Source organism: Gobio gobio (assembly GCF_949357685.1).
Source record: "Gobio gobio genome assembly, chromosome: 2".
Classification (NCBI taxonomy): Eukaryota; Metazoa; Chordata; class Actinopteri; order Cypriniformes; family Gobionidae; genus Gobio; species Gobio gobio.
In genome coordinates this window covers 4,708,244-4,780,332 of record NC_137098.1, presented here as the reverse complement: position 1 = coordinate 4,780,332, position 72,089 = coordinate 4,708,244, and the positions used below count along the sequence as shown (strand labels likewise).

The 72,089-nt window shown below is 37.7% G+C and overlaps 4 protein-coding genes across 9 annotated transcripts in view; all 4 read left to right on the top strand.

The window, feature by feature from the left end:
• myo9aa (myosin IXAa) overlaps positions 1-9,562 on the top strand; it is a 261,447-nt gene extending 251,885 nt beyond the window's left edge. For all 3 annotated transcript variants that reach the window (XM_079806507.1, XM_079806505.1, XM_079806506.1), the window contains 3 exons: positions 2,503-2,708; positions 6,155-6,297; positions 7,499-9,562. In XM_079806507.1, coding sequence (XP_079662633.1) covers positions 2,503-2,708; positions 6,155-6,297; positions 7,499-7,929 — 780 coding nt within the window. In that variant the 3' untranslated portion in view covers positions 7,930-9,562. The remainder of the gene's footprint in view (positions 1-2,502; positions 2,709-6,154; positions 6,298-7,498) is intronic.
• A 1,382-nt stretch (positions 9,563-10,944) lies between these two features.
• LOC307122733 (putative nuclease HARBI1) lies at positions 10,945-13,712 on the top strand. Its single transcript, XM_079810912.1, has 9 exons — positions 10,945-10,999; positions 11,090-11,151; positions 11,234-11,320; positions 11,408-11,689; positions 11,769-11,804; positions 11,903-12,457; positions 12,551-12,642; positions 12,739-12,850; positions 12,941-13,712. Exons 6-9 carry the CDS (start codon positions 11,986-11,988, stop codon positions 13,309-13,311), a joined length of 1,047 nt encoding a protein of 348 aa, XP_079667038.1. The 5' UTR covers positions 10,945-10,999; positions 11,090-11,151; positions 11,234-11,320; positions 11,408-11,689; positions 11,769-11,804; positions 11,903-11,985; the 3' UTR covers positions 13,312-13,712.
• A 2,934-nt stretch (positions 13,713-16,646) lies between these two features.
• On the top strand, positions 16,647-39,133 carry scamp2l (secretory carrier membrane protein 2, like). Of its 2 annotated transcripts, XR_013818046.1 has the most exons (10): positions 16,887-17,024; positions 19,967-20,044; positions 21,303-21,377; positions 26,542-26,656; positions 26,739-26,867; positions 32,344-32,503; positions 36,042-36,143; positions 36,222-36,270; positions 36,522-36,639; positions 38,286-39,133. XR_013818046.1 is itself a non-coding variant. In XM_079837088.1 (9 exons), the coding sequence occupies exons 1-9, from the start codon at positions 16,968-16,970 to the stop codon at positions 38,412-38,414; spliced, it is 963 nt and encodes a 320-aa protein (XP_079693214.1). In that variant the 5' UTR covers positions 16,647-16,967; the 3' UTR covers positions 38,415-39,133. The 2 variants fall into 2 exon arrangements, 1 of the variants encoding a protein (XP_079693214.1); XM_079837088.1 differs by lacking the exon at positions 36,222-36,270 and having other exon boundaries at positions 16,647-17,024.
• A 3,571-nt stretch (positions 39,134-42,704) lies between these two features.
• Positions 42,705-67,834, top strand: enosf1 (enolase superfamily member 1). Of its 3 annotated transcripts, XM_079806768.1 has the most exons (15): positions 42,705-42,950; positions 43,070-43,172; positions 49,149-49,264; positions 51,357-51,443; positions 51,530-51,556; positions 52,522-52,594; positions 52,674-52,712; positions 56,160-56,242; positions 56,321-56,443; positions 57,356-57,490; positions 57,563-57,604; positions 61,255-61,384; positions 61,469-61,568; positions 62,147-62,228; positions 65,546-67,834. In XM_079806768.1, exons 1-15 carry the CDS (start codon positions 42,867-42,869, stop codon positions 65,645-65,647), a joined length of 1,326 nt encoding a protein of 441 aa, XP_079662894.1. In that variant the 5' UTR covers positions 42,705-42,866; the 3' UTR covers positions 65,648-67,834. The 3 variants fall into 3 exon arrangements, with proteins under 3 accessions (XP_079662894.1, XP_079662895.1, XP_079662896.1); XM_079806769.1 differs by lacking the exons at positions 51,357-51,443; positions 51,530-51,556 and having other exon boundaries at positions 42,815-42,950; XM_079806770.1 differs by lacking the exons at positions 42,705-42,950; positions 43,070-43,172; positions 49,149-49,264; ... (2 more) ...; positions 52,522-52,594; positions 52,674-52,712 and adding an exon at positions 54,692-55,477 and having other exon boundaries at positions 55,526-56,242.
• The last annotated feature ends 4,255 nt before the right edge of the window (positions 67,835-72,089 follow it).

Sequence of the window (72,089 nt, the reverse complement as noted above, 5' to 3'; positions counted from 1 at the left end):
GGTAGGTACTGCGTTACCGTAAGTGTCATCATGTATACGCCTCGTCCCAGCACTGTGTGGTCCGTCTGTCTACATGATCACCACATGCAGACGCATTTGTGTTGCACTCACTCCATTTGACACTCTTTTTTACTTGCTTTCTCCGGTAATGAGCAGTCGAATTCATTCAGAAAGGTAAAAGCTTTGGGCTGAAGTGAGTGTGTGTTGTCCATCCAGGCTCCAAAATGAACATCGTAAACCAAACGGGACTTTGGAAATAAATCCGACCATTGATTGCAACAAAATACAACAAAATTGCAACAAAATACAATTTCGATCATAGTGTGACCAACAGCCTAATTCAGTGGTTCTCAAATGGGGGTACGTGAGATTGTAAAATATAGCCTACATATATCTAAAAAGTAGCATCCATGCAAAAATTTAAAATTATTATTTAATAACTATTTCAGGAAAATCATCAAATTAATTTTATATTCAGTAGGCTATTCAATTTCAGGACAAAAGTTGCAACGCAGTGATTACCACACATCAATTATAACTTAAATATAAAAAACCCAGACAATTATACTTGCAACCAATACATATACTTTCTGCTTAAAATAATACTAAAATACAAAATAACAAGACCAATTAAGGATAGTAAGAATTATTTTCAAGCATAAACGTAACAAAACTTAAGTAAACAGTGATTACCACACATCTGAACTATAACTTAAATATAAAATGAAATACACTTGCAACCAATACATGTGCAGAATACATATACTTCCTGCTTAGAATAATACTAAAATACAAAATAACAAGACCAATTATTATAGTAAGAATTATTTTCAAGCATAAACGTAACAAAACTTTTGAAGTAAAAAAAGTTATTTATATAGTATAAACTTAAATACAATTATAAAATGTTAATATTTGTTGAATAGTTTTATTCATCATATTTATGTTTTATTTTTGTAATGTGTTTTTGTTAAGTCATTGTTTTGAACTGCTTATTTACAATGGTTAGCTCACCATTAACTGTTTTCTTTTTTTTTTTTTCATTAAATCCAGACCAAAAATCCTAATAATCAAACTAAATCATAATAATTATTAATGTTAATAATAATATAGGGACTCCACAACAACAACCAAAAACATTCAAAAATGTATTGTCCCTGTTTTTTAATTAAAATATAAGTACAAATGAGATTTTAGTGATATTTTGACCACTCAAATATAGGAAATGTCCCCGGTTTCCATTTCAGAAATATGGTCACTGTTTTCTCTACATTAGTTTGAATCACATTTTTAGTGATGAGAAATATTTGCAATACATTTAGTCATGGATTATTATCATTTAAAATGTTCAAAATAGTTAATTTTTTTCAAATGTTTGAATTTTGTATCTGTTTATCTGTTCCAAAGTTGAATAAATCAGACACTGATGGCACAGTGCTCTGTTTTAAGTCTTTTTTTTTTTTCAACATGCTTTGCGCTAGCCTGGCGTGGCCATACTCAATTCTAGTCAGAATTTGAGTCTGATCTGCTCCGTTGGGCTGTGATTATGGGGCGTATTTCAACCCATCCAGGAAAGACCTCAATTGGATAGACCTACAACCAATCAGAGCAACGGAGCGACGCGTAACGTTAGTTGTCAAATGTCAACAGAACTCAACTGCACTGTGTTGCCAAGTCCGTGTTTTTCTCCATGTCCGCGGGTTGAAGCGACCCCAATTATGTGATTATATAAACCCAGGAATGCAAATTTTAGCAGGCAACCTTGCCAAAATAACACATTTTGCCAACCAAACGCCATTTTTTTCCGGAGAACCCCCCGGAAAGTTATTGTTTTGGGCTATAGTTTTGAGTAGCAATTGTGCGCGACATTGCAAAAACACTTGGCAACCCTGTCTGCACGCACGCTGGATTAAGTAACGTTACAAGAAGAAGATGAGTGTAAACGATCTTTGCCAGTAATAAAATAATGTAAGGATACACAGAGTACTTACCAACACGATCATCGTTTCTGAGAGAAATAGAAAAGGTGAATGCATATACGAACAAGTTCTCCGTTTAGGATTAGAACAAACTCAACCCAAGAGCCTTCGATGACGTGGATGATTACGTTACTGTTGATCATCTGTCCATCATCGTCTAAAGCCCGCCCTGATGATTTCATTGGTCCGAACAGTTTCTGTTCAGGCATAATTACTCCTCTATGGAGCGAGTCCAGACCGAATTGCCCGAGCAAAAAAAATTGTGGGCGGGGCTAAATTCGGCTGGCATCCAGGCTAGCTTTGCGCTGGTTAGGGGGCTAAAAAAATATTTCACAGGGGGTACATCATTGAAAAAAGGTTGAGAACCACTGGCCTAATGAATAACTTGTCGTTCATTTTGGACCCTGTGTCTGTAGAATGAAACTGCCAAACGCTTTCTGTGCTAATAGCAAAACGTCTTCACCATCTTCATATAATCTCCAGCTCCGCCACTCATCGCTGTGTGTTGTGTTTCGTTTGACAGGGTAAGGGCCAAATACACAGGGCGAAGTATCACACACCCTCTCCTCCGGTGAGTCCTCGCTCCCCATCCGTCCCGGAGCTGATGCAGGAGAGCGGAGACGAGGACGCCGCCGCCAAAGAGCCGGATGTCTCTGAGCAGCAGCAGGTCGCCATGCAGCAGGAGGAGAAAGTGCTGACCGAACAAATCGAGAGTCTGCAGAAAGAGAAGTAAGAGCTTCAGCGTGGACATTGAGGCTGTTTTTGGAATAGCATATCATCATAATATTACGGCGTATGAATACTAGGGGTGGAGCGGTTCTCTGTAAAACCCACGGTTCGGTACACACTTGCTCCGCCGCTCATCTCTAATCTGACGACGCATCTATAATAATGTTTGTTGAAAATAACAACGTGTATAACAGACAGACAGAGTTAAGGCCCTTTCACACCGGACGCGTAACGAAAAAGCGAATATTTCGTGTGCGAATAGTTCGCGTTTAAACCATACACACCAGCCGCAACGCGAGTTTGCGACGTTTCAGAGCTCCAACATTCCCAAACATTCACGGCAACAGCTGAGAAACACGGACACGTAATCATTCAGTGGAGACGAGCTTTTAATTTTCTTTAAAAGACAGAGAAGAATGTTTTGTGTGCAGCCAGTCTTAAAGAACAGAGAGTCTGAAGAGGATCATGCTCATCTCCTACAGGAGCTAAAACTTTATCATGGCCGGTTCTGCTCTTGCTTTCAAATGTCCGTGGGACAATTTGAGGAGCTCCTCCAGACAGAGACGGTAGCAGCACATCTGACGACACACACACACACACACACACACACACACACACACACACACACACACACACACACACACACACACACACACACACACTCACACTCACACTCACACTCACACTCTCTCTCTATCTCTCTCTCTATCTCTCTATCCCTCTCTCTCTCTCTCTATCTCTATCTCTCTCTATCTCTCTCTATCTCTCTCTATCTCTCTCTCTCTATCTCTCTCTATCTCTCTCTATCTCTATCTCTCTCTCTCTCTCCCTCTCTCTCTCTCTCTCTCTCTCTCTCTATCTCTATCTCTCTCTCTCTCTCTCTCTCCCTCTCTCTCTCTCTCTCCCTCTCTCTCTCTCTCTCTCTCTCTCTCTCTATCTCTCTCTCTCTCTCTCTCTCTCTCTCTCTATCTCTCTCTCTATCTCTCTCTCTCTCTCTCTCTCTCTTCAGGAACGGCTCGATCCGGAGCTGCTGTGTTTCCAGTTGAGTCACAATGTAAACATTTAAGTGCCACATTCAGTCGTACTGACGGAAACACATTCACTTTCTATAGTCGCGGACGTATTGATTATAATATCGTAGTCTGTAGCCTATAGTGGGCAAACACATCTGCATCTGTACAGCTGTAAACACAACTACAGCTGTAATCTCATGAGAAATGCGGTTAATGTTGATTGAATGGCTAGTGACATCAACTGGACATTTCGTCACCTTTGTTTCCTTGTATGTGATTGGTTTAAGCCTTTTCTGTCGCTGCGAGTGTTAAAAAAAATCGACATCGAAACGAAAAAAATAAACATCGTTTTTTCGCCACAGCACATTCGCGTTCGGTGTGAAAGCTCTCATTACACAAGCAGCTGATCAAAAAATAAAACCATCGCGCGAATTATTCGCGCGTCAAAATCGCGTCCAGTGCGAAAGGACCTTTAGGCTAATGTATGTTTCTGTTGATGGATACACACATTCTGGCTTCCCAATACGTTACACCAGCGATGATCAAACGCGTGGACAAAACAGTCACTCTTGTACACGAGTGTGTATGTCGCTCATGATATAATCATTTACACTGTTATTATTGCATCCTGTTAATGTACAACAATATAAGATATAGTGGTGCATATAGCATGTATCTGTCAAAATAAAGTATAAATAGCATCAAATTACTATTTACACTGCCACTTTTACATGGTGTAAATAGAATATATCACTATTTTCACTTAGTAAACAGCATCTACAGCTATTTGCAGTCATCTATCGCTAAAAAAAATTTATTTTCACTTGGTGTAAATAGCCGCTGCCTTTAAAAAAAAACTAAACTTAACTCATTTAAGCCTTGCCAATTTAAACATTCAAGAGCAAGACGTGAAAGAGAAGTTATGCGTGCTGAGAGAAGGTGTATGCACTGCAAAAAATGCTTTTCTTACTTAGTATTTTTGTCTTGTTTTCAGTTCAAATATCTAAAAATCTTACATTAAGAAGCATTTACTAGACAAGCTAAAGTTTTTGTCTTGTTTAGGGGGAAAATAACTCAAAATTAAGTGAGTTTTTGCTTCAAATAAGCAAAATAATCTGCCAATGGGGTAAGAAAAATAATCTTGTTTTCAGTTTGAATTAAGATTATTTTGCTAACCCCATTGGCAGATTATTTTGCAAATTTTCAGCAAAAACTCACTTAATTTTGAGTTATTTCCCCCCAAAACAAGACAATAATTTTTATTTGGCTAGTAAATGCTTCTTGTTTTGAGAATTTGTAGATGTATGGACCAGAAACAAGACAAAAATACTAAGTAAGAAAAGCATTTTTTATGAGTGTGTGTGTGTTTGTGATTTATGAAGACAATAACAATAACAAAATGTTGTACAATAACACGGGGTATTACACTTGTATTACGATGTAAACATGAAATATGAGGACATTTCATATGTCCTCACTTTTAAAATAGCTTTTAAAACATACTAAACAATGTTTTATTAAAAATGTAAAAATGCAGAATGTTTCCTGTGATGGGTAGGTTGTGTGTGTGTGTGTGTGTGTGTGTGTGTGGGTAGGTTTAGTGTGTGTGTGTGTGTGTGTGTGTGGGTAGGTTTAGTGTGTGTGTGTGTGTGTGTGTGGGTAGGTTTAGTGTGTGTGTGTGTGTGTGTGTGTGTGTGTGTGTGGGTAGGTTTAGTGTGTGTGTGTGTGCGCGTCACAGATAGCTCTCAAATATTGAGTTCTCTTTCGAGTCTTGTGCTTGAACGGACAAATTCTACAAATAATGTGTCTTGGCGAGTATCTTCGCAAACATAGATATTAGGTTATGTCTGAAGTAAAGCGTAAACAGTTGAGAAAGACGTGTGTTCATGTGTAGTTTGTACTCTTTCAGTGCATTATTTCTTAAAGGGACAGAAGCCATTTCCTGCTGTCTCTGTTTTTAATGTTAATCGAACCACAAATGACACAGAAATCACTCTCTGCTCTTGACTAAATAGCTTTTTTAACTTCAATAATGATGAATATTTATTTAATTTATACAGTGAAGATTATAATATGCAATGTTATTTTATATTTGATTACTTTTTTCCATTTCTGTTGCTGAAAAACCTGAAAAGCACTGTTTATTTGATATGCATCTTTGCTCTATTGTAAAGTGTTTGTGCTGTTGCTTGTAGTTTGATTATGTTCTTATTTTGTTTATTTTTATTTGACAAATATCCTAATTACCCTGAACTTATACTGCACCGTACTGAAACCGTGACCCTAAAACCGTGATGCAAACTGAACCGTGAGTAATGTGAACCGTTCCACCCCTAATGAAGATATACTGTGAGTTAGTGTGTGGTAGCCGTAGACCGTGCACTAGTATTGCTTCATGAACACAGCCATAGCCTGAGATTTGTCTCCTCACAGGGAGGAGTTGACCTTTGAGATCCTTGCTCTGGAGCCGCGGGCGTCCGATGACGAGACTCTGGAGTCCGAGGCGTCCATCGGCACAGCAGACAGCTCTGAAAACCTCAATGTGGACTCTGAGGGAGCCACTTCTGACTTCTCTGGTGAGTAACTAGTGCGTCGCTAACTTAGAAGCATATTAGGTGCGTCCCAATTGACCATATGCACGGTCACTTTCTGGTTTTCAATAAGCCAGCTTGGGCATTTCTGGTGAACTGTTAGCTGTCAGACTGTACATCAAAACCATCAACGGTTGAGTTTTTAATGTTAAAGGGTTAGTTCACCCAAAAATGAAAATTCTGTCATTAATTACTGACCCTCATGTCGTTGGACACCCGTCAGACCTCCGTTCATCTTCAGACACAAATGAAGATATTTTAGTGTAAATCTGATGGCTCTGAAAGGCCTCCATTGGCTCAATGCACTTTACACTCTCAAGACCCTTAAAAGGCACTAAAGACGTCGATACAAAGTCCATCTCACTACAGTGGCTCTACAATAACTTTATGAAGCGACGACAATAGTTTTTGTGCACAAAAAACCCCTAAATAACGACTTATATAGTGATGACGATTTCAAAACACGGCCTCATGAAGCTTCGAAGCATTATGAATCAGTGAGTCGAATCAGCAGTTTGAAATCTAAATTTCAGCGGTTTGACACGCAATCCGAATCATGATTCGACTCATACTCATCCAACTTGTTCTTGTCTTCCGTGTGTGTCTCCACGACGCATGCGCGAGAATATGACGCAGATCCGGCGTTCGGACACATGACCCAGAAGCGCTTTGTTTACAAGCAGAGGAAGACGCGCGTATCTAAGCTGTTGAATTCTACATTGATCGTGCTTTAGGTCTCGGCGTAGTTCTCAAAATGGGGCTTAAGTGTGTATTTCATGGATTCCCGAACGCTGGCGCTACGTCATATTCTTGCGCATGCGTCTTGCTAAAAAGGTGTTATTTTGATTTTTTTTGCGCACAAAAACTATTGTCGTCGCATCGTAAAATTATTGTAGAGTCACTGTGGTAAGATGAACTTTGTAACGACGTTTTAAGTGCCTTTTATGGGTCTTGTGAGTGTAAATGTACTGAATGCCAATGGAGGCCTATCTGAAGCCTTTCTCAGCATCAGATTTACACTAAAATATCTTCATTTGTGTTCCGAATATGAACGGAGGTCTTACGGGTGTCGAACGACATGAGGGTGAGGAATTAATGACAGAATTTTCATTTTTGGGTGAACTAACCCTTTAATGTCTTTGATTGGTGTTATTTAATGATGTGTATATTTTGTGACTCTCAACAGAGCGAGGCCCAGCGCTGACCATCTCGAGGCCCAAGAGGTCTGAAGGGAAGGTCAGGCGAGTTCTGCGGAGACAGCCTGAATCCCTGGACTCAATGGACTCCAGCTCTACCGTCTCCTCGGTGTCGTCTTCCTACATGCAATCAACCGCACGAACCCATAAATTACGCTTGCGTTCCAAATCGCCTTCGACCCACTTATATCCATCCAGCCCCCCCGATAGCCTGGACCAGCCGGAGCAGGATGAAGAGGAGCGACCGCAGTTCACCAGCCGGGGAACTTTCAACCCAGAGAAAGGCAAACAGCGTCTGCAGGGCACCAAGAGCTCCCCTCAGAGACTACGCGACCCTCCGGCGGGCGGCGGGCGGAAGAAAGATCCGGATTTGCCGCCCCAGCAGGTGGTGGTTTACGGAAGCAACGAGTTCATGGTGTGAAGGCCGCAAGGTTCATCCACGGAGAAGAGCTCGGCCCTCCCTGCGACGCTCACTCGAGTTCACGTTTGCTGCATTATAGTCCTTAAGTGCCATGTTGAGAGAGATGGGCTTCCAGGAGCAGGGCAAAGGGAACGCTGAACCGTTCCCAAACGGGATGATCTCCTTTGATTGGGCGATCCCGTTGGAAATGCGGTCCAAAGGCGGGAGACGAAGCCATTGATGAACTCCACGAATTCAAGCTGCTTTAACGTTTACAATGTAGAACCATGCGAGCAGCTTTCTCTGCCATGTATTTGCCCCGCCCCAAGCCTATTTAATACGTTTTATTTACATGGAATATATAAATCTATATTATAGTGTACAAAGCCAGAGCAGGTTCATATATTATATCTTGAATGCGTTGGAGAGAGAAGTGCGGACGTTGTGTGTGAGTGTGTGTCGCGCTGCTTTTTTGTGTCGTGCTTGGAGGGAAATGATGCCATTTAAAGGGACCAAGCAAACTGGTGTTAAAACGCCAGGGGATCCCGACTCCGAACGAAGACTCGGACGTCTTCCAAAATCACCATACAGTGTATTAAGTCATTACGTCAAATCAAAGAAACCAGTGTTAAAACACAACACGTCGCCACAGAGTTACTAGATTTGCTATTAAATATAATCCATAAAATTTAGGATCATTCATGCCCTGCGAACATGAATTACCTCTTGCCAGAAAATGACTTAATATATTACCAAATGGTCTCTTCTGCCTGTGTATATATATATAGTGCGATACGCCGGATTCTTTTTCTAAATATTTAATTATTAAAAAACATGGCTATAATAATCCACAGAAGTGCATTTGGATTCGACACGCCGCTCGCATTCAGCTGATATTAGTAAGTCCGTCGTTAGTTATCGATTGCGAAATGAACAAAATGGTGCCACCAGCAAAAGTTATTTCTATGGTTTCTGCAACTTTAAGATGAATCATTGTCACCCTTGTGTTAAACTGTGATTCTGACATGGTGTGTGAAGGGTTTTTTTCTGCATGTGATGGAGTGAGTGTACATCGATCTCAGAATCAAGACTGTTAATTTATATTCTGTTATTTAGATCTTGTGCATTGCTGACTCTGGTCACGCCGCCTGCAGGATTGAGCAAACCGCCGTCTGGCCTCAGATTTGTCTTCTGTCATGTGTTGAACAAATATTTCTAATGGAAGAGAGAGAGAAAAAAAGCAATGGTTGTAAAATAAATGACACATTTTGAACAAATGAGAACTGGTTTGTTGCATGAAAGAGACCTGCTGACTTGTTTCCGCCCACATTCAGGTTTTGTATTTTGATTGATTTGAGGGAGAACTTGAACGACCTGTTTGTCCTGCTCCAGTCTCTTCTCGTTCAACTCCTCTACTATCTATCACCCCCCCCCCCCCCCCCCTTTTTGAGGATAGATGTGAAAATGCACTTTCCAAACTGAATGAATGCTTTGGAAGGCTGAATTAAAGTTGGTCTCTTTTTAAACAGACACTCAGCAAAGATTGTTGCTGAAATGAAAGTGGAAAATAAGTTTACTGTAAAGCAAATGTACTGTACTATTTTACAAAATAATACTTATTCTAAAATTGCTATAAAATCAAATATGTCTAACCAAGTTGTGTTCCAAATTTGAAGTTGATATCACACAAATTGAGGGCATAATACCGAAAATAGCCACCAGGGGCCTGTTGCACAAAAGTAGAATTAAGACATCCGGGATAAATGACTCAGCTGAGCTCAATGAAGCCAAAACATGTGCGTCCAGGCTTAATTGGTTGCACAAAGACCAAGCCAGGATGAGCAGACACGGATTCATTAAGCCAGGTGAAACCAATCCTGGATAGGTGCGCGCTCACGGCTCACTCAAATAGACCCCGCCACAGATCACAGATTAACTGATTTACCATGGCAACTAGAGCCGCGTACTTTTCCCCGTCGGAAGCACAAATCCTCATGGAGGCATACGAGGAGGTAAAGGATATAATTAAGAAGAAAGGCAACACCGCCACAGTGATAAAGCAAAGAGAAAAAGCGAAGGCAAAGTATTGCAGACCGCCTGAATGCGTAAGTAGTGCACAATTACACACTCACCGCTCCGCTGAAACATCACAATTACAATTCAAATATTTAATTCACATCTCCAAAAACGCAGTTGTACTGTAATTATGAAACGGTTAAATTTTTAATTGAAATGCACTGCAGATATGAGTGAAATTGTGTAAAGTAACTCCATCACACTGTATAAAGCTATGATAAATTATTATTAAAGCCATACATTATTATTTAACATTACTACGCTCAGTACGTTTTAATCTTAGCCGTTGTACTCTGCTGCTTATGTTGTCCACCGTTTTTTTTGTGTTTCTCCTGCTTTTATTAATGTAAAGCTGCTTTGACAGAATGAAACAATTGTGAAAAGTGCTATATAAATAAAATTTAATTGAATAAATAGATGAGCTATAATAATAATCACTTTAATTTATATAGCGCCTTTCAAAGGACCCAAGGTCGGTTGCTCACTGCACTGCAAAAATGTCTTTCTTAGTATTTTTGTCTTGTTTTCATTAAAAAAAAAAAAAAATCTAATAAAAATCTTAAATATTTTCTTGAGCAAAATTACCTAGGAAAATAAGCAAAAAAATCTGCCAGTGAAACAAGAGAAAAAATTAAGTGTTTATGGAAAAAGTACTTATTTCAAGAGAATTTCTTATTATATTGACAGATTTTTTTATTTTTTTGCTTGTTTTAAGCACACATTTACTTAAAGTTTATATTTTTTGTCTAAACTATACTTATTTTGCTAGGTCATTTAGCAAATCAAGAAAATGCATCTTTATTTAAGTTTTTATTTTTTTTTTATTTTTTTTTTTTTTACTGAAAACAAGACAAAAATACCAAGTCGTGTGTGTGTGTGATGTAGATTAAACATGAACGGGCCAAAACGGACATGGCAGCAGGTCAAAATAAAGGCAGGCCCGTCTTAGAGGGGATCCCTGGGGGGAAAGAGACGAGCATGGGTTCCTCCCAAGATGCCACCCGCTTCATTCAAGGTATGTCCTTCCATCTCCACATGGGATACAACCACATTCATATTGAATCAATTTGGACTGTCTGACTTTGGTTTACCTATTGCCTTGCAGGGTCTGGCAGCACTGTGTTCCTGTTAGAGCCACCAGCACAAGCACCAGACGATGCTGATCCAGTGAGTACTCCATCAAAGGCATACTGTAGGCCTGGAATGTCTTGTCTACTAGCTTCAATATGAATCCGATTAAATGTGATAGGCTGAAGGCCCCAGTGCAGCAGCAACAGCACATGATGGAGACGATGATGAGGAGGAGACCATCTCTCTGGATTCCAGAAGGCATGAGGTATCATGTTAAGACTGTGAAAGTACTTTTTACTCTACAATGGTGAGAAGTCCTCATCAAAATCAAAAAATCTAATTTCTTTTACAGGACCCAGATGCTATACAGTGGTAAAACCAGCCTGGCAACATAGTGTGTATTAATAAAAGGACACCACATCCTGCCAAATTCCAGCTGCGCTAATTGTATTGTGTTCACAGAGCTCACAAGCTATCAGAAAGTTGTATGGCAACCACCTCCGGCGCCAAATAGAACTGGCAGACAGACATTCAGTACAAGAAGAAAAAGTTGGAAAATCTTGCACTGGAGTCCGAAATAAAAAAGAGGACAATTAGGAAACTGGACCTTGAAATAAAAAAACTTGAGAGGGAGGTGAGATATGCCTTCAATGTACACTGTAAGCTAACTGTAACACAAATGTATTAATCATTATTTTTCTTTCCTCCCCCAGCTCCAAGAAGATGACACAGCTCAAAATAAAAATTAGGTATATTCTCGTAAAGTCAAGTGAGCCATGACATATGAGCTCTTATTGTGAGCACATAGGATGGTGGCATCTTTATAAGTTTTTTTTTATTTTCCCAGCAATCAGTACAACCAAGTCATCGTTATAAGGCATCGCCCTCTTTTGCCCACCCCCCCAGCACCAGGTGTGGCCACTAGCCTATATGAAGGCCCAAAATTGTGTGTTCCTTTCTGCTCTAACAATGGCATGCCCATTCTTGCGAGATGTGGTGGATGAAGAAGCACTTGTGCTGAGGAGAGCCTTCAGGCGAGAAAGGGTCTTCAGGGACCGGTTGGACCCACTGGCCTTCCCTGATGACCATCTATATGAAAGATACAGGTTTTCTGCAGATGGCATCAGGTATCTATGCAGACTACTGGGTCCCAGGATTAAGCACCGCACTGCACGGAGCCATGCACTGAGTGTGGAGCAAATGGTTTGTGTGGCCTTGCGCTTTTTTGCTAGTGGAGCCTTCCTGTACTCAGTGGAGGATGCAGAACAGCTGAACAAGGCCACAATTTGCCGCACAATAAGGAGTGTGTGTCTGGCTATCAAAGCATTAGCAGATGTCTTCATCTCCTTCCCTGGCCACAGAAGACTCTGTGACATCAAAGAGGAGTTCTATAGGATTGCAGGTAAGAGGTTCTACAAATTACAGGACAACTGTTAACACATAGTAGGATACTCATTACTTTGTGTGACCGGTTTCCCCAATGTCATTGGTGCAGTGGACTGCACACACATAAGGAAAAAAGCCCCCTCAGGTGCCCATGAGGCCGATTTTGTGAATAGGAAATCCTTTCACAGCATTAATGTTCAGGTGAACATAGCTTTTTGATATCGTCCATTGACGAACACTCTGCATTGCCAGTGATGTGCATTGATTGGTGTAATATTCCTCATCTTATGATTTCAGATGGTCTGCAATGCTGACTGTGTGATCAGCAATGTTGTGGCAAAATGGCCTGGCTCAGTCCATGACTCCAGAATCTTTCGGGCCTCTGAAATCTATCAGTGCCTATCACAAGGTAAGCCACACAACCCCTATTTATAACCATCATGGCTGTGTCAAGAATATCACTGTTTATGAGGTAGTAATGATGAGATTGTGTTGACAGGTGAATTCTCTGGTGTGTTGCTGGGAGACAGGGGGTATGGCTGCCAGCCTTTTCTCCTGACACCTTTCACAGACCCCCAGGAAGCACAGCAGGCCTACAACCATGCCCATGCCAGGACCAGGGCCAGAGTTGAAATGACCTTTGGCCTCCTGAAGGCACGCTTTCACTGCCTTCACAAATTAAGGGTCAGCCCTGTTAGGGCATGTGATATTACTGTGGCTTGTGCTGTCCTCCACAATGTGGCCTGCCTGAGGAAGGAGAGGGCCCCCAGAGTGCCACCAGCCATGGACTGGGACAATCCGGCAATCTTCCCTGATGACGACAGTGGTCGGCTGCTGAGGGACCAATATGTGTTGAATAATTTTAGTTAGTATGTGTGCTTTCAATTTTGGTTAAATATGTCCTGCGGTGGCAGAGGAATGTGGGTTTTTGTTGGTTCGTTTTTTTACGAATTTGGCCTCTTATGATGATTGTGCGGTATACTGTGTGTAATACAAGGCTGCAGGGAGGCTACTGCATCCATTCATTTGTCTGTTCAGTTGATGTGTATGGATTTGTCCTGCATTTATTTTAGTGTGCAGACATGCAGGGTGTGTTATATACAGACCTTTGAATGTGTATGTATCATTTTGTATAATATGCTTTGATTCTGTGCTTTCCATCTTGTAGAGTCACTGTGACTTCAGTTTCGAAAGGAGCTGATGGTTTACCTGCTTTGTTTTGTCCTTATTCAATAAAGGAACATAATGTTACACATTGTGTTTTTATATTCAAATGGAATGTGTATTTGTTTATATGACAGGGTACTAGGGCCACACTGAAGAAAAAGGATAAAGTCATAAATTTATGAGGCTGGTTCTTTCTGCAGAAAAGCTACATATTCTTTTTACAGTTTTGATACTTATGACAATGTGATCCTTAATATTCTGGCACATCAGCATGTCTTTGTTTATGAAACCATACTGAAGTACAATTTCACGAAATGCCCCACATCTGTCATTTTAACAACTGTCCTCCTTTAAAACAACTGGTTACAATATTATGACTTGTCTTTTTTTTCCCTCTGTGGCCCTAATATTCTATCATTTTATATATAGCCTTATAGTCTATGGGAAACTGTAAATTATCTAATGATAGCAACATCATCTAAAAATCATTATTTATCCAAAATCATTGAAATTATGACCACAAACGTTTAAATAATGATAGTGGGTCTAGTTATATGTGATAACAATGTATAGTGAGCAGTGAAATAACTATTGGTTTCCATTTGTGGTGACTGCTGACTGACATTAGGGATGAGATTAAATAGATCCTGGAATTTAGCCTGGTCTGGAGCAGGCTAGCTCCACAGAATAAATCTCCATGGTAATTTATACCATAACATATCCTCCTGCCCCCTATCCAGCTTTAGTGCAACCGGATTACGGATCAATTGAGCCAGGATCACCTAGATATCCTGGCTTAATCCCTTATCCTAGTTTTGTGCAACAGGCCCCAGGTGACACATTATATTTAATTTATGCATTCTCCTGTAACAAATTAATACATTTCTGTCACAACATCACTTGTATCACAAAACAGTTGCCAAATATGGAACCTTGAGTCTCAGACCTTTCCGACGATATGCGTGTTGTCATGATTAGAAAACGTTTTTATTATAAAATTAAACCCCGCCCACTAGTGGGCGGAGCCTGCAAAAAGACTTTAAAGTACCTTTTCGTTGATAACGCAGTGTCCGATTTCAAAACGGTTTTCGCAGGATTCATTTATAGTGTTTAAGCTTTTAATTTATGGGGTTAATCTAAAGAGAGCATCCGGTGTGGTGACAAATCAGGTCCCCCTCGAACCCGGGTAACTTTTAGGACCCCAATCGACCCCATTGGATCAACTATATTACATAATGGGTAACCTCTTCAGCGCCTGATTACAATTCCTACAAAATCATGCTATGATAAATGCTGTTTGAACGACATTAAAATGAACATTAATGTCTGTATTAGTTAGCTAATGTACTAGCATAGCATACAGGTACCTGAATTAGCCTGGTAGCTTTGTATATACGCGCATTTGCACTTACCCTAAATGATTCATGATCATATTTAATGTAATTACGTGTTAAATGCCTAAATATTTCATTTAAAACAGAATGTAATGATGTGGAATAATTCACTTAATAAGCTACTATTATTTATTAATTAGCAGTTTATCAAGTGAAACACGTTCAATTTGTTTTATTATTCGCTATATAGTAACGTATACATATTTTAAATTAATATCGTTCGTATACATAGTATAATCATTAACTGATAGTTGATAGAGACCCGATTTCTCATGACACTAGTGTATCAATCCCATTGGTTTAAATTGCTTTTAAAGGTGCAGTGTGTAAATTAGCGGCATCTAGTGGTGAGGTTGTGAATTGCAAATCACTTTTGAAGCACATAGACAAGCTACGGTGGCCGACACAGGACAAATATGTCGTCTGAGACAGCAGAGAGTAGCTAGCGCACTGTGGAGAAGTTTGTCCGTTTAGGGCCACCGTAGAAACCTGACGGCACAAAATGGCGACTTCACTGTAAGGGACCCGCGGTGTGTGTGTAGATAGAAACGCCTCATTCTACGGTAATGAAAACACAACGGCTCATTATGAAAGGTCTTTATACACCACTGAAAACATAGTTATGTTTATTATATTGCATTTCTGTCAATAGAGCCTCATAAATACTACACACTGCACCTTTATTAGCTACCCTCTTTTGTACCTGATTACAATCCCTACAAAAGCATGCTATGATAAATGCTGTTTAAACTACATTATAATATACACATTAATGTCTGTATTACTTAGCTTATGTATTAGCATAGCATAGATTCCCAAATTAGCCTGGTTGCTTTGTTTATACACACATTACACTTTAGCTATTGTTATTATTATTTTTATTAACAGTTTATCAAGTTTAAAAAGTCCAGTTTGTTTTATGCGCTATATAGTAACGTATACACATTTTAAATTAATATCGTTCATATGTACATAGTATTATCATTAACTGATAGTTGATAGTGACCCGATTTGTCATGACACTAGTGTATCAATCCCATTGGTTCAAATTGCTTTTAAAGGTGCAGTGTGTAAATTAGCGGCATCTAGCGGTGAGGCTTCACTGTACTCCCTACAGTAAAGCCGCCATTTTGTGGCGTCAGGTTTTGGTAAATAGAAATGCCTCATTCTAAGGTAATAAAAACATAACGGTTCATTATGTAAGGTCTTTATACACCACTGAAAACATAGTTATGTATATTATATTGCATTTCTGTCAATTTATCCTCAGAAATACTACACACTGCACCTTTACTGACGATTACATTAATGTCTGTATTAGTTAGCTTATGTATTAGCATAGCATAGATACCCAAATTAGCCTGGTAGCTTTGTTTAATGACACACATTACACTTAATAAGCTATTGTTATTATTATTTATGTATTAATTAACAGTTTATCAAGTGAAAAGTCAAATTTGTTTTATTATGCACTATAATAGTAACGTATACATATTTTAAATTAATATCGTTCGTTTGTACTTAGTATAATGGTTGATATAGACCCGATTTGTCACCATAGCGGCCTAAGGGAATTGTAATTGTGTGAGAGCTGTTAAACCTGCTTTACTGCTGCCAAAGGTGGGGAGTTATTTCGATTCGACCAGAGAGATAAAGGGGAGTGCCTGAATAGCTGTGAATTGCAACAAACGTGGCATGTTTTTTAATAAAAAAAAACACTTTTCTTCCCTTGTTAAGTCTCCAAATAATACCACGTTATTAAAACCCTACATTGCTGCACGTTTAGTAGTATAACTCCACATCAGAACTCAAGAAGTATTCATTTCAAGCATTGTAAGCAGAGCTGCGGATCCAAAACTAGATCCCTGCAGTGACGTCACGGCTGATTCCAGCGCGCATGCGCAGCGGTCAGGGAGCAGGTACACCGAGCACGAGAACACCTGTGCCTGAAAGCCGCGACGCAAAATGTCTGGATTCGATAACAACCCCTTCGCCGAGCCGGTGGATGTCAATCCTTTTCAGGTGAATACCTAATGCTGTATTATGTCTTTTTGGATATATGTTCACGGATTTGTTTTTCACTGTAGACCTGTTTGTTTGTTTGGCTCGGAGTCACTAGAGAAAGGTGAGCGTGACGGGGCTCAGCCAATCAAATCTCACTGTTCGGGCGACGAGCCAATCACCTTCCGATGACGATCCAGGAAGCGTTATTTTGTTTTAAGATTTCTTTAAATATAACCGAGTTTTTTTCTGCGGTTGTGAGCATTTTAACACTTATTATGTGGAGAGACAGACATTTTGCCACACAAATTTAATATATCACTTGGCCTGTGTATAAACAAACCCAACAGGTGCTCCTTATTTACCGTGTCGTCTATGGCAAGCCGTTTGGACATTTATTCATTCACAGATATCAACAATTCAATTTTCACTAGTTAAAATGCTTATTCTTGATACCAGGAATTAGATTTATACTATATAACAATGACATTTTTGGACATCAGGAAAGGAATTAGCCTACATTTCAACTAAAAACTATAATTCTTGATATCTGTCATTGTAATTTCACTAGTTGAAAGACAATTTAGATCATCTGAAATTACTACTCTCCTAATTATTGATATCAGAAATAAATTTTCAGATCAGAAATGCCAAATTTAACATGTCGAAATATATTTTCAGATATCATTAAAGTATGGCAAGCCGTTTTTACTGTTATTCACTCAGGTTTTGAATTCTTGATATCAACTATTTAATTGCAAGTAAAAAAATTATCAATTCTCATGTAATGTTAATTTCCGATATCATGAATGTGATTGTTACTAGTAAGATATCATCAATGTGATTTGTTTGTAAGAGCCATTTTAGAGATCTGAAATTACTCATTATTATGGATATCAGAAATATCAAATGTAACATGTTGAAATACATTTATCAAGAAGCAACATTTCAACGAGTGAAAATTGAGTTCTTGATATCAGGAATTAATATTTTTACTAGTATCAAAGTAATTATTGATATCAAAAATGATATTTCTCTACTGGTAAGAATTGTATTTTTGATGTGAAACTGGATATTTAACTAGTAAGAAATCAATTCCTGATATCAACAGCTGAATTATGGCAAGTAATTTTGACTTTTACTCCCAGGATGAATTTGTGATGTCAAAAATTAAATTTCCATTAGTAAAGATGTTAACATTCATCGCTCAGAAATACGAATGGTTGAGTTAAACTTCCACTAGTAAAAACTCTAACTCTTGATGTCTGTAATTGTATTTTCACTAGTTATATCTCACCATAGGCTGAGTTGAGTTCAATTTAATTGATTTATTACTAGTGGAAATTCCAGTTTCACATCAGAAATACAATTCTTACTAGTAAAAATATCATTGTTGATATCAGTAATCATGTGGTTACTAGTGCAGATGTCTGTTCTTGATATCAACCATTGAATTGCTAAAAATGTTCATTTTTGATATTAATAATTAGATTGTCACTAGTGTAATGTTAATTTTAGTGCTGGGCAATCGATGAATCGCATTCAAAATAAAAGTGTTTACATAATATATATGTGTGCATTGTGTATAATAATAATGTATATATAAATACATACACATGCATGCATATATTTAAAAAATATCTGCATGTATATACTGTATATATATTTATATAATTTATCTTGTATATAAATTAGGGCTGGGCAAATTAACGCGGGCAAACCAGCAACCTATTTATGCAGTTAAGAAAGGTGTTTGATAACTATTACATTTCTGTATATGTCTAACAGGGAAGGCCACAGGTAAATATAACATTTATTATTAATCTTTATGTAAAGATTGTTTTAAGTTCACTTAAATTAAAAGTTGTTTTTTAAAGCCTAATAAATGTTGAAATTGGGCGCTTTCAGTTATACTGTAATGTAACGTCATTAATGTTTCATAGAGACTTTAGTATCAGTGATACTGGCCTTCATTCATAAAAATATGACAATACAACACATATTTAAAATATGCTGTCTTTAAATTGTTTCTACATTAATTTGGAGAGTAACTGAAATTATTACAATATCAAAATATTAAAAACTTAAGATTATTGCGATTAATCGCGATTAATTACAGAAAAAAATGCGATTAATTAGTTAATTATTCTTTATCGATTCCCAGCACTAATATAAATATAACATATTGCTTAACATGCATGTGTGTGTATTTATATATACATAGTTATTACATTATTTATTAATATACAGGTTTTTTCACAGTTCACACATATATTATGTAAACACTTTTCTTTTGGATGTGATTAATCGATTGCCCAACACTATTTCTGATATAAATGTGATTGTTAGTAAGAGAGCCATTTTAGAGATCTGAAATTATTCTTCTGATTATTGATATCAGAAATACATTTACAGATATCAAGAATCAACATTTCAGCGAGTGAAAATTGAGTTCTTTATATCAGGAATTTATATTGTTATCAGTAACAAAGTTGTTATTGATATCAAAAATGATATTTCTACTGGTAAGAATTGTATTTCTGGTGTGAAACTGGATATTTAGCTAGTAAGAAATCAATTGAATTTGAATGGCAGCCTATGGTGAGATTTCACTAGTAGTGAAAAGACAATTACAGATATCAAGAGTTAGAGTTTTTACTAGTGGCAATTCAATTCCTGATATCCTGGGAATGATTAAAAGTCAAACCAGCTTACCATAGTCGGCTGCATTTGTGAATTATGCTGAAGAATTATGCATGTTGCTATTTATGCATTTTGCGAATTGCAAAAAAGAGCAGGGAAAAAACACACTCTGGCAATATCAGATGGGAATATTTTGAGAGATGATGGTATATGGCAATCCAAAGTACTTTAAAGAATGCCTTGGCGCATGTCCCAACCCGTTCATAACATACAGTGTTTAATAAAGAGGCAAGTCATATCATATTTGTTGTTCCTGACAGGATCCATCAGTGACTCGGGTGACCAACACTGCAGGCGATGGTGTAGGAGAGTTTAACCCCTTCACAGCCGGCGCTCTGGTAAGAGGGAAACTTTCCTGCAAATCACCAATCATTGCTCAGCTCCTCGGGTCCCAGTCCACACACCAATTGGAACCACTACTGTATTGAAATCCTATTTGGACATTTTTTCAGAATTTGAGTTGATCTTGAACAAAAGTATAATAATAATTAGTTAAATAATAATTTTATTTAAATTTAGTTAAATAATAAAACATTTTACATTTAGTTAAAGGGTTAGTTCACCCAAAAATGAAAATTCTGTCATTAATTACTGACCCTCATGTCGTTCGACACCCGTCAGACCTGCGTTCATCTTCAGACACAAATGAAGATATTTTAGTGTAAATCTGATGCTCTGAAAGGCCTCCATTGGCTCAATGCACTTTACACTCTCAAGACCCTTAAAAGGTACTAAAGACGTCGTTACAAAGTCCATCTCACTACAGTGGCTCTACAATAACTTTATGAATCGGCGAGAATAGTTTTTGTGCGCAAAAAAACCCTAAATAACGACTTATATAGTGATGACGATTTCAAAACACGGCCTCATGAAGCTTCGAAGCGTTATGAATCAGTGAGTCGATTCATGATTCGGATCGTGTGTCAAACCGCCAAACTGCTGAAATTTGGCGATTCAAACCGCTGAATCGACTCACTGATTCATAACGCTTCGAAGCTTCATGAGGCCGTGTTTTGAAATCGTCATCACTATGTAAGTCGTTATTTAGGGGGTTTTTTGCGCACAAAAACTATTCTCGCCGATTCATAAAGTTATTGTAGAGCCGCTGTAGTGAGATGGACTTTGTATCGACGTCTTTAGTGCCTTTTAAGGGTCTTGAGAGTGTAAAGTGTGCCAATGGAGGCCTTTCAGAGCCATCAGATTTACACTAAAATATCTTCATTTGTGTCTGAAGATGAACGGAGGTCTGACGGGTGTCGAACGACATGAGGGTCAGTAATTAATGACAGAATTTTCATTTTTGGGTGAACTAACCCTTTCAAAGTACAAATGGTGCAACCGAAATAAGTAAAGAGTTAGTTACAAACTATCTACTAGTTACTTAGCCTCTAGTGTGGACTTCCAATTTAAGAAAGAACTTACGAACGACTGGTGCAACCTTACCCAGATGAGGAGATAAATATGCAAATCATATGACCATATAAGCATCATAAAGTAAACATTGTCATTATTCCTCAGCATTAGTTCATAAACATAACCGGTCATAAATGTGTGTTATTCATTTTGAGTTTTGAAATGAATATTTCTGTAATTTAGGGTGGAAGCACCATCCCTGTGTCCGTCACCTCTCAGCCAGCCGTCCTCCAGGCAACCACAGAGCCCAGTCCACAGGTCAGTGCAATGTTTATGCAGAACCATAATGTGTGTATGCTGATGCATTAAAGAAGAAAAGCTACTAGGGGTGTAACGGTACACAGACGTCACGGTTTGGTACATACTTCAATTTTGGGGTTACGGTTTTATATGAGTATGTCTGCGAGACGGAGAAAAAACGCCATCTGAGTCTACTTGACCTTTCCATGAGGAGACGGCGAGTAAAGCGGGACCTGAGGCTTCCCATTTACAGGACACACACACACACACACACACACATCACTGACACAAATCAGCACAATGCCAAATGAGTGTGTCATTATAACAGCGGAAACAACTTAAAATACTCCGTCATTTATGGTCATACAGATATGAGTAAGACATCATTAGAAACTGTCTTTTTATTTGTGTACACTCACAATAAAAACAGGGTTCACACTCGTCCTGGAAAATTGATGACAAATTTTCCCGTCCTGGAAAACACATGCAAAACCGGGCCCATGACCCAGCCCATCCGGCCCATGAGTTCCCCCGTGAATGTTTTTGCGCTAAATTCGAGTAAATAAATAAAACTAGGACAGAATTTACTGCAAATGCATTTAACAAATTTAATATTGCACTTTTGTCACACAGAAATGCACTTGACAGTAAAGAATTTAACCAAACCATTTTGGTTTGGCTACCATTGGATATTGTATGGACAACAAAAAAAAACTGACTCAAATGATTTTCTTTGGCATTAGGGTGAGTAAATGATCACATTTTAGTTCGAAATACCCATTTAAAAACAATAATATTTTAGAGTGAACACCTAATTTATGTAAGACACTGATATCTATCTTTCATGAGACTCTCATTGAAATAACGTTTAATTATCCTTCTGGGGCTCTTCGGTCATTTCTGACCCACATTTTTTTAAATAAAAAATGTTAAAAATCGTAGCTTCATCGGAATGGTCTGAAACTTGGTGACTTTATTGGTACTTGGTATATGAACACCCGAACAATTTGGGGACAGGATTTGAAAAGTCTAAGTGGTCGTACAAAAAAATAGTCACACTCAGGACCTTCGGGTCAAAAATGACCCCCATAGGAAATGAATGGGAAATTGGCAAAAATATGACGTTTTTTTGTGCATACAATCTACAAATGAGCCAGAATGCAGAAAAAAAATACTCAACAGTCAAAGGGGTGAATCTCTAAAACATCAAGAGTGCAAAACAGACAAAATAACTCACACACAAAAACACAATTAGCTTTTGGAATGGCACGCATTCATTTGTGTGCGTGTGATTTTGTGTGTATAAGTGTGTGTGTGTGAGTTTTTTTTTCTGTTTTGCACTCTTGATGTTTTAGAGATTCACCCCTTCACTGTTGAGTCCTTTTTTCTGCATCCTGGCTGATTTGTAGATTGATTGCACAAAAAACTTAATTTCCCATTAATTTCCTATGGGGGTCATTTTTGACCCGAAGGTCCTGAGTGTGATTATTCTTTTGTACGACCACTTAGACTTTTCAAATCCTGTCCCCAATTTTTTGGGGTGTTCATATACCAAGTACCAATAAAGTCACCAAGTTTCGGACCATTCCGATGAAGCTACGATTTTTAACATTTTGTTAAAAATAAAACGCAAGATCCACTATAGTGGTATAAATGTGCTATTGCGTGATAAAAATGCTCAATGTGTCCACCGGATGGCACCGATCTCATTTAAAAAAATTGCTTTCATGAGGCCTAGGCTTGACTCTAAAATGAAATACAAAAAAAAAAAATATATATATATATATATATATATATATATATATATATATATATATATATATATATATATATATATATATATATATATATATATATATATATATATATATATATATATATATATATATATATATATATATATATATATATATATATATATATATATATATATATATATATATATATATATATATATATATATATATATATATATATATATATATATATATATATATATATATATATAAATATATATATATAAATATATATATAAATGTATTATATTCAATGGGAAAAAATTGGTCATAATTATTTCATAAATATTAATTATAAATCATAAAATTATCTCAAAAGAAAAGCAAAAATATTATTGAACAAAAATATATTTCATTGATTTTACTCAAATCTTTTTTATCTCATTTTTGACCTGAAGGTCCTGAGTGTGACCCATAAATGAAGAACCCCAGAGGGTTAAAGTTAAAAAACAAAGAGTTTATCACCGGCCCAAAATAATTACCGCTGGTTGCAGAAAGTGCGATGTTCAGGAATGAACACGTGAGAGGAGTTGATATTCCCTTGATATTGACCAATTTGATATTGAGAACAATTTGTCATAATGTATGATTTAAGAGCTCAAATTAAAAACTGATTTTTAAAAGTTTTAAAACGTATTGCAACTTTTTATCTTTTGTTCACACGCAATTGAGCCATTAAGTCTTTTATAAGACTTTTTTTCTCAGAATTGTGAGTTTATATCATGCAATTCTGACCTATTGGTAAGCCCCGCCCCCCTTAGTTACTGTTGCTAACTCGGACAAACAAACGGAGTTGCTATATCTTACAATGACAGCTGTCAGTGTGAAAACCTTATCCTGAGATGTTTTTGGTCACAGAATGTAACATATATCCCGTCCGAATGATGGCCAAACTCAAATGTTTTTGACCTACAGTGTTACATGACGTGAGAACAGTTAGTTATTTCGGTTTGTATGTTAGCAGGGACTTTAATCGTAACTTAACGAGAGTTTGACAAACACAAAATCCTCTCAGGATCCCTGGAATCAGTGTTACAGAACCTCAGGCACGACATTTTAGCATTTTTATAGCATAAACACCATCAAACCGATGAGAGCTTCGGATTTTCCCATTTTTCTCTATGGCGCTGAAACCTAAAGATGTCCGAGTTCAGGTCCCAGCGCAACTGATACTCAACTGCTATTGGTAGTGTTGGGTCCGAGTCCACCTTTGTCGAGTTCGAGTCAAGTCCAAGTCTTAAACAATCAAGTCCGAGTCCAAGTCCGAGTCCAAAAGGGGCCGAGTTGGACTCAAGTCCGAGTTCTTATCGACCGAGTCCGAGTCGAGTCCGCCCGAGTCCAGAGTGTAATTAAATTGAAAAAAGATTAGAAATTGCTATTGTAAATTTGTATCTTCTATTAATATTTTAAACTTTCAACCCATTAAACCAATGGCAATATAAAATTAAACAAAAAATACCACTATAACATCTAGCCATTGCCATTTAACATTTTTATTTTGTCAACAGATCAACTAGTTTCCAATCAAAAATGGTTTCAAACCATTAGAATGGACATAGATATACTGTATGTAGAACTTTTATAATTACAAGTGCAAGAAAAACACAAATTAACCTGTTTTATTGTATTTAAATTGTTTAATGCCTCTGGTATCACCAAATTCTTATGTTTAGGGGTGGGCGATATTAAAATCTTATTTCACGATAATGATATATTTTCTCAAGTAGGATTATTCAAGTAAGAATAAATACTATAGAAATTGAATTAAACAATTACATTTAAAATAAAACAAACTTCACTGTATTACATGTACAGTGATTCTTATTAAATTTACTAAAGTTAGTCAGGAGTGAGTGAGTGAGTGAGTGATTTTCTCTTTGTCTTTTGTTGTTTTATTAACATTAAAGGGATAGTTCACTCAAAAATTTAAATTCTGTCATCGATTACTCGCGCTCAAGTTGTTTTACACATGAATAAAGTTCTTTCTTCAGTTGGACATAAAATATATTTTGGAGAATGTCGGAAACCAACCAGTTGGTCCCATTGTAGGAAATAATAATATGGATGTCAATGACTACCATTCAACTGTTTGTGTTCAACAGAAGAAATGAATACAGGTTTGGAACAATATTAGAGTGAGTAAATAATGACATAATTTTAGAGGTGAACTGTCCCTTTAAGGACAAGCGACAGCGTGTTCACTGTAGGCTGCGCTGCTGTTAATTTAAGACCTCTACACATCTAATATACAGACACACGCCGATTTTACTTTCACTTTAGACATAACTGACTGTGTTTATGTTAACCTTGTGTGTATTTGACAGTATTAGTGCAGTAAGACTACTTAGTCCAGTAATCACGTGTGTTTGACAGGCTTTTAGTGCGCGCGCTCAGCGCATGTTAACACAGTGCACAAGCACGCGAATGAAACGTTTAACCAGCAAGGCTCATATCAGCGTATAGACTCACAGGCACACTCAAACAGAGCCAAAATAAACTGAGAGAAATATTTCAAAAATTTATTTATTCGAAATTAATTAAATCGAAAACGAAAAGAAAAAAAACGCAATTCCCAAGCGTGTATTCAAGATATTCAACAGTGCCGAACGGTTCAATATTATATTAAGAATTGTGACGTCCATAGTATGCACACAAGAATCCGATATATATCGTCATATCACCCAGCTCTAAGTTATTTGGATTTAAGTTGGTATTAAAAGTTATAATAAGCAACTTACATTTCTCTAGGTTTTCTTTGAACATGTCGGTAGAAAGTCGTGCCAGACACATCAGTTGATTTGCAATCCGCAGAGTGCTTCTTTTTACTGGATTTCTTGCAAAAAAATTCTTTATGATTTTCAAAAGCAAAACAAATTATTGCTGACTCTGAAGACATTGTTCTAGCCACGCATTGCATCCGTGTGATGTGTGTATTGTCTGCAAGCATAAGATGATGCTACTGCTGCCTGCCGGTGTGGTGCAGTAAAATCACAAGCGGGGAGACGTTCATTAATTTCTTATCTTAGTTTTATGGCGGTTTTGTTGTTACACATGACTCGGACTCGACTGCACTCGGGATATTTTCCGAGTCCAAAATGTCCAAGTCCGAGTCAAGTCCGAGTACAAATTCACCCGAGTGCGTGACAAGTCCGAGTTCATTCAAAATTGGACTCGAGTCCGAGTCCGAGTCCAAGTCCGAGTACCCCAACTCTAGCTATTGGCTCATCTGCGTATGAGGGGAGGGGCTTACGATAGGTCACTTGTGAGAAAAAAAGTCAGAATAGCATGATAAAAAGTCGTAATTACCTTTTTTATTTTTTATTCTGTGGCGTAAACAAGCTTCCATAGTCAACAGCTTTGATTAAGAGCGGTGTTTCCTCCTCCAGGCCGGTGTGGCAGCGGGACAGGCGGAGCTCCTCCGTCAGCAAGCGGAGCTGGAGAAGAAAGCGGCGGAGCTGGAGCGGAAAGAACAGGAGTTTCGGGATCGAGATTCTGCACGAGGTGAGCCGCTACAATACTGATCTCACTCTAGATGTTCTTCTGAGGTCGCCTGTGCTCTTGACAGGGAAATGTTTGCTTGCAGGTAAAGAAAACAACTGGCCGCCTTTGCCGAAGATTCTCCCCATCAAACCGTGCTTTTATCAGGATTTTAATGAAGAAATCCCTGTGGAATATCAACGGGTCTGCAAGATGATGTACTACCTCTGGATGTGTGAGTGAACGCAGCTTGCTACAATTATGCCAGTATTTTTTTTACCAGTGTTTAAATGTACACTGATGAGCCAAAACATTATGACCAGTCACAGGTAGGGATCGACCGATATGGATTTTTTTTTTAGTGCCGATAACGATTTTTTTTCATCAGCCTTAGCCGATGACCGATACGAGCTGTCGATTTTCTGGAACCGATATTTGGAGCCGATACTGGTTTTGCTCCCTCAATTTACATCATAAAAATGACACGATCATGATGATAACAATTTAAAATTTAAAAAAGGAACATTTATTGAACTAAAAATAACAATATTTAACAAATAGTAAAAACAGGTGAGGCAGAACAAGATAAAAAGAGTTCAGTGGTGAAACTAAATTCTGAAAATAAATATGTAAGCATAAATAAAATAATTACACTATTGCGCAACAGTATCAACAAGCAAGCATCATAATAGAGTGCACACTGACTGTACTATATTTAAAACTTTTATACTTTTAAAACTATTTACAACCTAGTCATTTAATGCTTAGGTGCACTTAACTTAATCTCTTGAAAAAAAAAATATCGGCGAATGCAGCAGCCTTGTATCGGCCGATACATGTAAAAATCGCAAATATCGGCCCGATATATCGGTCTAACACTAGTCACAGGTGAAGCGACTATTGTTCATCATTTCCTAACAAGAGTAGATTAGATGGTAAGCAGGACTCATAATCAACATGCTGGAGAAATGGCAGGAATAAAGGTCTGAGTGACAAGGGCCAAACTGTTATGCCCGGTACACATTGTACGATTTTGATATGAAAGATGACCCGTCGTGATGATTTCTGTGGTCTTGGCTACTACGTCGTACATTGAGAGAGTTTCAAAAAACGGTCTTGCGACCAAAGATAGCCTGCGATCATTTCCTGACAGTGTCATAAATTTAGCATGATCTCAATGTTTGTTGCTACGACCTGCGTCTACCGACTAGCCATTAAAAATGCAACATGAAATGGCGTATTGATCGACGCAACATGACGCTAAAACTTAAAACTACTTTCCTCAAGATCTATTTGTAAAACTGGCGTGCCAAGTCGCCCTCTCTTCCCTAGCAATGGCCGCGCCAGTATTCTCCATTTTCGCTTCCTCCTCTTTTTTCAGCGCACATAAAAACAATTGCCAAAGTGTGATTCATCTGTCTCTATTCATTTACCACTAGCGCATGCTGATGACATTTTATTTTTCTATACTCACTTGTGTCGTAGCTCTACATGCATGTCGTACCCAAGTTTAGTAGATCCATGTCGTACAGTGTGATTTGTAACGGGCATTATGGCAAGGGATATACACTCACCTAAAGGATTATTAGGAACACATACTAATACTGTGTTTGACCCCCTTTCGCCTTCAGAACTGCCTTAATTCTACGTGGCATTGATTCAACAAGGTGCTGAAAGCATTCTTTAGAAATGTTGGCCCATATTGATAGGAGAGCATCTTGCAGTTGATGGAGATTTGTGGGATGCACATCCAGGGCACGAAGTTCCACCACATCCCAAAGATGCTCTATTGGGTTGAGATCTGGTGACTGTGGGGGCCATTTTAGTTCAGTGAACTCATTGTCATGTTCAAGAAACCAATTTGAAATGATTGGAGCTTTGTGACGGTGCATTATCCTGCTGGAAGTAGCCATCAGAGGATGGGGACATGGTGGTCATAAAGGGATGGACATGGTCAGAAACAATGCTCAGGTAGGCCGTGGCATTTAAACGATGCCCAATTGGCACTAAGGGGCCTAAAGTGTGCCAAGAAAACATCCCCCACACCATTACACCACCACCACCAGCCTGCACAGTGGTAACAAGGCATGAAGGATCCATGTTCTCATTCTGTTTACACCAAATTCTGACTCTACCATCTGAATGTCTCAACAGAAATGGAGACTCATCAGACCAGGCAACATTTTTCCAGTCTTCAACTGTCCAATTTTGGTCAGCTGGTGCAAATTGTCGCCTCTTTTTCCTATTTGTAGTGGAGATGAGTGGTACCCGGTGGGGTCTTCTGCTGTTGTAGCCCATCCGCCTCAAGGTTGTGTGTGTTGTGGCTTCACAAATGCTTTGCTGCAGACCTCGGTTGTAACGAGTGGTTATTTCAGTCAAAGTTGCTCTTCTATCAGCTTGAATCAGTCGGCCCATTCTCCTCTGACCTCTAGCATCAACAAGGCATTTTCTCCCACAGGACTGCCGCATACTGGATGTTTTTCCCTTTTCACACCATTCTTTGTAAACCCTAGAAATGGTTGTGCGTGAAAATCCCAGTAACTGAGCAGATTGTGAAATACTCAGACCGGCCCGTCTGGCACCAACAACCATGCCACGCTCAAAATTGCTTAAATCACCTTTCTTTCCCATTCTGACATTCAGTTTGGAGTTCAGGAGATTGTCTTGACCAGGACCACACCCCTAAATGCATTGAAGCAACTGCCATTGGTTGATTAGATAATTGCAATAATGAGAAATTGAACAGGTGTTCCTAATAATCCTTTAGGTGAGTGTATATTAGGGATGCACCGAATCCAGGATTCGGATTCGGCTGAATATTGGGCTTTTTGACGGGGTTTGTTTTCTGCCGAACCTTAGAATGTTTTTCCACCGAACCTGGTCGAACGTAATGATGGCGCCGTTGATTATGGGAAGGTGTAACTAGGTGGACCGTTCGAATGCAGTCGACTGAGAAAGTGAAAATGAAAATCGTGAACAGAAAACGTGTTGTTTGGCAGTACTTTCAGTCAAAAGAAGGCGATTCAAGTCAAGCTACATGTTCAATTTGCAATGCCGATTTGTCTCGTGGTGGCAAGGACCCTAAACAACAGCGGCTGTTAAAACATTTGCGTATGAAACATCCGAGAGAATATGATTTATGCATGAGGGAATCTACAGACGGCAGCCAAATGATAGCGCAATGATATTACAGCGCCTGAAAGTAGCCCAGCTGGGTAACTTTCAATGTGACCGCCGCTAAGTTCGTGTAGTTGCAGAGAAAGTTTCAAGCTTGCAGCCGACAAATTGTGTTGTGGATTTAGCTGTGTGATTAGCCATGGTTCTGTGTGTTGTAAAGGGCTGTGATAGTAAGTCGAAGGTGTAACTACCACCTTGTTTCACAGAATACCAACCAATCATTGCGCCGCTGCAGCCATGGTACGGCCGCGAATATCCGCAACTATTACGCAGGAATGAGAAAGTAGTTCCTAGCCATATAGGTGAAGAAAATCGCAACTTTTCATTTTCAGTTGGTCTTAGCACACGATGTAACTGTAGAAGAGTCAAGTTTTAAATAGGAAAAATATTGAAAGTGTCTTTGGTCATTTTTTTGAATGAGATGCTAATGGACTGATCAGAATCAATGATGTATGCTAAGCTATGCTAAAAGTGCTACCGCCAGATACAAAGATCGGCTAGAACTCAACTATTTAACTCTAGGGGACTTGTAAAATGAGCCTATTGTCAAAAAAAGTGGAGTGTTCCTTTAAGATATCTATGTCCGAGCCCGACACAGTTAAAATAAAAAAAATTCTCATACTACTGACACATGTAAGTTTGTTTGTGTGGAAAGCCCGCTTTTATTAAGCAACTGTAGGAAGGCATTCTGAAATGTTTACAGATAAGCGCATCAGTGCACACACGGGGAAACAAAGCACACGTTAACACAGGGCCCAATCAAATACCCAATTGAAATTAAATGAACAAAGTACTACCAAAAATGGCCCAAGCTAACAGAACAAAACATTAAAGGGTTAGTTCACCCAAAAATGAAAATTCAGTCATTAATTACTGACCCTCATGTCGTTCGACACCCGTCAGACCTCCGTTCATCTTCAGACACAAATGAAGATATTTTAGTGTAAATCTGATGCCTCTGAAAGGCCTCCATTGGCTCAATGCACTTTACACTCTCAAGACCCTTAAAAGGCACTAAAGACGTCGTTACAAAGTCCATCTCACTACAGTGGTTCTACAATAACTTTATGAAGCGACGAGAATAGTTTTTGTGCGCAAAAAAACCCCTAAATAACGACTTCTATAGTGATGACGATTTCAAAACACGGCCTCATGAAGTCCAACGACATGAGGGTAAGTCATTAATGACAGAATTTTCATTTTTGGGTGAACTAACCCTTTAAGCTAATGATCTGATCTGGTTGAGGTATCTAACTACTGTTTTGACTTGTTTGATTAAGAATCACCAGGGTTCGGTTGCTGCGCAAAAAACCCCTAAATAACGACTTATATAGTGATGACGATTTCAAAATAATGCATCATGAAGCTTCGAAGCGTTATGAATCAGTGAGTCGAATCATGATTCGGATCGTGTGTCAAACCGCCAAACTGCTGAAATTACGCAACTTTAGCGATTCAAACCGCTGAATCGACTCACTGATTCATAACGCTTCGAAGCTTCATGATGCCTTGTTTTGAAATTGGTCATCATGGAGGCCTTTCTGAGCCATCGGATTTCAACTAAAATATCTTAATTTGTGTTCCGAAGATGAACGGAGGTCTTACGGGTGTCGAACGACATGAGGGGAAGTAATTAATGACAGAATTTTCATTTTTGGGTGAACTAACCCTTTAACGTAACAATTCAGTTTATTGAAATGAAAATCACTCTTACCATTTTTCTCGAAAACTGTATGGCTACTAAACTGCAACATGGGATCTATTTACACAATCCATCCATCAAAAGTTTAGGCTAATCCTGGTTTTTATGCAGAAAAAGTATTGCATCAACTGTGGATGGCTTCAAGGCTGTCCTCGATGGTCCTGCTGAAGTTGCGCTGCCAGTCACATGTAGCCTAATATGCAATATACACGCACGTGTTGCGCGTTGTCACAGCGACATAAACAAATTTCCGCACACAGGAAGAAGTTACATTCATTTTAATCACAAAAACAAACCTTTGCTTCAAGTTAAACAGGCCCATTGGCTACCTACATAAGCTGTTTTAAATGTAAAATGTTCAATGCCTTATCGCGCTGACGTGACCGAGCCCGACCCGAACATAATTTCTAAATATCTGTCTGAACCCGGCCCATTTGTCGGTTACCAACGGGTCCCATCGGTCTCGGGTCGGGTATCCATCCTCTAGTGCCAGAGACCACAAGACGCCTTCAAGGCTCTTGTAGAGTCCAGCCCTCGGCGGGTCAGCATGCATATTAGACGGGTGGTCATAATGTTTTGGCTCATCAGTGTTTTTTTTTTTTTTTATGGTGGTAAAAATTGCAATTCATATTGTTTGTCACACTAGAAATGGAAGGTGAAGTCAAGCAGATTGCATTCTTAAAATTTCATGGTGTTTTCTGTTTTATACTGCTAATTCTGGCCAGTTCAGTGTCAGCCATGCATTGAGAAGTACAGCAACTTTAGCAAACGTTTGAGGAAATGCTCTTGCTCTGTGAGTCTGGATAATAAGCCACTTGTTGTTGTTCCACAGATCACTGTGTGACGCTGTTTCTCAACCTGCTGGCCTGTCTGGTGTATTTCACTGTAGACACGACGCGAGGCGTGGACTTCGGCCTCTCAATCCTCTGGTTTATTTTGTTCACTCCTGTCGCTTTCCTCTGCTGGTACCGTCCCGTGTACAAGGCCTTTAAGTGAGTTCAGTGCTGATATCCTGCATTGTGACATTACATTATTATTTTTTGCCTCACCCTGGTCAACTGCCAGGAATAAAATGTTATACCAGGCCAGTGATATATGAACAAACCTCTCTGTAAAAACCTTCAGAATATAGATATTAAAGGGTTAGTTCAGCCAAAAATTAAAATTAGCCCATGATTTACTCTCCCTCAAGTCATCCGAGGTGTGTATGACATTCTTCTTTCAGATGAATAAAATCTGAGTTATATTACAAATGTTCTGGCTAATCCAAGCATTATAATAGCAGTTATAGTTGTTCTGTTTTTGAAGTCCATAAAAGTGCATCTGTCCGTCAAATAACGTGCTCCACGCGGCTCTGGGGTGTTAATAAAGGCCTTCTGAAGCGAATCGATGCGTTTGTGTAAGAAAAATATCCATATTTAAAAATGTGTTTCATTTTTTTCTATGGCTCTGCATCAGCCGCGCCATCACTTCCGGCGAATAAGGTCAAAATACCGGCGCGATCATAGATATATAACATATAAACATAGAATCCTCATTAGTGCCTGCGTGGATCGGTCAAATGAGGAATCTACGTATATATATCTATGATCGCGCCAGTATTTTGACCTTATTCGCCGGAAGTTATGCCGCTGGGAATACTAGATGACATTCGTCTGATAAGAGGTAAAAAAATAACAAATACTGTTGGGTTTCTCGCAGAAACCAATGGTTTTGTGTCTTAAGACATCAATGTGTCGCCACGAGCCGCAGGTTTAATAAGGATTCATATGTCTGTGTTTTTACTCATTGCTCTCATACTCTAAAATATCCCCATTGACATCATTATACGACTGACAGACTGCAATGGTTGGAGTTAAAAATCATCATTTGTGTTCTACTGAAGAAACAAACACACCTACATCTCTGATGCCCTGGGGGTAAGCAGATAAACATTAAACAATTGTTTTTGGGTGAACTATCCCTTTAATAAAGCTGTGAAGTTTGCTGTATGTAAAGCTGCAGATTTCTGGAAAAAAAATAAAAAAGAGAAAATAGCCCTTTAAATAAACAAGTCTACAGATGCACATAGTGTAGTTAAATAATCATTTAAATGTATATTTTGGATGCTTTCTTTCAACTAGTCTGAACGATAAGTTATGGAAGCAAAATAACCCAAAATCTCAGTGCATAAACAAAATGGTAGTGTCTTACCTTAATTGTCAGAAAATATAATAAATATCTAACTACCTTTTTGCCACACCTGCCAATGGCCGATGACTTAAAAAAATGTACCATAAATATTTTTACCGTTTTAAAGTTTTTTGCAAAATGACCCCAAAATGTTAGATACCGGTGATAATTCACAATTATCTATTCCAATTTTTTGTATACCACAGCTTTAACTACTAGCCTAACTAACATACATTTAACCCTCTGGTGCTCTTCGGTCATTCGGACATTTTTCTGTTTTGAAATGTAAAAAATCACAGCTTCATCGGAATGATATGAAATTTGGTGACTTTTCTAGCATTAGGTATGTAAACACACAAAAAAATTGAGGGCATGATTCAAGCATGCTAATTGGTCGTAAAAAAAATACTCCCACTTGTGCTCTTCGGTCAAAAATTACCACCATAGGAAATGAATGGGAAATCTGCAAAAACACAAATTCACAGAAAAATAAATAAATAAATAAAAAATATCTAAACCTTTATAATAAATAGTCTTTGAGATTTTTTAAATATATATTCAAAAAACCATTAAATGTGTTCAAAAGAGAACTAGTGAATTCTCAAGCCTCTCCATAGAGACCTCAAGTGGTTACACCCATGGTTGCAGGATTTCTTAAATAATTCCAAAAGAGGGGCATTAATCTGCCTTCAAAAAAAATATTTTGAAGGCTTAGTCTCTATTTTAACCTGAAATACTGCAATAATAATAATAATTAAAAAAATTCAATGGCAAAAATAGACCATAATTATTGGATAAATATTAAAAAATACCATCAAATCATCTCAAAATACAAAAATAAAATGAAAAAATATTATTGAAGAAAAATAAATTGCATTGGTTTTACTGGGGTGGAGGAAGTTTAATTTTTAGGTGTCCGGTCACTTATGACCGGGAAGACAACCAATGCAACCCCTAAACCAAGAGCACCAGAGGGTTAAAACACTATTAAAAACAAGTAAACCGTAATAAAATAAGATGAAATAATCAAATTACAAGCAAAAGCTAAAATAAATTTAATTTAAAAAAAGAGAGAAATGAAATAAACAGTGCTTTTCGGGTCTGATAGTAGATTTCAGGTACATAAATTTAATAAAGTAAATCAAATGTAAAATAACACTGCATAGTCTTTACTGTAAAAATTAAACCTCTTTATTAATTAATCTTTATTACATTTACGAATGTTATTCATTCAAGAGCAGTGAGTGAATCATTTCAATTAACATTAAAAACAGACAGCAGCAGGAATATTATGTCACTTTAAGAGCGAATGCACAGATCCAATACACTGATACACACGCGTTTATGCTCACTTAAGATATAACCGACTATGTTTACTAGGATACTCGCTATTTTTGACATCATTTTGTGTGAATTTGTCCGCTCAAGTCCAAGAAGATGTGAACGAGAGTTTAGTGTAGTGTTCACACGCTGTCTCAGACGCCGCTTTCGGAATGAGTTCCCTTTCGCGTCTTCTTGCGCTTGAATATTTCAATTGTAAAGCCTTAAACCTTTGTGACGATGTTTCATATACTGTCCAATGCAGATTTTTACTTACTTGTGCGTGTGTGTGTGTGTGTGTGTGGACTGGTAATCCCTACGTTATGGGCACAAAGATGGCAATATCTGAAATCCTCGTCCTTGTGGGGACATTTTTTGGTCCCCATGAGGAAAACATCTTATAAATCAGACTAAGTGATGTTTTTTGAAAATGTAAAAATGCAGAATGTGTCCTGTGATGGGTAGGTTTAGGGGCAGTGTGTGTGTGTGTGTGTGTGTGTGATGGGTAGGTTTAGGGGCTGTGTGTGTGTGTGTGTGTGTAGGTTTAGGGGCAGTGTGTGTGTGTGTGTTTGTGTGTGTGTGTGTGTGTGTAGGTTTAGGGGCAGTGTGTGTGTGTGTGTGTGTGTGTGTGTGTGTGTGTGTGTGTGTGATGGGTAGGTTTAGGGGCAGTGTGTGTGTGTGTGTGTGATGGGTAGGTTTAGGGGCAGGGGCAGTGTAGGGGGATAGAAAATAACAGTTTATACAGTATAAAAACCATTACGGCTATGGAAAGTCCCCATAAAACATGAAAACCCAACGTGTGTGTGTGTGTGTGTGTGTGTGTGTGTGTGTGTGTGTGTGTGTGTGTGTGTGTGTGTGTGTGTGTGTGTGTGTGTGTGTGTGTGTGTGTGTGTGTGTGTGTGTGTGTGTGTGTGTGTGTGTGTGTGTGTGTGTGTGTGTGTGTGTGTGTGTGTGTGTGTGTGTGTGTGTGTGTGAGAGAGATGTATGTAATGTAAAGTCATTCAGTATCTGTAACTTTTCTTTTGTTTTGCGTTGCAGATCTGACAGCTCCTTCAGTTTCTTCTTTTTCTTCTTCATTTTCTCATTCCAAGTAATCGTGTACATCATTCAGAGCGTGGGGATCCCGGGCTGGGGAAACAGGTGAGCTCCTGGCACAGTTTAAAGAGTGTGTGATTTCAGTCTGTACGTGTTCTTCCTCTCGGCATGTTTCTTTGACAGATGGTCTCTTCATAATCTGTCGGTGTGTTGGTTTTCCGGGGCTCTCTCTGTGAGTGTGGCATCTCTCCTGAAACATCCTCTCCTCTTCTCAGCAATGTGCCTTTTTCATTCTGCTCCTGTTTAGGCTCTTGCTAAGGCAGTTAATATCCTGCAAATCTCTAACCATCGCTTAAAGTGAATGCTGAGATTGTGTGCTTGCTGAGAAGAGATGTGGGATTACTTCCTAAACACGTTTAGTTGATCATATTGTATGTTTGGTGTGTTTTAAAGCAGTAATGTGATGTTATGATTGTGTAACAGTGGCTGGATCATGGCCATCAGTGTGCTCAAGATTGATAAAGCCGTGTCCGTCTTCATGATGCTGGTGTCCGGATTCTTCAGCGTCAATGCCGCGCTGTCTGTCGTTTTACTGAAAATGGTAAGTTAGTGTTTCAACCAAACAAACAAAAACCACAGCCGAAGAAGCAGAAACAACAGATAGAAGCAGTGCTGACACACATGTAAAATAACACGATCATCAGACATTAAACTGCATATAAATCAAAAATGCCTGATGTGACTGAATGAACCCTTGAAGAGGAAAACGACTGTGAAGATTTAGGGGTGTTGATTAGGGTTGCAAAGCGGTGGAAATTTCTGGAATATTTGCATGGGAAGTTCGGCTGGGAAGTTTGGAAATATTCCAAGTTAGAAATTTAACAGGAATGAAAGGTAATTCATCTGAAATGTGGGGAAATTTTACTAACTGTATCATATACAAACATTAATAGAAACATTTTGTCTGGTCATAAGCAGACATGCTTCCAAACTTATATACGAATTTAAATTACATTTATTTGCGAGAAAAAAATAACATTACATTTGGAAAAAAGTACCATTCAAAATGTAAAATAAAAGCAGATTCAGGGGTGTGCCTGAATCTGAGATATATATATATATATATATATAAATGATATATATACATATACACACACACACACACACACACACACACACACACACATATACATATATATATATATATATATATATATTATGTATATGTATATGTGTATATGTATATGTGTGTGTGTGTATAATGTATAAATGTTTGTATATATATATATATATATATATATATATATATATATATATACATACATACATACATACATACATACATACATACATACATACATACATACATACATACATACATACATACATACATACATACATACATACATACATATACATACACACATACACACACACACCGATCAGGCATAACATTATGAAGTGCATAACACTGATCTCTTCAACACCTGTTAGTGAGTGGGATATATTAGGCAGCAAGTGAACATTTTGTTCTCAAAGTTGATGTATCCATATTTAAAACTTTATCAAGTAAACTTTCGGCCGACGCCTTCCGTGGAAAAGTGTTGAATGTTGAAAGTGAAACTCAAGATGCGTACGTGACGTCATTTCGTCACGATCATTTAGTCTTTCGATCGGCAGGCGAACTTTCAACAATTTTTCCATACATTGAACAGGGAATGCGGTCGGCCGAAAGTTTACTTGATAAAGTTTTAAATATGGATATTTTTCTTACACAAACGCGTCGATTCGCTTCAGAAGGCCTTTATTAACACCCCAGAGCTGCGTGGAGCAGTTATATGACGGACAGATGCACTTTTTATAGACTTCAAAAACAGAGCAACTATTAATCGAATTATAATGCTTGGATTAGCCAGAATTTTTGTAATATAACTACACCTCGGATGACTTGAGGGTGAGTAAATCATATTAATTTTCATTTTTGGGCGAACTAACCCTTTAAGTGCCCTGTTATAGGCTAACCCACAAATTTCCAGTTTATTCCCGTTAATTCCCACAGAAAGTTTCCAGAATTCCCAGAATTTTGCAACCCTAGTGTTGGACTCGATCAATGTTTTGATCATCGCACTGAATCCGATCCAGACGTAGTCTTTGACTAAAACACAATTTTCTCAGCTTTTTGTTCAAAATGTTGGGGTTAATGTTCAATACGAAGATTGTACAAAACGGACTTGTCTGTGTTTTCAGGTTCACTCCATGTACAGGCACACAGGCGCGAGCTTCCAGAAGGCCCAGGATGAGTTTTCTCAGGGCGTCGTCACTAACCGAAGTTTCCAGTCCGCAGCCGCCACAGCCGCCACTTCAGCCTTCCAGTAACGTCCAGCCATTCGACTGAAGACTGTCAGGAAGCTCACACACGCTTCCCTCACACCACACACACCTCTAACGGAAGGACAATCTGTGTCTGAGGCTTCTCAAAGCTGCGGTTCGCTCTGGAAATGTTACCTGGCTGTTGATCGGTGAGGCACTTTACATGACCTCCTCGTGTGATGAAGGCAATATATAGAGGTGGTTTTATGCAAAAGTTATATTAAGTTGAAGTGTTTCAAACGGCACTATTTAATAGAAGTTTATACAACATTGTTACAATAGTCAATCCATGTTTCCATATGACACTTTCTAGTCCCTGCTATATGTATTTAGACATCTTGTATTGTTGAATTATTCTGCTCTTTGATTTAGTCCGGATACGTGTAGCGATGATATCTCCGTAATACCTACATTTGAACAACCCTTTCCCAAGAAGAAACATGATATTTACCTTTATTCTGAATTCAGAAGCGCATACTGTGCCTGCCATAGAAAGATATGGTCAAAGGAGTACGTGTAGTACGCTAGTATACGGTTGTGAAGTCAGCAATAGACGACTTTAGAGTGGACGTCGTTCTGTTACTCAAACTGATGTGATGATTTTGCAGTGTTCTTGATTATGAACAAAATATGTATATATTTATAAATTAAGCGCTTTTATTTTACTGTGGTTGACTTGGGTTTTATGTACTATTGTTGAATAAACTTATTCTGATTATGTTGTTTATTGCTGTTAGTCTTTTATAACTCTTGTGCGTCAATTAAAAAAACACACACACAGGTCAATAGAGGACAAAATGTCCAAAAATGTGAAGCTTTGGAGCACAAAGTTGGGTCTCATTTTAAAGAAGACCCATGGCAGATTATTATTTTGAAGTATAAAAAAAAAGTTAAACCTGTTGAACTCTAAAACTGCTAGAAAAGCAAAGCTATACATCTAAATAAGTTGTGTTCCAAATTTGAGGTTGATATCTCCAAAAATGAGCTTTCAGTGAGTTTATTTGGGCGCAGAACCAACATTTCCCCATTAGATGCAGGCTGGATTTGTGATTTTTAGTCTCTTACAAATATTACACGCGCACACACACACAATTTTTTTATTACACTCATACAAACCACACTCTGACATCCATACCAACGCACACACACACAATTATAGCGGCATCATTTATCCAAACGGCTCTATAATACACAGAAGCAGAGAATAAAGCCAGTTTTTGATGTATAGGCCAAACCTGAAAAAACGACACATCTGGTAAAAATATTGTAATTTTTTTTAAATTTTGAAGCCTTGCCAACAGAATGAAAGCCTATTAACAAACACACACACACACACACACACACACACACACACAATTTTACAGTGAAATGGCCCTGAGATTAAAAATGTCAGTTTTATTGGGTTTCAATGGAGATATTTTTGTCCAAAAGGTCCTGAGAGGAACTATTTTGTGTTACTAGTGTATAATGGATTTATTAAAGGAAATGAGGGTGACATAGTAAAAGTCTAATAGAAATACACACTTGTACCAAAATTTATGCAGTTGCCATTAACATTATCCAAAAAACTAAACTGAAAAAGATAAAAATTGTCCATAAGGTCACACCAGGGTTAAATATTATAAAGTGGGGTCTACACTTATTTTGATAAACATGATACTTTAATACTACATGAATCCATATAGTGTCAGAATTTAGCTCGAAATAATGGAGCTTCATGTGTCGGTTTATGATGTTAGCAATATTTAATCACAAATTTTAGTCACCAAACTAGAACTAGAATGAAACTGCACTCTAAAAGATAGTGGGTTGAAAACAACCCAAGTTGGGTTGAAAATGGACAAACCTAGCGATTGGGTTGTTTTAAGCAAACATTTAACCCAACTGCTGGGTTAAAACAACCCATTCACTGGGTTTGTCCATTTTCAACCCAACTTGGGTTGTTTTTAACCCAGTGATTGGGTTGTTTTAGCCCAGCGATGGGGTTAAATATTTGCCCAGCCTGCTGGGTAGTTTTATTTAACTCAACTATTGTTTAAAATGACTGTATGTCTGGCTTAGAATGAACCCAGAGTATGTTGGAAATTAACATTTAATAATAGATTTAATAGATTAACATTATTAATACATTAATAATTAGCAATAAGCATTTATTAAATTGATTGTTAATACACTAAAAAATGCTGGGTTAAAAACAACCCAAGTTGGGTTGAAACTGGACAAACCCAGCAATTGGGTTAAATGTTTGCCCAACGTGTTGGGTAGTTTTATTATACTCAACTATTGTTTAAAATTAGCCTGGGAAAACCCAGACAACTTCCGGCAAATTTAGATTTCAGTTACTACTGAGAATGGTCTGGTTTTAACCAGGCTAGTTTAAAATGACTGTCTGGCTTAAAATGAACCCAAAATATGTTGGAAATTAAAACTCTGACACATAATTACTTGAGGCAACAATAAGAATCAAAAGGGGAACATTTACACGCTAAAAAATGCTGGGTTAAAAACAACCCAAGTTGGGTTGAAATGTACAAACCCGGCAATTGGGTTGTTTTAACCCAGCGGTTGGGTTAAATGTTAAATTTGGGTTAAACCCAATCGCTGGATTTGTCCATTTTGATGACTGGTCATGTTTGTAAATGAGAAGTGGTTCTCAAACAGTTTACCTGGATAAATGTTTTGGGATCTTTCCGAGTTTTGATCGTCTGTTTTAGGAAAACCGTAAGTCTGATCAGTTAGACAGAGGAAAAACTGTTGGTAACACTTTATAATAACTACACGCTATAAATCATTATTTAAGCATTAGTAAATACTTCATTCGTCATTTATAAAGCATTAAATAAGCAGTTTATAAATACAGCTATAAATGCTTTATCTCAAGCATATCTATGATTGTATTCTCATACTTTATTAATGATCAATTTATCATTTCTAAATGAAGTACATTATTTACAAACCAGTTATTTAGGAGACGTCAGTGGTTCATAAGATCTTGTAAGTAAATGATTAATAAAATATTTAAATGTACATTTATACATCTTATTATTTAGTCAAATAGCGATAGTTAATCAGTGTGTTAATAAATGCTTCATGAACGCTTATTCCTACTGTAATTCATGAATAATTAGTTGTCAGTGAACTATTTTAGTGAGCTCATCTAAAGTGAGGACTATTTATGCCTCGTAAAGCGTCTACAAATGAGATTTAAAGGATAGAAATGAAAAAAGATCATTAATAAAGTATGAAAATACAATTATTAAACACAAATCAAGAATAAAGTATGTATAGCTATATTTATAAATGCTTGTTGTGTATTAATGTCCTATAAATGATGAGTTAACTATTTAATACTTAACTAATGAGTCATAGCATGCAGATATTATAAAGCGTTACCCATTTTCATAACAATAACAATATTAAAAAGGGATAGTTCGACCAAAATGTACTCTCCCTTGTACACCTGTATAAATCCCCTTGTTCTGTTGAACACAAAAGATGATATTTGGTGGTCAAGATGGTCCCCATTGACTTTCTTGGTATTTTTTCCTACTCACTTAAAAATGTTGGGTTAAAAATAACCCAACAAGTAACCCAACTGTGGGTTGGTATAGCACCTTCCCAACTGTGGGTCAAAAAACAGTTGGGTTAAAAGTAACCCAACAGTTGAGTTAACTTTTTATTTTTATTCATGCCATTATTTTAATAAATAAAATACACATCTTCAAAAACAGATTGTGTATTTGTATAAAACACTACATATGTTTTAAAATATTCATTTTAAATGTCAAACTAAATATTGGGGAGTCTAGCATTTAATGTAAATATACATAAATGTGTACATATTAAATTCAAAATACACAGCACAAATACATTCAAAACCTAAAAAAAAGTATAAACAGTACACATTCAAATCATAACGTATATTTGAAACCTACACAAAAATGTACTTTGAGTAAACATACATAAAATGTGTACATACAACACAAAAATTAAAAATTAATACTAAATTTAAAACTACACAAAAGTGTACATTAATATTATATTCAAAACCTATACAACAGAATACACAAATTCATCATATTAAATCCTTCCAGAAATAAACTACTTTATTTAATATGGAGGTCAATGGGAACCAGAAATTTAGTTCCCAACATTATTTAAAATATCATCTTTTGTGTTCAACAGAGGAAATAAACTGATGTTTGAAACAATTTGAAGGTGAATAAATTATGATATACTTTTAATTTTGGGGTGAACTGTCGCTTTAATAAATTGGACTCCAGTAGTAGTTTCGTTTCTTACGATCATATGATCACGTTGTTGCCGTTTGTAACCGTCGTTCCAAAACCGCCAATCACGTCCCACGGTCTGATAACGTTGTCAAAACGCCAGCCAATCAGAGCCTTCCTGGTGCGGAGGGACTGAAGTGAAGCTTGTAAAGTTTACAACTGAAACAAAATGTCTGGAGGCAAAATAATAAACGTGAATGTCCGCGACGTGAGATTCCCGACGTCGCTGGAGCAGCATGGATCGGACGCAATGGTTCGTTGCTACGAGACTCGCTTCTCTCTGTGGTGTTGTTTATATCAGTCTTTTGTCGTTTCATTCATTCACCAACAACATTAAAGTGTTCCAGTCGGTAATGAATGTGCTTTATCCAGCACACAGATCCAGATTACTCTGTGGCGTATGTTGTTGTTGAGACGGAAGCTGCTCTGAAGGGTTATGGCTTGACTTTTACGGTGGGAAGAGGCACGGAAATCGGTGAGCTTCTCAAATCTATCAGTAAATACTGTCACATCATATGACCAGTGTGACAGGGTATTATTTCAGTAACGATACAAGCCTGACACCTTCTGGAGAAAAAGTGTCATCAAGTAAAACTCCTTTATAATGGGATGAACATGAATATTGTTTTCCATAATTCAAAACTAATGCAAATATGAGCGAAACCAGCAATAAAAACAATGTCTTTGCTGTTTATCTTCTTGATTTTTTTTATTCTAAAATCTGTGAAGTATAGTTAGTGTTGTAGTCAAGACCACCGTGTGTTGAGACTAGGGCTGCCACTAACGACTATTTTTATATTGATTATTCTATCGACTAATTAATCGATTAATCTATCGACTAATTTATCACAATTTTCAACAATTTTACTTAAAAACAACTTATTCAACTCGCAACGTTGGCCTTCAGTAGTGTACTATAAAAAATAGGGGTGGGGAATCTTAAGCACTTAACGATTCGAATATGGAGATAGATTTGTGTCTTTATTACATGCGATAAAATAAATGATCCGAGAGAAAAAAAAAAGTTTGAGAGAAAAAGTTATCACAATGATAGCAAAAAAGCATTTCATGAGAGAAAAAAAAATATTTGAGAGAAAAGGTTTTCATACCAATAGCAAAAAATAATATTTGAGACAAAAAAAAGTTTTGAAAGAAAGTATTTTCTCATAGAACATTAAATTGATTTTATTGATTTAATTGATTTTAATCATTCATTAAATTGAATGATTTTATTAACAGTTATATTCAAGATTAACAAACTCTAATGAAACATAGGAAGCCATACAATTGCAAAGAACAATCATTAAGAATTAACAGTTCTCAATTTACAACTAAGTGTGACAATTTTTCAGTTTCTTTAGAACATTTTAACAAAAAATTTCTTTAAAGCAAAAAAAAGTTTACTTTGGTTAGAGCCACAAAAAAATCTTTAACTAATGCCGAAGAAAAACAACTTTAGCGCTCGCTGAGAAGCCAAATTCAGTGTGTGCGCATAACATCTCACATGAGGAAACCTGCCGAGCTGCAACAGTCATGAGACATTTAACCAATCACTCGCCAAAACGAACATTATGCAATAGTTCAGCAATATTCGATAAGTCATTCCAAAAATGATGCCACAGATGTTGGTAGGTTTATGTCCCGGCCTCCGCATCGGAGATATAGGAGTGTTATTAATCATTAATGGCCAGGAAAGCGCCGTATAGCCTACTTGAGCACCACTGCGTTATTTTGGCTCAGAATTTCATTTGTTGGAAATAGGAACTTAATTTAGAAGTGCTTTTGAAATTAAAAACTTTGCATTTAATAGGCAAAATACATTTTTGAAATGGAGAGGCAGACACAGAGCGGCCAGAGAAGCGGAGGAGCGACTGCTGAGAGGCGTTTGAGCAAAACTGCGGAAAAACTGCATAAAACGTGCGGGTGTTGAACAATCTCAGCGGGAAAAGTGTCCTCACGGGTGTATCTTAAACGAAGGCAATTCACCAGCATACGGACATTCACTATCAACGGGTTGTTCTGTTTGGCCGGTGACCGCGCACACACACACACAGTGGTGAAGTGGCCGATTGAATTGAACACTGAATCGTTAGATAACGAATCGCGATGCATCGATGCATCAACCTTTTCTCCCACCCCTAATACAAAAGTATAAATGTAAACAAGCCCATGACAAAATGTAAAACTAAAAAAGTCAAAATGTAAAAAGGTACAAATTTGTGAACCAACATAACACAAAAAAGAGAATATCAGCAAATACTTTTTATATAGAATAGTGTTGTCACGATACCTTAAACTGGCGTTGCGATCTGAGTGAAAGGCGGCTGCGCTTCAGGTCAGAGTCCCGGCCGCGCCACACTTTTCTGTTGCTTTCTTTTTCCCTGAGCTGCGCGTATATATTTGACTGTTCTGCTTCCATTGTTTAGTGAACCCTCACACACGTCCTCAATCCTGCTGTCACACAACGACACAAATTAAGAAATATTGCTCTTATTAGAGTGCTGTCAAAATACCGGTACTAATACAATGTCATATCGTACCCAACTTACCCAGTCGACTAAAAATATTGACTGTATCGACCAATCGCGGCAGGCCTAGTTGAGACCAAGACAAGACCAAGACAGAGACCAATGTGTGTTGAGACCAAGACCAAGACTTTGAGGGGTTGAGACCAAGACAAGACCAACACCAATGTGTGTTGAGACTAAAGGCCTGTACACACCGGGACGAATATCGCGCGCGCTTATCGCCAGCGTTTTTCGTGCCGTTTTTCGGCGCGTCTTGAGTGTTCACACCCAAGCGATTTTCACTGGCGCTGCGCCGAGTGAACGTGCACATTCAGTCGATGCGCTCCCGGTACACAAGATGGTGCTGCGGCACTTTAAGCCTCTGACACTCGCTTGTCACACAGAAGGAGAAGAGAGACAGTATTTACGTGCTTGCCAAAACCATAGACATATTATGTATATGGACAAAATCATTCACACACTTTTTGCTAACTGGCAAGCAGCATTAGCAGTTCATCTTCTTCTTTGTCTACTTACTACTTCTTCTTCGTATCAATGTGTGCTCGGCAAGAGCGTTTTGTGCTTGAGCGCCACCAAGTCGTGTTTTACTGTCACTTCAGCAGCTCCAGGCACGTGAACAAAAGCGCCGATCTCATTGGTCGGCCAGTTTTTTACGCGCCGCGTCAAAATAAAAAAACTAACCCGAGGCGTTTTTTTAAAAATGACGCTTTTACGCCTGCCGTTTTGCGCGTCGGTGTGAACACTCACATTGGCGCCCATTGTTTAGTCCTGAGGCGTTAAACGTCGGCGATAAACGCGTGCGAAAATCGTTCCGGTGTGAACAGGCCTTAAGACAAGACCAGAAATCATGTTGATGGATGTGATTATTAACGTTAGTGTAGTCTAAAGCAGAGCAGGACCGAGTGTTGTTGAGCTGAGGAACCGCTGGAGTTGGTCCCAACCGTCCCATGAGTGCAGCGGCGTAATGATATTAAACAGCGTCTGAAAATAGGCTAACTTCTGTCAACATAACCAACGTGACAACCTGCTTACACAGAGAGCGCTGGGGACTTTTATCAGGCGCTGTGTAATATCATTGCGCCGCTTCACTCATGGGACGGCTCACAGCTCTTGATCATTACGCAGGAATGAGAGTATAGTTCCTAGTGCTAAGTCTTTGTCTTTGTGCTAAGCTAGGCTAGCGGTGCGTCCGTCAGAGTTATGGCATGCACGGAGATGAGATGGGATGTATGGACTTATCTAACTCTGGGGGATACGGTGAATAAGATAAAGTCCCAAAAAGTAGGCATGTTCCTTTAATAAGATGAACACAACACACGCCTTGCGAGCAGCGGGACTTTTATTATGTCGCCGGCGCCTCTTCCGCTCCTCCGCTCATGAGTGTGAGGTAACGCAGCTCTGTTGATCATATTAATTATGCCTTTGTTAAAATAGCAATTTCCCACGATTTACAAATAGTTGAAAACATTTGGGATATTGTAAGCAGGGTTGCCAACTTTCACGCATTTGGCGTGACACTCACGCTTTCAGGCTCTGTCTCACGCTCTCACGCTGCCCAACTTAATCTCACGCCAAACTGCCAAACCTGCTTTTGATATTAAACAAAGTCTAAGCTTTTAGATTTGTTTAAGTTTTAATGCGAAATTCAAACAATAAATAGCGTTTTGGCGCTAATATGGCATAACAGTTAAAGCCAGAGTGTTGAAAAACGGAGATGCGACATGCTCTCTCATCTCGGGGGTGCGCGCGCGGTCACGCGCTCCACGGAGCTCTCTATACTTCTAGCGCTGTGTCAATGCATTTGAATGGCTTGATACACAACATCTCCACTTCAGGTGTTTGCAGCGAGTTTTGGTAAACAGTACAGCATAGTGTGCATTGATTATTACGTCAACCATACAGGATCGTTTTATTATAGAGAGTGATGGAGATGCAACATTGTTAACATTAATGTTTTTCCTGTATTTAGCCCTCATACACTCATACACATTGATGGTCAAATGTGACCATACACCTTAACTATTTTTCAATTGAATAAATGTTCTATATTTTAGTTCAAAAATATTAATTGAATATTTTGAGATATTTTGGTACTAAATACTATCTGTGCAATAATTATGGTCCTGACCACTTAAAATATTTTTCTTCTAATATTTTTCTTATTTATATTACAATTAGTATTAAGGTTGAATTAGAGAATTCTTATTCAAAGAGGCAAATTAGAGTCATTTTGTGGCTTGAAAAATAATAATTTCCATTTGTAATGCCATTACCCACTGGTGCCTTTATGGCTCTTTAATCAATATACATGTATCTAATCTAGTTGCTCAAAAAAGTATTGCAGTTTTGCATTTTAATAAATATTTTGATATGATCAAACACTAGATTTCTTTAAATGGGAAATTTTAAAATGTTAATAACGTACATATCCTTATTTCCTTATATGTACAGCAGGCTATGAATTGATACTGAAATCGATATAATCGTACGGTAATTGGTTAAGTATAGGGTTGGGTATCGTTTGGGTTTTTTTCGATTCCGGTGCCAAACCGATACTTTTAAAACGGTTCCGGTGCCTAAACGGTGCCTGAACCGATACTTAAAAAAAAAAAAAAGGCCACAAAACGAGGTGGACGACATTAAATGGCTTTTTATTTATTTATTTTTTATTTAAATTGAACCATTTATTAAAAGTTTAATGTATACTTAAATGTATGAATATAAATAAATACAAAACACAATTGACTTATTTACAAATTATAATTGACTTATTTACAAATTATAATTGACTTATTTACAAATTCACAGTAAAACCTAAGCCACCTAACCCAACTACAACAAGCCTAATTTAACTCTAAATAACAGTTACAGTAATAACAGCAGTCGTCTGTATTCTTGCTCTGCTACAAACCAGCTTCGAGCTTCAGCTTTATTTTGAAATATGATCATATTCTCTGGCTAAATATTTTTGAACGCATCATCTTAATGTTTCCATGGCGACGCGTCATGTTTCTCACATGACACACAGCAGCCGCAATAGCGCTGACAGCTCAGCTGTATCGGGTTTATTTCGTTTTTTCTTTTTATTCAAAATATTCACAAACTTCTTAACTGTGTCATGAACTATCTGATGTTCAAATGTGTGAGTGAATGTGTGTTAGTTGATCTATAAAGCGCAATGGGCGGCGCCATGTTAGTTTATGCCTCAGAATCGGATCTGTCGGATTTACAACACTTGAGTTCATTCTCGTCTCACAAAATACATGAAAGTAAGTGACCAGTGAACTGGAAGAAGAATAGAGTAAACGATATAGCTACTATATAATGTGCATGTATCTGATGTGAATAAAACACGTAACGTTAGTCAAATTATAACCGTCTGAAAGGATTGTCATAGCCGCTTCCATAGACATCAGTGTGTGTTTTTTGCTAGCTCTACTTATGAGCATTTAAATGTCTGAAACCTGAAATAAACATGATGTGGTTGAAAACACTGAATAGTTGTCATGAGTTGTGATGTGACCAGCGCTGAGCGTCTGTCTCTGGCTCAGCTAAAGCGCGAAAGCACGTTTGAATTTTGGCACCGAAATGAGGAACCGAAATCTGCGTTCTGATTCGGTCCGGTACATACCGGTTATATAAGTACCGGTGCCATATTGGAACCGGATTTCAGTACCCAACCCTAGTTAAGTACCCCCCCCCAAAAGAAAAGAAAATCTCACTCCAACCTGATCTCAAAAGTTGGCAACCCTGTTGTAAGTACTCGACTGAACACAATATATAACACTGGCCTAGTGGTTTTTGGATATTTTACTGAGAGAGAGAGAAAAGTTACATAGTGCACCTTTAATTCCACATTATGATATAAATGCCATTGTTTTGGACTATGTGATACTAATCTATACCATTGTGTGTGTGTCTAGTGGTATGTGCAGTTAAAGCCTTATCTACTCTGGTGGTGGGAAAGACTTTGGAGGAGATAACCGGAGACTTCAGAGGCTTCTACAGACTCCTGAGCAGTGATGGTCAGATGAGATGGGTGAGTATCAGCTGCTTCAGCCCTTTCATCAACACTTCCAGGGCTCCAGACTCACTTTTTTCACTAGGAGCACAGTGGCCCCCAACTGAAAATTTTAGGAGCACAACCAGAAAATTTAGGGGCGCACACCGTAAATCAACATGCTAACCAAATCTACTAATTTCCACTGTATTACTAATGGGGATGGGTATCGTTAAGGTTTTAATGGTATTACTATGTTTGCCGATACTGCTTATCGATCCGGTACTTTAACAGTATTCTTATCGGTTCTTTTTATTATACTGTTTTGTTTTTTTTTATGAAAAAAAAAAAAACATAATTAACATGGCTTTATAATCTGAAAAGTAAAATATCTATATAAAAAGAAACCGCAATGTTTGAACAAAAATATAAAACATCTATTTGTAAATGGACCAGTGTGCAGGCGTTCGGAAGGTCTGCTAACATTAATATTACAGTAAAGAACAAACCTACAAAGAAATCTAATAAAGTAGGCCCAATGAAATTTAAAATAACATGGCATAGTTTTCACTGTATAAATTGATAGATTAATGCTTATAAAAGCTAAAGTTATTCATTCAAGAGATGTGAATATTTTCTCTTTGCCTTTTGTTTGATTCGAATGAATGGCTCAATCGTCAGCAGGTTTATTAGACGCTGCCCCTTTAAGACCAAATGCAGAACTAATAATATCATATTCTCCCATTTCTTCAAACTATTTACGCCCATTTAAGATATAAACTGTTAAACTACTCTCCAATCCGGTCATTTTGACACAGGCTATTTGTTGTTTATTTGATGGTTTAGATGTGCACACGAAGCCTAAAATATTAAGTGCAAGTCGGTCCATTTCGCAGCACACACGCCGCCTTGAAGTGGGAAACAGCGTCTCTTGCGCAGATTATTGAGCATTTAATAGCTCTTTATTATCAAACACATCCCGCAAGTTTAGCAACAGTAGAGACTGCAGTTTACAACAATCACTGATTCTGACGTTTAGTTTAGGTTTAGGGAGAAATGACAGCACAGCTGTGAAGGGAAGGATGAGCTCGACACAACACGGCTATATATTTTACCTCATATCTTCTTTTTATAATGTTAAAATTAGATTAATATTACTGCACATCCCTAAAGTTTAACCTCTTAACTGTCACCCCCCTTTTTGAGAATACACATGAAAATGCACTATCCAAACTTAAAGGGCTGTAATTCAAGAATGCTTTGGAATATAGACCAAAGTTTGGTCTCGTTTTAAAGACGACGTTCTGCAGATTATTGCTGAAGTGAAAGCAATTCAAAATATGAAAGTATGAAATAGTTATGGAAGTTTAAATTTACTGTAAATGAAAAATACTGTACTAAATATTTTTTATTTCATATAAAATATATATTTTACAAAAAAGCATTTACTCTAAAATTACTATAAAATCAAAGCCATATGTCTAACCAATTTGTGTTCCAAATTTGAAGTTGATATCACAAAAATTGAAGTCCCCATGAGATTTTGTTTAGGGTGCTGTACCAAAAATAGCCACCGGGTGTCATTCAAATTCCATTTATTGTTGTTTTGATGCATTTTCCTGTAAATTTCTGTCCAAATATTACTTCCATCACAAAACAGTCACCAAATATGGACCCTTGAGACTCAGACTTTTCCGACAATATGCGTTTTGTCAAGATTGGAAAAGATTTTGAATATAAAGTAGTTAAAATAATTGTTGTAATATGAAACATGACAGCGCCCACTAGGGGAGGAGCCCACTAGAATAATTTAGAGTAACGTTTCCATGGCAACACAATGTCCGATTTCAAAACGGTTTTCACAGGATGAATTTTGAGTTTGTAAGCTTTCAAATGATACCTAATTTGTGATAATTACTTAAATATATGATATGAAAAAAAGGCGATCAAAAAAAGAGCACCAGGCGTCCCACCTGTGGGACGGTGACAGTTAAAGGTTAAGCACATGTGCGACTGGATGTAAAATTCAGTCGCACACTCTCAAATTTTAGTCGCAAAATGCGACCATTTGGTCGCAGTCTGGAGCCCTGACTTCATGTTCAGATGCATGAACACATGATCTCGCCGATAGATTGGGCCAGAAAAAGGAGTAATCCAGCTGGCGACGGCAGCCATCTTGAACGCTGTCTGGGATTTATGGGCACGAGTGGAGGGGAAGGTGAGCAACGAGACAATTTGCACGGATGTTGTAAGAATTCATGAACACAGAATATCATTAAAGGTCAGAATGAATGTGTTTTGCAGCCCTTGTGGAAGCTGCTTGTTGACATGGTGAGTACTCACTTTTAAACATGTCTTTTAGGTGATTAAATGATCGCGATTAGGATGCAATATTACTTAATGGTGCTCTTCCGTCATTTCTGACTTTTGAAATGTTAAAAATCACAGCTTCATCAGAATGATATGAAACTTGGTGAATTTTCTAGCATTAGGTATATAAACACAAAAAATTGGGGTCATGATTTGAGCATGCTAATTGGTCGTAAAAAAAAGTAGCGTTCATTGTCTTCGGTCATAAATGACCGACCATAGGAAATGAATGGGAAATCTGTAAAAACACAATTTCCCAGAAAAAATCTAAAACTTTATAATAAATAGTCTGAGATTTTTTAAATATATATTCAATCCATCAAAAAAAAATCTTTAAATGTGTTCAAAAGAGAACTAGGGAATTCTCAAGCCTCTTCATAGAGACCTCTAGTGGTTACACCCATGGTTGCAGGATTTCTTAAATAGCCAAAAGAGGGCGTTAATCTGCCTTCAAAAAATATATTTTTTTTTTTGTATAATTTTCAATGGCAAAAATAGACCATAATTATTGCATAAATATAAAAAAATATCATCAAATCATATCAAAATACAAAATTAAAAAGAAAAAATATTATTGAAGAAAAATAAATTGCATTGGTTTTACTGAGGTGGAGGAAGTTTCATTTTTAGGTGTCCGTTCACTTATGACCGGGAAGACAACCAATGCAACCCCTAAACCAAGAGCACCAGAGGGTTAAAGAAGGCATTAAAGAGATATAGTGGCTAACTGTATTTCCATATTGTTACACGTTTGAATCAGTGAATTGGGTTTAGTCACAAATTTAAAAATAAATGGATAAATCGTGTTAGGAAAAGAAATAGGGCACATTTTGATTCCATGCTTCACAGTAAAAAAACAAGGACTTTTTTAAACATGTTGAACGTCATGTTTGCTGAATGTGTATATTTGTGAATCCTCCGCCTAGGGCCCTGAGAAGTTGATCAGCTGTATTGATTTCAGATATATCACTGATGCACTGACAGAACAGGAAGCTTTAGGTGAGGATTTAATCAGCTGTTGTTCATAACGCATTACTACTTATACTCCATAATAACACTCCTTTTCTCTTTCTTTTAGATATTTTGATGAAAGCCAAAACGGGGCAGAAAACAAGAGGTGAGATCAGTTCACAAAGGCTATAAACAGTGTTATTTAATCATACTATAATTTTAAAAAAAAGTGCCATTTGATCACAGAAGCACATACATGCACTACCAAAACTTCAAACGTTTGGGGTCAGTAAGATTTTTTATTGTTGTTGCTGGAATAAATTATGTTTTTTATTTGATCAAAAGTGACGATAAAGAGTTTTACATTGTTATTTTTTTCAAATAAATGTGGTTATTTTGCACTTTCTGCTCATGGAAGTATCCTGGAAAAACCATTAAGCAAATATAAGCAACATTGATAATAATCATAAATGTTATCATCATATTATTATGATTTCTGAAGGATCATGTGACACTGAAGACTGGAGTAATGATGCTGAAAATATAGCTTTGATCACAGGAATAAATTACATTTTACTATTTATTCGCATAGAAAACGCTTATTCTAAATTGTAATAATATTTCACAATATTACATTTTTTTTCTGTATTTTTGATCAAATAAATGCAGCCTAGGTGAGCAGAAGAGACTTCTATTAAAAACATTTAAAAAAATCTTTCCAACCCCAGACTTTTAGGTTGTGTAGGTTGAGAAAAAGGCATTTATTCTTTGCACTGTTTTAATGTTTGTTTGTTGTTTTTAACAACATGCCAAAGAGTGCGAGTGTAAAATAGAGCTCATTCTGCCATACTTTTGATAATCCAGCAATATTCTTTGTGATGGGCATTAATGAAAAGCAAAACAAAAAGCAAAACAGGGGTCCGTTCTTCGTACCTCACTAACTCAGTTAGCTGGATTAGATTGTTGATGATTTGGCATGATCTTGGATTGTTTGGTTCTTCGAAGCTCATCCTGGACTTCATAGTAACAGGTCCGGAAGCTTAAACCTGCTCGCGGGCGGCTTATTTCATGTAAACAGGATTAGATTGCATCTTGAGGTGATACTTAAAATCTGTCCCAGCCACTGCTACTTTATTACAAGAGTTCATTACTGAACCAGGGGCAATAATAATAATTTTAAATAATAATAATAATATCAAAATGTTATATTGTATATGTATATGAGAATGTATATCATATTATAATGTTGTGTATAATACTATAGACGCAGCCACTTGATTGAGCGATTTATTTGTGATGGAATAATTACTTTATAATTTTATTGGAGGTTTACACACATGTTGTACATTACTTTAAGTGATGACTGATATTATGGGATGGCTTGATGCAACGCAAGAGATGCAGATAATTTGATCTTGACCCTTAAGAAACTTTAATACTGCCATGTTACAAATCTGCTTCAAATTGAATTAAAAATTAAATTACAACATTGAAATAAAAATGTAAAGGGTGTACAAATACTGTATAAAATCGTGAATATAAATACTTGGTAATCATGTAAACAAAAAAAAAACATTTATCATTCATCTATTATAACTTTTATGTTGGTTTGGTCGTTTGGCTGTTTCCTTATAAAGGTCCAGATATTCGTGGGGTTTTTTTGTGTAATTTGTCACGTTTTTTGCCAGGTGGCTTTTTTAATTATATGATGTCATTACGTTGCTGTCTTGACGCCAGCCAATCGCTGCATTGCTCGTGGTTTCGAGTACTGATGCATCTGCCCTCTTAAAGCTACACTGTGTGATATTTTCCCCCATCTAGCGGTTAAAAGGTACATGACCATCCAGTGAATATTAGTTTCTCTTCCTCTCAATTCCGATTTCGTTTTAACTACTACAGTGGCCCATTTAGTCCAAGATTAACATGGCTTCCAGTTCGACCTCGTCCACATTCGACACGGTGCCATCGAGTGTTAAAACGCAAAAGGTGAAGCTTGAATTCACGGGTATGTCCCTCTTTGGCTGATGTACTTTCAAGATGGAGGGGCAACATGGCGACCCGCATTCGAACCCTCACCCGTATGTATTTTCAATGGCATATTATAAACTTACGAGAATACTTTATTACTTGAAAGAAGTAAATATGCATTAATGAGCACATATATTTTTGAAAGAACTAAGTGTTTTTAGCTAAGAATAAACTAAAAAAGTTACACAGTGTAGCTTTAAGGGAACACAAGAACGCGCAGTAATCTTAGATAATTTATTCCAGATATTTTAATCCAATCCGCAAATAAGTTTGAAGAACCAAATTAGTCAGACATCAGTTATCACGATTAGAAGATCTGGGATCTGTCAAATCATCTCAGATGTATTAAGCGAGGTACGAAGAACGGACCCCAGGTGTGTGTGCACATCCAAAATCAGCCCACATTGGGCTGGACAAGAAAACTAAAAAGGTAGATATATGCAGACTATTTTTCTAAATAAGCTGTAATTCCAGTGTGCGGACATCTTTACGACTTTAAAGACGGTGTGAAACGGAAGCTGTGCTCGTCTTTTTCTCCCTATTGTGCCGTATATCCGAGTGAAACTGCTTCACAAACAAGAACAAATGTAGGTCGGAGCTTGATGGAATGATGGGCGGGGCTTGATTTTGTCTGTGTGGAATTGATTGAATGGTTGTGGTTTGCTATTGGTGGATCTCATGTGAGGGACAGGTTGCCCCGCAAAAATACTGGTCTTTCATCCTGACTATGAATTAAATGGGAATGAAATTAAATACAGTTTATTGTGTAACCAAAAACGTATATATAATGCGTGACTTTTAATTATAAACAAGCTCGAAATACACCGGGACTCTTATTTTGAAATGTCTGCGCCTTACTATTGCAGTTGCTGGATGCTCATTCAAGTTCAGGAAATAAAATATGCATTGTTACAACCATCTAAAACATATTACTATATAAACATGGTAAAGTAAACATTGTCATTATTCATCAGCATTAGTTCATAAACAATTGCCTGGCATAAATGTGTGTTATTCATTGATTGAGCCGCTCTGAAGCGCTGGATTGGGGATGTTTGAGCCTGTAGGCCGTGTGTTTTCCAGCGGTTAGATCAGTTCAAATCAAATGTGCGCATCTGTTACACAGGACATCAGTTCTGACTGGATCTCTTCCCTAATCGTCCCTCCCTAACATTTTCCTCTCGTTTTTATTTGTTGACGAAAACGACAGTTGATTTTCGTCATAGTTTTTGTCATCCAAAACTAGTTTTTATTTAGTTATCGTCTCGTTTTCGTCAGTGAAAAAAGATTGTTGACGAAATTAACACTGCGTATAGCCGAGTGAAACTGCTTCACAAACAAGAACAAATGTAGGGCCTGTGTCTGTGTGGAATTGATTGGATGGTTGTGGTTTGCTATTGGTGGATCTCATGTGAGTGACAGGTTGCCCCGCCCTCGTCATCAGAGAAGAGAAGAGATGTTATTCTGATTCAAGATTACAAGGGCATATGAATGTAAAAAATAATGATGTGCACGGATAAATCATTTATCATAAACAAATAAAAACTGTCAAGCTTGATTTCATGGTGACTTTAAACCGCTGCAGAGGAGCAGATGTTAAGAGAAGGCTATCCTGCCTACACCACTTCCTGTGCCTGGCTGGGCTACACTGACCAGCAACTCACCCAGGTTCGTCTGTCCGTTGGCTGTTCTGGTTTCTGTTATAATCATACTCTGACATTAACAAAGATCATTTGCTTTGAATAGCTCTGCTCTGAAGCTCTTGCCCAAGGATGGACTCAATTTAAAGTGAAGGTGGGGGCTGATTTGCAGGATGACATTCGCAGATGCAGCCTCATCCGAAAGCTGATTGGACCAGACAGAACCCTGGTGATTCTTAATCAAACAAGTCAAAACAGTAGTTAGATACCTCAACCAGATCAGAATTAGCTTAAAGGGTTAGTTCACCCAAAAATGAAAATTCTGTCATTAATGACTTACCCTCATGTCGTTCGACACCCGTAAGACCCGCGTTCATCTTCAGACACAAATGAAGATATTTTAGTGTAAATCTGATGGCTGAGAAAGGCCTCCATTGGCACAATGCACTTTACACTCTCAAGACCCTTAAAAGGCACTGAAGACGTCGTTACAAAGTCCATCTCACTACAGTGGTTCTAAAATAACTTTATGAAGTGACGAGAATAGTTTTTGTGCGCAAAAAAACCCTAAATAACGACTTATATAGTGATGACGATTTCAAAACACGGCCTCATGAAGCTTCGAAGCGTTATGAATCAGTGAGTCGAATGAGCATTTTGGATCGCGTGTCAAACTGCTGAAATTTGCCGATCCAAAATGCTCATTCGACTCACTGATTCATAACGCTTCGAAGCTTCATGAGGCCGTGTTTTGAAATCGTCATCACTATATAAGTCGTTATTTAGGGTTTTTTTGCGCACAAAAACTATTCTCGTCACTTCATAAAGTTATTTTAGAACCACTGTAGTGAGATGGACTTTGTAACGACGTCTTTAGTGCCTTTTAAGGGTCTTGAGAGTGTAAAGTGCATTGTGCCAATGGAGGCCTTTCTCAGCCATCAGATTTACACTAAAATATCTTCATTTGTGTTCCGAAGATGAACGGAGGTCTGACGGGTGTCCAACGACATGAGGGTCAGTAATTAATGACAGAATTTTCATTTTTGGGTGAACTAACCCTTTAAGTTGCTCCAAACTATGAATGGAAGGCTGCATTTGGCAGGAACGTTTACAAGACCTCTTGTGTGTGTGTGTGTGTCAGATGATTGACGCCAACCAGCGGTGGGATGTTAGCGAAGCGGTTACTTGGGTAACCAAGCTGGCAGAGTTTCGCCCTCTGTGGATTGAGGAGCCCACGTGTCCAGATGATATTCTAGGTCATGCTTCCATCTCAAAGGTAAACTGGTTCATTATGTTCATTATTAGAGCGTGTTTGTCAGGTTTTTGAGTTTTTCTGTCTTGTTTTTAGGCCCTTGCGCCCTTTGGTATTGGAGTGGCCACTGGAGAGCAGGTGAGTGTATGGATTAGGTATAAAGGCCCGTTCAAACCAAGAATGATAATGAAGATAAATATAGCTGCGAGCAGCAATTAATGGGGCAAAGCCCAAAGAAGCCAATAAGACATGCCAACATGGCAGGGAGGGTTAGACCAACTGCAACAATGAGCAATTAAAGGCATTTTAAGATGATTTTAGGCAAAATGGCTGAAAAATCATATATACAGTCACTAATAATATGATTTAATGGTTTATCACTTTTGACCAATAGGTGGCACAGTTACAAAATTGATGTGGGGTGGTCAGAGTGAGGTGACAATGGCAAAGTTTGGTGTCATTATGTCAACGCACTGCAGAAATACAGCCTCAATAGTAATTTTGGCATCATTCCTCAAATTCGTCGCTGCGGTATACGAAAATGGTTTTGTCTGTTGACACAAAATTAATAACTTTTTTGCTGTCATGGTCTGAAGATGTTACGATTCGATTTTGGTGAAAATCAGACATATGATCTAGGAGGAGTTCAAAAAAGTAGGTTTGTAAAGGAAATCAAAATGGCGAACAGGAAGTTTGGCCAAATATGGTAAAATTGGGATCTATGTTCTTGGCATGACCCAAGGAATCTGGTAAAATGTCAATAGTCAAATTTAATAAAAAGTTATTAGCAGTTTTGTCAAATTCATTATAACTTTTGTCCACAAAGTGGCAATGCCCCGAAACTTTTTGAGTACTATCAGGCAGGGCTTAAATACGGAAAAAAATATAAATCGGTTCACTCTGAACAGAAACGATATTTTAGCGTTTCCGTTTTTGTTTGATTTGAAAAAATACCGGTTAATAACGTAATTTTAATTTAGCCTATACTTTAAACAAATATGTATGAATAAAGACTTTCACTCAAAAATAAGATAACGTGAACGTGATACTTACACTTGAACATTTATTTCATAACATTGTTAAAAGCACAACAGAAATACCTGCATTAATTACAAAGCATAAACAGCTGGAAAAATATTGACCCTGTGTCAAAGTGGCCCTATATGCCTAATTCTTTTCAGAAGAGTGATAATATTCTTTGTTCATAACTTTTTTTTCCAACACGACTTGTTTTAAAAATTACTTGAATAAAAAAATAAATAAACTGGATAACCATTGCTCTTTTAATGCACCGTCAACTGCTAATTTCAAAGCAAACGCTGCATTACATAGTCAAATTCAGTCGGTCGATCATTTAATGCAGTATAACATTGTAAAACTACAACAAAATTTATACCATTTAATACGAAGCATCAACAGTCCATATCGAAAACATTGACCTGTCCTGTATTCTATTGGCTACATTTGGCTAGAAAAATGTGCGATAGATGCTAGTAACGTTACTTGGCTTAAACGGAATCCATAAACTAGCCTAAATCAGTCTATTTGAGCTTAAAGTCTGTACTACTTGTGTAAACGTACGAAAAGAATGTCTTGCGCATTCATTTGGGTACTTGTACTTGAGGCATGAAAATGCGCGCTCTACAATGACTTGCGTTACCGGTAGATTCATAGATGACATTTCACTCATGCTTGATCCGTCAATGTCACATGCCGTACTACTCAATTCATGATTGGTCACTGCCAAATTAAAATATTAAAGAGAACGATAAAATAACGTTATTAACCGGTTAATGGTCATTTCAAATAAACATTTCTGTTCAGAACGATTCAAATTGATTTTGTTTTCGTTTCGTTTTTGTTCCTGTTAAAATGTCATTCGTTCCTTGAACCGGTTCAGAGCCCTGCTGCCAGGGCTTGGTGCCGAAGACACATAACGAGTTTCGTAGTGATACGCCAATGTGTCCGTAAAATATAGCACTTTTTGACTAAATTCAAAATGGCTGACGCCCAAAATGGGATATGGTATGGCTCGGCATGATGCCCCGAGTTTTGTTATTTTTGGCCAAAGTATTCTTAAGTTATCATCAAAAATATAAATGTTTTGTATCTCTGGACCACTAGGTGGCACTGTGCCGAAACAGCCTCAGGTCATGGTTGCCATAACACACACTAAGTTTGGTCAGAATATGCTAAAGCGTTGCGGAGATATTGCCTGAATTTCATTTTTGCGGTCACTTTGTCAATTTCATTTATGCGTTATTCGAGAACAGTTTGACTTGAATCTAGGCTCTCTCAAGAAACGCTTGGGCGTGCCGCACTGAAGACTTGAAAGTAAATGCCCACGGCTAGGATTGGATAACAGTTTTGCATATTTCATGAGCTTCAGCTCCCCCGTGAGTACAACGTGAGGGATTGTTTTGAAAGCGTGTGGGGAAACGGTAACCGGAATGAATCGCCCACAGGACTCGCAAAATATCTTTATCAAACAAACACAATGATTCATCTCTCATCCACCCGTGATTGATTGGAATGTTATTTTTTATTACTTGGCCCGTGCGATTGGTGGATATAACCGCAAACCGTACACACACACAGCGCGCCCTTCAAATATCAAGTCAAGAGAGTGAACAACGCACCTCAAGAAAGGAATGTTATTTCACTATTTCGCCAGGCCGGGCTTACGTTTTGGTAGCCCATCTGGAAAACACATAGCCCTGGGACGTTGGTATTTGCGAGCACTGGCCCATAAACATGTCAGAGTCTGATCCCGAATCGCTATAAACCAACAACACCTCAAATAAAGGATTCTCCAGCCTGTGACAGCGTGCTAAGGTATACACATAATCAATACGATCTGTAACAATGCAATACTATCACATATAAAAAACATGTTTCACTCACATTAGTGTGTTGCTTCATTCATTCACGTAATCTCATCCTGTCTGCAAATCCAGTCTCTTGTTTACAAACGAATCCGTGGTTAAATTAAGGAAACGATGCTCAATGTCTTCCCCACGAAAGCTGGATATTCATTAAAAATAAAGTTCATCCATGCATTCATAATATTGGAATCCGAGTGAAGTTTATGTGGTATGTTTATTGCTTAGAAGTTCGACACGTTTTAGCTCTATGTCGGCCTATATCATCTCAGGCACGAGACGGTGGGCGGGGCTACAGAATCAGGCATACATATTTATCTGTTGAGGCGGCGACATATTCTGAGATCTCTCGTTTTCTGAGCCTGGTGTCAATAAAAGCTTTTCTTTGACTTACAAGGAAGTTTTCAGCTCCGCAACTTTTCCCATTAACTTTTATATATCAAAGGCTCAAGGGAAAGTTGATTCGATTCATCGCCTCTTTAAAACCCAACATGAAAAAGAATCGTTATAAGATTGTGATCCTGCCTGAAAAAGAATGTGAAATTATATTTTTGCCATATCGCCCACCCCTAGTGTGTTATTCTTTCATATTTTGAATGATTTTTAGAACTATATCTTTCTAGTTATCATCTTTGATGTGAATGGGCCTTATGACACGAGTTGTTCAATAGCATGAACTCTGTCATGTTCAATGCCATTTTAAAGAGATATATTTTACCCAGAAATTAAACTTCTGTCGTCATTCAATCACCCTCAGGTTGTTCAAGCAAATACATTTACTTCTGCGGAACACAAAAAAGATTTTTGGAAATCTCATTGGTCCCCATTGACATCCATTGAATCAGATCATTTTAAAGTATCTCCTAGAATAAAGTTAATTTTGAGATTCCATGTGTGTGTTTGCAGTGCCATAACAGAGTGATGTTCAAGCAGTTCCTCCAGGCCTCGGCTCTACAGTTTGTTCAGATTGACAGCTGTAGGGTGGGCAGTGTGAATGAAAACCTCGCCATCATACTCATGGCTGCTAAGTTCAATGGTAAATCGAATGCCTCATTTGCTTGTGTATGGAATACAGGAATGATTATCATCTTGATTTGGGATGTCTTGTTCTTGTGTGCAGTTCCAGTGTGTCCTCATGCCGGGGGTGTGGGACTGTGTGAGCTTGTTCAGCACCTCATTTTATTCGACTACATTTCAGTGTCTGCTAGTTTAAATAATAGGTATGTGTATTGAAAAAAATGTGTGTATTCCTTTTTTTTTTTAAAGTGTAATGCTTTGAAGCCTTGTGTCATATGTCTGTCTGGTCTTGTGTAAGCACATGACTTGTATTTTGTGGTCATGTCTCCTGTCTATTGTCTAACCCCGCCCTGGTCATTGATTAATTTGCCCCACCTGTTCTCCCTCATCACCTGCCTTGTTTGTTACCTATTTAGTCTCCTTGTGTTTGCTGTGCTGGGCTGGTTCGTTCTGTCACGGTTGGTGTGTGTGAAAAGGAACGAGGACTCCAATGCAAGAAGAGAGGGTGGTTTTTATTAAATAATAAAATAAAACTAAACCAACTGAAATGCATACAAGGAATCAGGAACAAAACGTCCGGCACAAAAGACAACGGTGATGAGGGAGAACAGGTGGGGCAAATTAATCAATGATCAGGGCGGGGTTAGACAATAGACAGGAGACATGACCACAAAATACAAGTCATGTGCTTACACAAGAGAGTAATTTTTGGAGTAATTTCAGTTTTAGGTGAACAATTTCTCGAGTTGATTGAGTTGAGTTTTTGCTCTGTGTATTAAAGGATGTGCGAGTATGTGGATCACCTGCATGAACACTTCAAAAGCCCCACCATCATCAGAAACGCCCACTACATGCCACCAAAGGTAAGATTTAAAAGAAATATGGCAAACTCGCAAAGCAAGGGATGTATTGTGCTATTGCACTGTGAACAGTTGGTTAGGCACTAAAAAGTTTAACTCAACGAATAATTAGGGTATAGTTGTACTGGAAAAGCATGTGGCCGCAGCGCAAAGCATTATTTTTCAATAATTTAATGGTCTGGTCATTTGAATTTTAGCAATTTTGCTTATTGTTTCAAATTCTTGGTTTCAAGGTCAATATTTTTACATTAAAAAAAATATTTTCTTTTTGCAAAATATTCTGTTGCGGCTGAATACTATCAACCACCTGGGACCCAGAAAAAAACGTTTCTTTAATTTAGTATTTTTTCATGTCATTACATTCTTTAGAGCATAAGAAACAAATTTGAAACAAAAAAAAACATTTTCGAAAAATGATATTTTATTCCTCTGTAGCTGACACCAGTACTCAATTATTTAAAAAATAAAATTACATGAAATTGCATGTATTGACAAAAACAATGGGATTTATTTTTAGGTTTCAGGATTTTTTTTACAACAAACTTTGTTTAAAGATGATTCTGAACTATGTTATGAAAGATATAACGGAATGCATTGATATACCGTTTTACTTTATGCAATATGTGTGTAAGATGACCATACTTGGATTTTCCCATTCAATGCAATGTATCTGTACACTGCATCTAATTTGCATATTAATGTGTTCTTGCTGCAACATGTAATGAAAATACAAGTGTAATAATGGGAGTAATAAATGGCAACATTTTCATAATAATATCTAATATATCATAGGAATATTGATATGTAATTTCTTTCCCTATTCACCTTTTGTGTCTCCAGAATGCCTGATAAACATGATTTAAGTCCCCACTACAGTGGACATTTATGAAATCAATGCCCTGTTTTGCAACAGAAAGTCATATTTTGATTAGAAACCCCATAACATTTTCCTGAGATGTTGATTTATTACAAACAAATTTGAAAATGAATCCGATTTAAATTATAATTACAAAATATGATCATATTTCCATAAGAGTGCTAAACATTAATGTCAGCCGTTTTTAAAGACCAAGAAGTTGTTGTCCTGGTGAAACCTCCAAACATTATCTCTGCAAAGCCCCGAATGTGCTCTTAAAACTGTGACATGTTATGATGTCAGAGAAATTCACTCAAATATAATGTCCACTACAGTGGACAAAAGTCTATTTCTGGGTCCCAGGAGGAAATGTTGCCTTGTTTTAACAAAAAATACAACAGCAAAAAAAAACTAGACTAACTAATATAAGTTTCAAACATTATTAAAGACAAGGGAACAGTCAGTAATAAAATAAGAACAAATAAATTGGCGATAGCACAAATGAATACAACTAAAGGTTCAGAAATGGGAATCAAATGTAAAATAACACTGAATAGTTGTCATAAATAAAACAGATTAATCCTTATTAGTTACAAAAGTTACTCATCCATGATCAGTGTGTCAGTGATCTTCTTTTGCTCTTTTATTACCGTTAATGACAGACGTCAGCAGGTTTATTAGGCTGCTGTCACTTTAAGAGCTGCATGGATCCAATACACTGATACACACACGTTTACTTTCTCAACTGTTTACACTCATTTAAGACAAACCCGACTGTGTTCATGAGGATATTTTGATATCATTGTGTGTATATTCGAGCACAAGAAGACGCGAGAGAGAACTGGATTCAGTATTTGCGTGTGTGTGTGTGTGTGTGTGTGTGTGTGTGTGCGCGCTCTGGATGTGTGCAGGCGGTACAGAAACAGTGCCCAGGTGCCCAGTTCAGTTCTGTTTCACGTCTTCTTCTGCTTGAATCGTTTAAAATCACATTAAAATGCGCATAGAGGAATCAATAAGTCTGCGCGTCTTCTCAATACCTTAATCTGGAGTCACATATTCCACTTCTACTGTGCCACGGTTAGCTCACGCTTATGAGGTGTTTGTCCCTCAAACGCTCTGTGAACTAGTTCATATTTGTTTGCTTGATCAGTTGTTTTTGGTTCTTCGAAATCGCTGTAATACTTGGAAATACTTTAGCTATGCAGTTATAGAATAGATAGATATATATATTCAAGTCAAATGTAATAAATATTCATAATGTAAACAATTCTTATAATGTAATAATAATGTGAGCTCATGTTGAAATTAGGGCTGTCAAAAGATTAATCGCTTCCAAAAGAAAAGTTTGTGTTTACATAATATATGTGTGTGTACTCTGTTAATTATTATTTATATATAAATACACACACATTCATGTATATATTTAAGAAATATTTGCATGTATATACTGTATATACATTTATATAATCTATAATATATATAAATATAAATGTTTTATATATAAAAATATTTTTTTCTTAAATATATACATGCTTGTGTGTGTATTTATATATAAATAATGATTAACAGAGTACACACACATATATTATGCAAACACAAACTTTTATTTTGGATGCGATTAATCTTTTGACAGCCCTAGTTGAAATACAATTTATTTTGGTATAATAGGCCTATGCTATTAAATGTATAACATTATGAACTCACTAATTGGTAACTCAAATTAATACTTCTCAAATTAATACAACTGCATAACGATATAATGTTAAATGTAATAAATAATCATCTTCATCATGTAATAATTTTAAATAAAAATATGCATAATTGTCATTAAAATCACAATGCAAAATAAAAAAATAAATGACACTTTTTAGTGTCCTTGTTACATATGTTGCATGTACTTACTGTAGTAATAATAACAACAGTAAATTATCCATAATTACATGCAACTAACCCTCAACTAAAACTGGTAACACTTTATTTTACAGTGTCATTGTTACACGTTACATGTACTTACCATAGTAATAACAGTAAATTATGAATAATTACATGCAACTAACCCTAAACCAAACCCTAATCCTCTAGTAAGTACACATAGTCCATTAATATTACTCAGTACTTAAATATATAATTACACTGTAACACTGACACCATAAAATAAAGTGTAACCCAAGGCAGTAACCTTGTAAAAATACCTTACATTACCCAGTACTTTCTAAGATAAGTACACATACATAAGTACACCGTAAGTGGACATAGTGCGAGCAGAAACAGTATAGTAAGTACATGTTAATTAATATTACTCACTGCTATGATTGCACTCTAACAAGGACATCTTAAAATAAAGTGTAGCTTAAATATATCAAATAAATAAATGGCTCCATTTGGACAAACATGTATCAAATGAAAAGTGTGGGATATGGAGGTTTTGTAGCAATAGCATGAATGAGTGTTTGTACATCTTCAGGACCCTGGATTCTCCTGTGAAATGCTGGAGGAATCCGTGCAGAAGCATCAGTTCCCTGAGGGAGAGGTGTGGAGAGCCATGGAGAAGCAGGAGAAACAGTAAACACACACACACACACACACACACACTGACCGCTGAGGAAATGACCACAGTAATGCCTTCAGAACCAAAGCGAAACCCTGACAGATTCTCTTGATTGACAAACTATGAATGGGGAATTAAATGCTGATTTTAAGGGATATGATTATTTTCCTCTTATTTAGCTATCCTATTGTAATGTTCTTAAAGGTTAAATGCTTATGTTGCAGTCTGAACTGTACTCTTCTGTGCAATCATAGAGGAAATGGAACAAGTGTGTGCTGAAACTTACTAGTCTAGACAAAGAAAATGTGTAAGGGGCCATTTTGCATGAAAATGCAATTGTTTGTTGACGTTTCCAGACATTTCCAATCATCTGCCACTCATTTTTGTTCAGTTCAGGTTTATTTCTATTGCACTTTTCACAATATATGATTCACAGAAAATGTTCTGATATGAGTGTGTCTCAATGTGCAGTAATATACAGCTATAATATAATCTGTGGTTAGATAATATCATGTATTCAGTTTTGATGACACAATAAACGTGCTGGACAGGGATTACAACTATACGCATACTGTTAAAATATATAAGGATACTGGAGAGTTTTGTATGTTTGATAATGATTAATAGATGATTAAACGATTGATTAATTACACCAACATTGCTCATGTTTTCTTTTAAATACTAACTTTGACCTTATACGTGACCCTGGACCACAAAACCAGTCATAAGGGTCAATTTTTGATTTATACATCACATGAAAGCTGAACAATTAGCTTTCCATTGATGTGTGGTTTGTTAGGATATGACAATTATTTAAAAATCTGGGGGTGCAAAAAAGTCTAAATATTGAGAGAATCTGCTTTAAAGTTGTCCAAATAAAGTCCTTAGCAATGCATATTATTACTAATAATACATTTTGATATACAAGTATTTGATACACTGCCGATTTTCCAAGTTTTCCTTCTTACAAAGCATGTAGAGGTCTCATATTTATAGGTACACTTCAACTTTGACACTTCCATTGATGTGTGGTTTGTTAGGACAATATTTGACCGAAGTATTTGAAAATCTGGAATCTGAGGGTGCAAAAAAATCTAAATATTGAGAAAATATTCTCAATATATACATTAGCAATGCATTTTACTACAAATAATACATTTTTGATATATTGACTAAATATCTTCATGGAACATGATCTTAATATCCTAATGATTTTTGGCATAAACGAAAACTGTATAATTTTGACCCATATAATGTATTGTTGGCTATTGCCACAGATAAACCCGTGAGACACAGGACTGGTTTTGTGCTCCAGGGTCACAAATGATGTATTTTACATACTTCCCCCATTACAATATCACCAGCAAGTGATTGATTTTCATAAGGACACTGTGTATTATTGGCCATGGGGAGGCAGTGTTTCTCTTTCCATCGAAGATCAATGTTTCTATTGAAGACTAAAGGGCATTACATGCACAGATGCATGAACTCTTCACAGGCTTTTAATGATGAAGAATCAAAGCTTTGTGCTCACACTGAACTCTTTGTTTCACGAGCAGGGAAGGGAATCACATGCAGGGTTTATGATTACTATATTTACAGTCGTCCATCCAATCCAGTATGTCCAAGAGGTTTTTAATGAACTGAGCTTATGAACGCAAACACAGCATTTTGACATGAAATGAGTTACTCAGTCGGAGTACAAACAACATGGACTGCGTTTCCCAAAAGCAGCATCTACGGTCAACTTAGGCTTGTGATGCTTTTGGGAAACGCAGACATGATTGATTCCAATTCCTATGAGACTCACTAAATCATATAACCTGCTCACTGCACAAGTTCACATCGGTTCACGTCAGTGGAACAGCCACAACACAGACCATTTGCTAAGCAAAATGACCTTTAAAGGAATGCTTTCCGAAATGAGATGAAATGCTGTACTTTTCTATAACAGACACTTACATTTCTCCTCTAATTTTAGACTGCTTTTGCTTTCTAGCCATGAGACTGAAGGTTTTTTCTTCATCTTCACTACAATTTGGACATAATGTGCTCCACTTACATCCTTTTCTTTTAAATAAGATTAAAAAAAAGATTCTATACATCATTTCATTTACAAAAACTATTTAATAACGTACAAAAAAACCCCACAAAGGTGTTACAGAAGTGCAATATGAATAGTATTTAATTTCACAATGGCACTTTTCCCACAATAAAAGAATGTAGAAAAAAAAAAAAAAGACTATTATGTATAAACAATATCTATCACTTTATAATACAGGTGCACTAAAATGCATTCATTCATGCTTAAAGGTGCAGTGTGTAATATTAATGAGGATCTATTGACAGAAATGCAATATAATATACATAACTATGTTTTATCATTTATTAGAATGAGGCGTTTCGATCTACACACACCACGGGTCCCTTACAGTGAAGTCGCCATTTTGTGCCGCCATGTTTCTACGGTGGCCCTAAACGGACAAACTTCTCCACAGAGTGCTAGCTACTCTCTGCCGTCTCAGACGACGACATTTTTGTCCTGTGTCAGCCACCGTAGTTTCTCTGTGTGCTCCGAAAGGGAGGGGTAAGCGGTTGCAATTCACAACCTCACCACTAGATGCCGCTAAAATGTACACACTGCACCTTTAACTAATGCACTGAGTTAATGTATGACTCATGAAGAACTAAACCATTTATTAATGATCCGCAACTAATGAACAGTCTATATGATTAATAGATGAAGTAATGTATGAATTGTTGTTAGTTAAACGTGTCATCATGTATTAACTCCCTTATATGAACTAATAGTGTACATTCATGTCGTCCCTCATCTCTTAAAGGGTTAGTTCACCCAAAAATTATAATAATTTCATTTATTCCTCACCCTCATGCCGTTCCACACCTGTAAGACCTCCGTTCGTCTTCAGAACACAAATGAAGATATTTGTGTTGAAATCTGAAGGCTCAGTGACGCCTGCATAGGGAGCAAAGCAATTTACACTCTCAAGATCCATTAATGTACTAATCACATATTTAAATCAGCTCATGTGAGTACAGTGGTTCAATATTAATATAAAAAAGCGAAGATAATATTTTGGTGCGCCAAAAAACCCCGAAATATAGACTTATCCGAACCACTGAATCGACTTGCTGATTCGTCTCACTGATTCGACTAGCTGATTCACTGATTCGACTTGCTGATTCGACTCGCTGATGTGACTTGCTGATTCGTCTCGCTGATTCGACTCGCTGATTCGTCTCGCTGATTCGACTCGCTGATTCGTCTCACTGATTCGACTCGCTGATTCGTCTCACTGATTCGACTCGCTGATTCGTCTCACTGATTCGACTCGCTGATTCACTGATTCGACTCGCTGATTCGACTCGCTGATTCGTCTCACTGATTTGACTAGCTGATTCACTGATTCGACTCGCTGATGCGACTAGCCAATTCACTGATTCATCTCAATGATTTGACTAGCTGATTCACTGATTCGACTCGCTGATTCGACTCGCTGATTTGACTTGCTGATTCTACTCGCTGATTCGTCTCACTGATTCGACTCGCTGATTCGTCTCACTGATTCGACTCGCTGATTCACCTCACTGATTCGACTCGCTGATTCGACTCGCTGATTCGTCTCACTGATTTGACTAGCTGATTCACTGATTCGACTCGCTGATTCGACTCGCTGATTCGTCTCACTGATTCGTCTCACTGATTCGACTCGCTGATTCGACTCGCTGATTCGACTTGCTGATTCGACTCGCTGATTCGTCTCACTGATTCGACTCGCTGATTCGTCTCACTGATTCGACTCGCTGATTCGACTCACTGATTCGACTAGCTGATTCACTGATTCGACTCGCTGATGCGACTAGCCAATTCACTGATTCATCTCAATGATTTGACTAGCTGATTCACTGATTCGACTCGCTGATTCGACTCACTGATTCGTCTCACTGATTTGACTCGCTGATTCGTCTCACTGATTCGACTCACTGATTTGTCTCGCTGATTCACTGATTTGACTCGCTGATTCACTGATTCGACTCGCTGATTCACTGACGTCACCCATAGGATTCTGAAGAGCAGTTTTAAAGTGTAAAGTAGGGTCGAGCTGGCCGTTGCCATCGTGTGTTACTCCGGGATAATAGAAAATGGGCAAAAAGGCGGGACGTGGGCGGAGCTGAGGTGACGTGATGACTAACAGACAGCAGATAAATGGCTATCCACCTGTCACTCAAAGTGGCCACGCCCTTAATTATGCAGAACTTTAAGGCTTTATATAATGTAAACCAATGAGTTATGTAAAACATTCACCCCCTCACAGTCGTCATGAAGGGCAAAATTAGCCGTATAGACCAAAAGCACATTTGTCCCAGACTGTAAACATGTGTTCTTCTGCTGTAAAGTTGGCCATTTTAACATGAGCTCAATGAGATTCTGCTCCTTCTGGAGTCTGTCTCTAGTGGCCAGACCATGAACTGCAGTGTAAGTCACTTCCGTATCGGCTTCAAGAGAAACTGCGGGAGGAGCCGCTTTGGGCCCTACATGTTATTAGGAAATGAATACATTATAACACATTTAACTAATAACAATGTATTGATTACTTAATCTATTAATCACATATAATGTTCATTAGTTGCGGATGCAGTGATCATTAATAAATGGTTTAGTTCTTCATGAGTCATACATTAACTGCATTAGTTAAGCATGAATTAATGCATATACCCGTATTGTAAAGTATTACCAAAATATCCTGTATGTAAACCAGAAAACGTTATACTGGACCTGAAACATCGGCCTGAGCACAGAGACAAACATCATTACAAACCAATTCAAATTTCTCAGTGCAACTTGACAAACAAAATATGTTGAATTTGTCGATTTGATGTTGATCAGTTGATATTAACGCAGCGCTCGTCTGAATCATTTGATCAAAACAAAAACAAGAAGAAGAAGAAATGATTTCGACTGCATCTGCATCACATGATCCCTGGATGAACGAGTGATGAAAGTAAAGCAAGAGTTTACAGAAATCCAACACGTGATACCTGAAATGTGTTAAAGCAAAAACTTCTCGTTTAGTGAGATTATAAGCTGTCTATTGGCATGTGTAATTAGGCTAGGCAGTTAAAAATAAGTACAAGGAGTCAAATACATCTGAAATATTAAAAGCATCCTGACATCTTTTTATTTATACAACTTCAGATGTGGTCACACTTTGCGTTTCCACTGAAAAGAGGCTAATGTGACGGCACCTTAAGACTGAAGGCACAGTTAGTGGTCATGTATTAAAAAAAGGCATTTTCTTCATGTAATATTACATGTACCTGACAAAACTCTTGACATTATTAGAGGAGCACGATTCTGGATGAATTGAGAATTATGGTTGTGTTTTAAAATATGATTCTTCCACAATTTAATGTGTCATTTACAAGAGTTTCTGATGAAATGTTAATTGCAGCAGTCTATTTAAACATATTTAATCAACTTGAATTACACTATATTTGCCAAAAGTGAAATGTCCTCACTACTAAATATTCCACGCTCAACTGTTAGTGGGATTATAACAAAGTGGAAGCGATTGGGAACAACAGCAACTCAGCCACGAAGTGAAATCACAGAGCGGGGTCAGCGCATGCTGAGGGTCACAGAGCGGGGTCAGCACATGCTGAGGGTCACAGAGCGGGGTCAGCGCATGCTGAGGGTCACAGAGCGGGGTCAGCGCATGCTGAGGGTCACAGAGCGGGGTCAGCGCATGCTGAGGGTCACAGAGCGGGGTCAGCGCATGCTGAGGGTCACAGAGCGGGGTCAGCGCATGCTGAGGGTCACAGAGCGGGGTCAGCGCATGCTGAGGGTCACAGAGCGGGGTCAGCGCATGCTGAGGGTCACAGAGCGGGGTCAGCGCATGCTGAGGGTCACAGAAGCCGCTCCAGACCTCCAAACTCCTGTGTCCTTCAGATGAGCTCAAGAACAGTGTGTAGAGCTTCAGGGAATGTGTTTCCATGGCCAAGCCGCTCATCCAAGCCTTACATCACCAAGAGCAATGCAAAGCGTGGGATGCAGTGGGGTAAAGTGCGCCGCCACTGTACTCTAGAGTAGTGGAGACGTGTTCTCTCAGTGACCAATCACGCTTCTCTCTGGCAATCCCATGGACGAGTCTGGGTTTGGCGGTTGCCAGGAGAACAGGACTTGCCTGACTGCATTGTGCCAAGTGTAAAGTTTGGTGGAGGGGGGATTATGGGGTGGGGTTGTTTTTCATGGGTTGGCCCCTTAGTTCCAGTGAAATGAACTCTTAATGTTTCACCAAGACATTTTGGACAATTTCATGCTCCCAATTTAGTGGGAACAGTTTGTGGACGGCCCCTTCCTGTCCCAGCATGACTGACCAGTGCACAAAGCGTCTCCATAAAGACATGGATGAGCGAGTTTGGTGTGGAGGAACTTGAG

Excerpts from the sequence above, each read along its gene's own strand:
- scamp2l (XM_079837088.1), top strand. The coding sequence starts at position 16,968 with ATGTCTGGATTCGATAACAACCCCTTCGCCGAGCCGGTGGATGTCAAT. Across the intron at positions 26,868-32,343 it reads GATGTACTACCTCTGGATGT|ATCACTGTGTGACGCTGTTT; the intron begins GTGAGTGAACGC and ends GTTGTTCCACAG. Across the intron at positions 36,640-38,285 it reads CTGTCGTTTTACTGAAAATG|GTTCACTCCATGTACAGGCA; the intron begins GTAAGTTAGTGT and ends CTGTGTTTTCAG.
- enosf1 (XM_079806768.1), top strand. The coding sequence starts at position 42,867 with ATGTCTGGAGGCAAAATAATAAACGTGAATGTCCGCGACGTGAGATTC. Across the intron at positions 43,173-49,148 it reads GGGAAGAGGCACGGAAATCG|TGGTATGTGCAGTTAAAGCC; the intron begins GTGAGCTTCTCA and ends GTGTGTGTCTAG. Across the intron at positions 52,595-52,673 it reads GACAGAACAGGAAGCTTTAG|ATATTTTGATGAAAGCCAAA; the intron begins GTGAGGATTTAA and ends TCTTTCTTTTAG.
- LOC307122733 (XM_079810912.1), top strand. The coding sequence starts at position 11,986 with ATGAAGGCCCAAAATTGTGTGTTCCTTTCTGCTCTAACAATGGCATGC. Across the intron at positions 12,458-12,550 it reads GGAGTTCTATAGGATTGCAG|TGGACTGCACACACATAAGG; the intron begins GTAAGAGGTTCT and ends TCATTGGTGCAG. Across the intron at positions 12,851-12,940 it reads CTATCAGTGCCTATCACAAG|GTGAATTCTCTGGTGTGTTG; the intron begins GTAAGCCACACA and ends TTGTGTTGACAG.